The sequence below is a fragment of the Bombus bifarius genome, unplaced genomic scaffold (genome assembly GCF_011952205.1).
Source record: "Bombus bifarius isolate JDL3187 unplaced genomic scaffold, Bbif_JDL3187 scf7180000009949, whole genome shotgun sequence".
NCBI classification, from domain to species: Eukaryota; Metazoa; Arthropoda; class Insecta; order Hymenoptera; family Apidae; genus Bombus; species Bombus bifarius.
In genome coordinates, this window is record NW_022885435.1 from 214,967 (window position 1) to 287,055 (window position 72,089).

The window sequence follows — 72,089 nt, forward strand, 5'->3', positions numbered from 1 at the left end:
AAATTGGTAGAAAGGGTAAAAGGCAAAGAAGTATTAGATGTAAAATGGGTTTACACGAAAAAAATCAGAGGATAGGTATAAGGCTAGATTAGTGGTAAGGGGATTTCAACAAAGAAACGTAGCCGATGACATATATTCTCCAGTGGCGAGTAATCAGACCTTTAAGATATTGCTATCATATTGTTGTCAAAATGGATTAATAATTGAGCAAATGGATGTAGAAACTGCCTTTTTTAAATGGTGAAGTAACCTCGGAGGTATATGTAAATCAACCAAAGGGATATGCGGACGGAACGAATAGAGTTTGTAAATTATCGAAAGCGCTTTATGGGTTAAAAGAAAGTCCGAGGGACTGGTATGAGTGTTTTGATAAGTATGTGACGAGATTAGGTTTTAAAAAGAACAATATAGAGCTGTGCCTATATACTTATGGAGAGGGAGAAAATGTTGTTTATTTGTTAATATACGTAGACGATTTGTTGATTTGTAGTAAAAACAAAGGGAAGATACAAAGTGTAAAAAAATTATTAACTGATAAATTTGAAATGAAAGATTTAGGTGAAGTAAAAGAATATCTTGGAATAAATATAGAGTATGATTATTTAAAAAATGAAATGAGATTAAGCCAAAAGAAATACATAGAATCATTAGCAAACAAATATAAATTACATAACAGCAAATTGTACTGTACACCTATGGAGACCAACTTAAAAATTGGAAAAGCTGAGATAAATAGAGAGGACATTGGATACAAGAATTTAATTGGCGCATTGCTGTATATTAGTGTAAATACCAGACCCGATATAAGTTATAGTGTGAATTATCTGAGTAGATTTCAAGATTGTTGTAACGAGACACATTTTAAATATGCCTTGCGAATATTGAAATATTTGTACCGGACTAGAGATTTAGGGCTACATTATAAAAGAAATGAAAAGTGCGAAACGATAGATTGTTATGTGGACGCTGATTGGGCAGAAGATCATATAGATAGGAAATCGACTTCTGGGTATGTAATTAGATTGTATGGAAATGTAATTGGATGGAAGTCTAAAAAACAAAGGTGTGTGACAAAAGCCTCGACGTATGCAGAGTATGTAGCTCTATCGAAAGCGGTGAGCGAAGTAATGACTATCAGAGAACTGATGAAAATCTTCGATGTAAATGTAGACGATAACCCTGTAAAAATCTATGAGGATAACTCTGGAGTAATGAGTATAGCAAAATACGGAACTTTTACAAAAAATTCTAAACACATCGAAGTTCATTACCACTACGTTCACGAGTACGTAAAGGAAAACAAGATAAACATAATAAAAGTAAGTACAGAAGAAAACACTGCGGATATTTTTACGAAGGCACTGTGTAGAGAGAAATTTGAAAGGTTTAGGTCATGGATGAATGTAAAATAAGAGAAATGTAAAGAAAGTGATAAATGTTAAATATTTTGTTAATTCGACAAGTATGTAAATAAAATTAAGTGTACAGTATAAATGTAAGGAGGCGTGTTAGGGAAGTGATACATTTACACTGTACATGAGAGTGTGTGTGTAAGGGTTAGAGGGCGTCAAGGACTTAGTGGAGACAAAAGACTGTTGCCAGATGTTAGAAGAATCTAGGCTAGTCGGTTGGCAACCAGCGTGCGTGCAAGACGTTCTTAGAGAGGAATATAGATGTATAACTGTTGTATGGGAAATATAGTCAATAATTTGTATTCCCAAATCCTCGAATTTCCTTAACAGATGGTTTACAAAATTGTAGCAAGGAAGAACATAAATATTAGAATATTTAGACAAGTATGAGTTGCAAAATTATTAGGGTTGTCCGAAGATATAAGAATCCCCATTTTCGACGGAGTCAGCATAGTATCGCCGTCCCGAAAATGACTTCCGGAAGAAACATTAAACGCGCACGCACTTATGTTATGCAAATAAAGGACATCGAATGGATCGAACAAAGGCACAAAAGAATTCGAAGAAAACAACAACTTATTATCCAAATTGTTCATCGAGGGTAATCAATGCTGTATACTTCCTAGAATTAGGATGAATAGGGGTTTGGAGAAACCCACCGGCCATGTCCAGAATAATAAAATATCTCGCTTTTGCAATCTCGCGACTCGATCCGCAATGAGGGGTAAAGGATACCGATCCGCGACCGTATATTTATTTAGTTCTCGAAAATCTGTCTATCATCTATCTGAACCATTGTTCGTCTTCACGAGTAACACGGGGCTCGCGAACGGTGAATTACTAGGCTTTATGATTTTTGGCTGTAATTAAGTCGCTTGTTCTATCACGTACTACTCTGCGCTCGCGAAGTCTATTAGGACTCCTTGTACGGCGATGTTAGGATCAATTAATTGTACTTCTAACTGTCCTGTATTTTTTGTACGAGTACGTAGCGAACCCGTAACGGATGAATCTCTGAATTTTCGAAAAGAAAGATTAATCGACTTTTATCACTACCACGTACCTCATTGTCAACTTCATTGACATCGATCTCGTTTTCAGCGGTTTTATTACGGGCATGAATTATTTTTGTTTTACACATAGCAAGGCTAGTTTGTGTAATATTACGTCAAGATCTTGGCTTAAAATTTGACGAGCAATCGCGATATCGTATTTTTAAATAACTATCAGTCAGGACATGAAAAATTTATCTCTAACCACTAACACCTGTAACGGACAAGATTTGGGCGATACGTTTAGTACCAATATCTCTTATTCCTCGCATTACTACTATATCAATCATTCTTTTGCCAGAAATTCTCATGACTACGAATTCTTTAATTAGCGAACACTCGGCTCCGAAATCGGGGTAAAATGGAAACGACTCACCCGGATGGCTTGATCTACCAGTTAGTGCGTCCACTACGTAGAAGTCGATTCGACACTCGGTATTGAAATTATATTCAGGGCACTGCTTTGTAAAGGATTTTCCTCCATAATCAGATTGGTAGCTGCGCACCATGCAGCTGAGTCAAAAAATTGTTAGATTCCACACTCGATTTTTTGCACTAGCGACGGAATTAACTCGCGCACGATGCTCGTAAGCTCTTGCACTGTTATAACCGGCACTGATCCCACTTCTGATGTCGGGTTTACATTAGAATTAGGGTTAGGGGCGTGAAACAAATCTTCGTTTGGGTTACACGTTGTCGTTATGCAATAGAGAAGACATTGACTAGTGCAAATACGATTATTATAGAACCGGACAAGTAACCGTGGTAGTTAGGTACTCGAGAAACTAATGACAATGATCCTAGGTTCAATAACGAATCCGCGGTCGACGGGATGATACATGAACGTACTCACAAAATCTAAGTCGGACGCGTAATATTCACTGGTCGTAAAGAGTTACTCCTTTCATCAATGAGATCGCGAGCGAGAATGCCTTTCCCGTCCCGATGATGCCACAGAGGAAAACTATAATGGGGTGTGTCCAAGGATACGAGATCATCGGATTCGTCGAGAAAAGCCTTCGTTCAGAAAGTAAGGGAAATTGACGTTGCTGCTAATTGATCAATCTCCATATCGGTGGTTAGAAAAAGATGCTAGCCGCCCTCGAGGGAAAGTTGCTAATGGGAGACGCCGCTCGTTGAAAAATATGTCTCCCCTATCGTCCCGTAGTTGGGACAAAGACTGTTTGTCTGTTTGAAGGACTTTAGTTAACTAAACCTTAAGATTTATAACGGGCCCTCGGGCTAGCCGAACATGTACTGCGGAGACGCATCGACATCTGGCAATCATCTTACTCGAAGAATAGGGTCTGCGTGTGGCGAGCCACGGGACAGAAACCGTTGGAATGTTTACTGTCGCGTGTCGCCACGAATATTTCTTTTAAGGAGAGCTATAGAATTACTCCATACCTTTGTTAGGCAAAGCGTTCATCCCGTGACCGCGGCTACGTTCGGCGACTGACTGTCGCCTCGAGCCCAAGCTCATTATCACAACTCTCGAACAATTACAATCGGGTTGAATAACTACAATTGTTCAATTACAGCTATAGTAGACTCTAGGTTACAATGTTGCGGGATTATCCAAAATTCCAAAGGCTCCGGTGTTCTTTCATCTCCGACATATATATATATATACGTATATATACGTATAGTATTAAGTTTGTCCGCGATAATTGTAGCTGCTGGCTGTAGATGTCGCTGATGAGGTACTGCTGATTTTCTTCCGTTTTTGATGCGTAGAAGAAAAATCGGAGTCCGGTCGCCGCAATTTGAATCCGGCTCCCAAACATTCGTAACCTAAGGACGCTAACCACTGCGCTGCCGTCGTCCGACATTAGTTAGTGTCGAGTGGTGGTATTTGCTGTTGAATGCCGCCACACATTATAATGTATTTTGCTATATAGTATTACATTATATAGTATTACGCTATATAGTATTACGTTATATTGTATTTCGATATAGTGTATTACGTTATAATGTATTACGAAGATATTTTTTGTTGGGAGAGCTTGTAACGATTGTAGAAGGTAGAAACGAGGAGAGAATGAGTCTAAGTTATCGGTAAAAGCAAACCATATACAAAAAAAAGATTATCATTATCGTCGACTTCCGTCAAGTCAGTTTCTGCTCGCTGGATATGATACAGATTCCCGAAAACTTTCTTCATATGAAATTTTACTGATATGCATTTATCAAAGATTACATATTTTAAAATAGATTACCATTATAAGATTTAAAAAAAAAGATAGCTAAAAATATTAAGAGAAAGAAGAATCAAGTTTTGAAGTTTGTTGACCCGGAAATGTCATGATAAGGTATACTTCGATATTACTTTCACTCTCGATAGGTGTCGCCGTCGTTGCTGTTGTCACGTAGGAGACACAAGAAATTACGAAATTGACAGATCACCGGTGATCTCCTCGTGTCGCACTTCAAACGTTTCACAAATAAGATAAAGAATTAAACCTTAGGTATAGTAGTAAAATTTATTGTATGAATTCGGCATCCAAATGATGCATATACAAGTGCTGTCTATAGCCAATAATATATTTTTTCGTTATCGGCAGAACATTTTCTGTTGATTTTATTGACATATTGGATTAATCACTTCTTGAAGTTGCTCATTGTTGAAACAACATCAAAACGTTTCACGCAATATATTTCAAACATCCAAACGATCGTATACTGTTTCATGCTAAAAAATCTATTAAATCCATTGACAGTGAAACGATATTTCATATACGGGTTTTACAAGAATTATTTTTATTTAAGCATATATTTACTTAGGAAAGCATATATACAGCAACCACGCACATTGTGCGTATTTCTGGCGTGCGTTTCCGTTCAGTGTCAGTACTTCGGCGGACTGGACTACCGAAACGAAAATGTTAATTATGACTCCGACTGAATCTGTCATAAGTCAAGCAGCCGATCATTCAGATTGAATGTATGTAATAACTTGTTGAAATCTAGTTCGTTCCTAGTTTCAAAGTTTGGGTTAGGTTTATTTTAGACACTAGTCTGTAAAATTATTAATATTTAGTATTTTATTTTAAAAATTAGTGTTTAATATTCAACGTAGTCTGATGTAATTGTAAAAATTGGTGGTTGTATATAATAATAGTAATTAAAAAATTAGTCTTACTGTTACTTTGAAATTAGTATTAATTATAATATTTAATAAAAATGACTTATTTACATTAAACATAAAAAAACAATTTGTTTTCGAGACTAATGCTTAATCTCACAGTCGTATTCGTTTTGTTATATTATATTCGTTGCAGTCTGTTTTATTATATCTTTTCCCACTCTAACACTTTAACAGATCATTAAAAGTAGATCCTGACATGCGAAAATAATTAAACAATTTTATTTTAATTCTTCTTAATTCAGACATGAGAATCTGTTAAGATCCCAATCGATATCTATGTTTTACAATAAACGATGTGGTCAATACTCTCTGTTAATACTCTTTTTCTATGGCGGTAATATCAAAATATAATAAAAAATAAATGTTAACATCGATTTTTTCTGGCTGCAAATATCAGAAACAAAGGAAGTAACTATTCGCACGAGAGTTGGATTTTCCGCACAGATACGGAATTGTGTGATCGCTGCTTTCGAACGAGCTGTAATAGAAACCAATAGAAATGTTTAATAGGTCACCCTCTCTTTCCATATGTAATGTCAATTTTTTTTTCATAATTTTCTACTGTTCAACTTTGTCACATATTCTTAGATACAAACCAAAGAATTATACAGAATTTTTAAATAATTTTCCATTGGCAAGAATTCTAATGGAAATAGCTATTCGGTTGAACACAATATTTTGATCTCGTTAAACTGTAGAAAAGTAATAGACAATATACAATGCGTCTTGCTTGAGGTTTCGAGAATACAATCATATTTTTGTAAATATATGTATCATGTAATGAAATTAGAATCTAATTCATGTGTAAAAAATTTTACTTACTTAGCTCTCACATTAATTTTTTTACATTAATTTTTTTTATTAAAAACGTCCAAATGTTAATGCAGAAAAAAGAATATAGAATAATCTACAAAGAAGAATAATTTATATGGTATTTGCAAGCACAATTTGGTATAAGCATCTATAATTTATAACATAATTATTATGCAGTATGTAGATGATGAAGTAAAGTACGAAAGTTGTTGCTCGGTTAAAAACATTTTTGAATCTTTTTGTTAAATTGTAGGCAAAAGGAATGGATTGGTGAAACTGTAAAAAAGCTGCTGACTAGACTTTGCTTTCGATGATATTTGGATATGTTGTAAAACTCAACGTTTTGAACAATTTTTTACTATACATATACGGACTAAACTCGCTTTAAATGAAACACAGCTGGTCCTACTATAGTGAATTCTGCTGATAATCTGTGGCAGCGTGTGTATCGATATTGGTCGATCGACTTGTTATTTCAAGCTCCTTGCGCGTTTTTCGGCGACCGGATTGAAAATTCTAATTCAAACCCAAACCTAATACATTGGTGAATTTGAATTTTATTTGAATTATAAGTTATAACAGACATTTCCTGTAGCTTACCATGTATACGTTATGCATACACGGGGTTTTAAATCGTCCGACTATCGTTTAGAAACAGATGATAAATGACCGACGGCAGCTAAACGTTACTGACGCGTACGTTGACACAGACCAACGACTACAGCCTTTTATATACTTTAATAGTTTATTGTAGTGGTACCGGCAGTTTTTCGCGAATATTTGAGTAACTAAACGAACTTAGCTCTTATATGTATAGAAAAATGTTGTTCAAAATATCGATTTCTACAACATATTCAAAAGTGATCGAAATCGACACTGTAGCGGCACTCGACAACGAAACCTTCCGACGGTTCCGTCGATACAAAGTATACATTGATATCCCTACGGTCCTTCCGCCGAATATTTGGAAGAAAGCGTACGTGGCAACGGTCGCGATCGCCAAACGAACGCGTGCGTAGTGGGGATATCGAAGGGCGACAAAAGAAACGAATCGGATCAAAGAAACATTCGAGTTTTAACAGCGAAGCGAGAGAGTCGAGTTTTAACTGCGAAATGAGAATAGTCGAGTTGTAACCGGGAAGCGAAAAATGAGTTAGACTTGTACGAAACGAGTTGAAGGCGAGGATTGTTAAATAAATATGTTGTTGAACATCGCCGAGTATCTCTTTGGCACCCTACACCTCACACCACGTCACACCAGTGGATTATATAAAATGAAATGAACTTACCTGATCTGTTGCATTGCTTCCGTAAACAAATGGAAAAATTGTTGTGTCTTATTTGATGTTTGTAGGTTTGTAGGATCCGATAATGTACAGGGTGGTTGGTAACTGGTGGTACAAGCGGAAAGGGGGTGATTCTACGCGAAAAAAGAAATCGAAAATATAGAACAAAAATTTTTCGTTTGAGGTTTTGTTTTCGAAAAAATCGACTTTGAATTTTCGCTCGGTACGCGTGCACTTTATCACGTCTCGTTATAACGGATCTCACCGTAGATCGTTGTCTCGATGGAAAAATTAAAAAAAAATTTTTTTTTAATTTTTATTCTATATTTTCGATTTCTTTTTTCGCGTAGAATCATCCCCTTTCCGCTTATACCACCAGTTACCAATCACTCTGTATTTTCAAGTACATGTATTATGTAATAAAATTATAATTCAATTCTACTGTAAAAAGAATATACTTGCAAATAGTTCTCATATTTCTACAAGGAATACAATTTTTAAACTTGTATGTCATAAATGTTGTACTTTGGTCATCTACGTACAAGGTATATGTATGCATATGTATATTAAATAACATATTCCGATTAAAGACATATGTATATTAATTTTTTTTTTGTTATTGACGTTTAACCGTTAATGAGACCACAGGAATATAAAACAATTCTTAAATGAGGAAAACATCGCTATTATTAGTTAATCTACCAGCTTGACGGGTGGGGAAGAATGTTAACATCATTCATTACAAAGCATACAATCATTACAATCATACGTGAGACAAACCAGATTTCCCGTATCTTTCAAGGATAGATAATAAATTAAGGAATGCTAAACTAAAAGACATTTGTTCGGTTTAAAGGACCTTAACTAGAGAAATCCAAAGATTTATGGCGGGTCCTTAAGGTAGTTGAAGGTATGCAATGAAGATGTTTAGATATCTGACAATCATCTTGTTGGAGGGATAGAGCCTGCTTTGTGTAGCAAGTCACGGGACAAAAACTGTTGAAAGGTTTATTGTCCAGTCCCGCTGCATATGTATATTAATTTTTTGTTTAGTAACAACGTATAAATGTTAATGAGGGGAGAAGAACATTAATAAATCTAAGAGACAGAATAATTTATGCATACATTTGCAAGTACAAATTGATATAAGTAGCTGCAATTTAGAATGTCATTATTACCCAGTACGTAATAAAGTGCGCGGTCCAAAACATTTTAAGTTTAACGATACATTAAACTATACAAAGATGTGGAATATAGAAAATGAAAAATTGACTATGGCATTGGGTAGGCAAGCAAATTTGAAAGTATTCGCGTCTTTTTTGACGTTTGCAGGTTTTAAGGATACAATGATATTTTAAAAAAAAAATATGTTATGTAACAAAAGCAGAACTCGATTGTACTGTACAAAATGTACCTACGATAGTCCTGAAATTTCTACAAGGAATACTATTAAATTACACTAGGTCATAAATAATATATATGTCGGAGATGAAAGGAAACCGGAGCCTTTCCTTTGAAATTTTGGGGAAATCCTCTAATACTTTAGCCTAGATTCTATCATAGCCGTAATTAAGCAATTGTTGTCATTCAATCTGATTGTAATTGTTCGAGGTTTGTGATAGTGAGATTGGGCTCGAGGCGACACAACTGATCGCCGAACGTAGCCACGGCCACGGGATGGACGTTTTACCTGACGGAGGTGTGGAGTGGTTGTATGGTTCTCCTTGGAAATGTGGTTGCATACGACCTCAAGGAGGAGCCTAGCCACATGTGATTTTACCTCGGAGGTGCCAATATAATGGGACACACGTTGTATTAATAATCAAGCTCCAGGCAGAAACTATCTAATAACGGCGATTAGAACTTCCTCGATGCTTCCAACGAGTAAAAACAAACGAACGCAATCGTAAACAGTGGAAAATTTTCATCAATCTGTTATTCGTGCGATCGCCTTGGAAAGTTACACATCGAGCAGTTTATACCGAGCGTCCCAGCAATAGTATTTTGTGCTTAAAAGTATTCTACGCTTAGTAAAGAGTTATCCCGTTGACCATGGATTCGTTATTGAACCCAAGAACATTATCAATTGCATCTTGCGTGTTTAAACACCACGGTTGTTCGTTAAACTTTGTAAAAGTCATTTTCGTACCTGTAAATATAATCTCTGTTGTACAAAACGATGGCTAATTCAAATGAAGAACTGTTACGCGCCCTAAATTCTGACGATAACCCGACATATAATTTATTTACTCATTTACATGATACGTATATACGTATAACATAAACGTATACGTGTATTAATTTTTTTAAATTAATTTTAATTAAATTAATGCAGTGCTATTAAATATCACCCGACAAATGACGTCATGATACATGCTTCGACAGATACTACGAATAGACAAAAGGTCGAATGACATGCGCTAGTGAGAATTCTGAATTTCCATACGTACTTTGAATTATTTTTCCAAGTAAGACAATCTGAACTTGAGAACAGTGGGCAAGAATGATAAACCTTTATCGATAAATTAAAAGGCAGCAACGTACAAGGAACTCTTTCTGATCAAACATAGGACTACATACACGCCAAACATCGAGAAACCATTTTAAGTCTCTATTATTATCTTATTATTATCTATAAAACACTTTCATTTGCTCTTAGTTAGTGATAGCTAAAGGTAAGGTGACTCGATTTGTCAAACAGTTAGAGATAGAAGGGACATTATATCAGATATTTTAATATTACTGTGGCGGATCGGTATCAACAGGACGCCGACAGGTCGAGGCATCAACGCGGTTGTAGCACCTCCCGGGCGATCCGCGGGTACCAACCGCCAACACCAGAGGGCTACTACGACGACAATGAGTCTATCTGTCTCGCTAGCGGTCGAATATATGGTGTCACGATACAAATACCGCACCTAGCGAGACTTCCTCTACGTCTAAGGCAGGGACTACCGGGCATAGCCTTACTGACGAGTCCACCGGTAGTCCCGGGACGAAATGCGCATTCTCTTTTCACCTGGCAGGGCCATAACACCTCCAAATTACTATTTAATCAGAACCCCAAGCATTAGCGAAGAATTTAAGAAGGTATATTGCAAGCAATTCGTAGAGCAAGACAAATAATAGAGTAAGCATCAAATAGCGCAGACAAAAGTAAAAATCCTTCGTGTAATACTTGCTTCATCGGTAATACAACATACATGATTCGAATCAATTTGCCAAGAATCATCCTACTGACCATCCTTTGACGAATCTTACGGCGGTTAGTTAAAATTCCACGATACGTTCGAATCCATCATACACGAGCAACTGTCGTTAAGTGACATTCAAAAATTCCATTATTTATTGATACAGTCTTCTACAACGTTATAAATATAAGAACATAACAGTGTATGTGCATTTACACCGCTATTACACCGCTTGTGCTAAGCTAGTACGTGACGTATCATACCCAGCTACAGTTCTAGTATTTGCAAATACTTCAAAATCTATGATTGTCTTCTTTTCTTCGTTTTGCCCAAATCCTGTCTGAAATTTGTCTACCGTGCCATCTTGATTTCACTTAATTGCTAATATTTATCTGTTACTAAGTACTTTGGCATTTTTTGCTTTCTCTACGATTCTCAAGTTTTGCTTTCCACGCGAAAGTCATATTATTTTTTCATAGAAGCTTGTTGCGACGCACAACTTATTAACGATCAGTCAGGCACAACTGATCGGTTGTTTATCGCGAGTCTTGAACGTTATTAGCGCCCAAGGTGGAGAATTATAATAAATGTAAAGAGCGAGGTTTAGTTCACCTTATTTATTCCACTCAATACTCTGATTACAACTGTCTTTAAGTTTACTGAATTCCACTTACTACTCTCAATACACTGTCAGTAAGTTTACTGATTATCCTGTTAAATATACTGTTCACTGACTGAATACTGTTACGTGTTGACTCTTAGAATACTGGTGCAAGAGTGAGTCTTGGGGATGTTGCTGTTGTAGCGGAAGGTTCGTGGTGGGTGTGTCTCAAGTCTGTTCCTAACTGATCATTGGGTAAAGACGTATGTTTGAGGATAGGCTGGCTGCCTTCGGGAAGGTTCGCGCGCGGGTGATCTTACACTTGGGGAAAACCCGCGTGTCCGGTCTTCCTGAGATGTAGCATAAAAATAAAGCAATTTCGTATTTTATGGGTCCTTTCCGTGAGGTCCTACAGTACCTTGACTATACAATAGGCACACTGTTTATGATGGGTCCGCATTAGGGTACCCTTGACGACCCCCCTAATAGACCTCGAAAAAGCTTTCGACACAGTCTGGATCCCAGGTCTCATATAATAATAAGTATTAACTTATTATAAATAATCAGCCATGTCACTGCGTCACGCAAGAAAAATTACTGAAAATTCTCAACGCGAGAACTGATTGTAATTTTAATAAATAAATAAAAAAAAATGTTCAAGACTTCCGCTTTAAAGTTTCTTCTTTTTTCATTATTATTATTTAATTTGTACTTTACAATTTGTCCAGCTGGACGTTCGGTAAATTAAATTTTTTTAACTTTACTGTTTTAAAGTGATCGCAAAAAATGTCTGCCGCGTCTGGACTAAAGATTCGAATGATTTTTATATTATTAAAAAATTTTAACAGATAATAATATAGAATTTCATACATATACTCTCAAAGAAGGAAAGAAAACTGAGGTGGTATTAAACGTGTTAGTGTATTAAAGAGACGAGTGGTAAAATGTAATGGTCAATGTATTTTAAATCGTCGGTCGCAATCGTTCCTCACTCGATTCTATCGTAGAACTCGTTGTGATAATTCGCTATGCTGATTACTATGAAAACTATCGTGATGATTTGCTAAAAAGATACTCGATGATACTCGATGAGGATATTGATATTAGAGAGCACGTTCGTCTATTTATAACCACAGTTATTATTACAAAAAGTTCGAATGTAATCCCGGTTGGCGATTACAAATAACGGTGATGATGTTTTGATCTGGAGTTCGTTATTTCTTGAATCTATCAGATCGAAACAGCGTTAACAATAAGGTTCTAAGGCACAACAATATGAGTCATTCCCGATTCGAATCGTCCAATGACTCACGTGCCGCTACAACTGTAATTCTTCTAAAAAGTCTTATCGATGGTTTTGAGTATGAAGAAGTTTTACCCGAACTCAAGAAGATTTCTATAAACAAAGTTCAATTTATTTTCGTTCATACACATTGAGCTATATACATTTTTTAATACATTAACACTTTGACTACCACGCCGAATCAGATGTTTCGCTCAGGGTGCCAGGGGAGTATTTTTATTATTCAAAGCAAATAATAAATTGATGACGTAAGACAACATCCTTCCCCAATGGATCGTTTATCTTATTGGTGGTTACGGGTGACCACCGTGGCGCCTTGGTAACAGTTGATAGCGACATATTATAACCAGGCTTCGCATTTGTTATTTCGTCGTAAGCAAAACGTTCAGAATATGTTGTTGAAACCTGTGGAAGATATTAGTAAACAGTATTTACTCATTCTGTATACAGGGTGGTTGGCAACTGGTGGTACAAGCGAAAAGGGGGTGATTCTACGCGAAAAAAGAAGTCGAATATAGAATATAGAATAAAAATTTTTTTTTTAATTTTTTCTTTTAATTTTTCCATCGAGATAACGATCTACAGTGAGATCCGTTATAATGTACCGCACGCGTACCGAGCGAAAATTCAAAGTCGATTTTCTCGAAAACAAAGCCTCAAACGAAAAATTTTTATTCTCTATTTTCGACTTCTTTTTTCGCGTAGAATCACCCCCTTTCCGCTTGTACCACCAGTTATCAACCACCCTGTATATTATAGTATTGTAGTATTACTTTAACAGTAATAGAAAGGAAAAAAAAGGTCTCATATACAAACTGATCAAGAAAAACCTTCCTAAACATCTAATTAAAATAGTCTGGGACATGATCATAAGCAGAACATTCATAATGACCGAAGGTTTAAACACATCAAGCAAAGAATTCTCCATAACAAACGGTCTGCAACAAGGTACAGTAAATTCCCCGCTACTTTTCAGTATTTACAACAGCGACTTATTAAACCTCTCTAATCTCAATACATCCACCCACAAACGCTCCATAGCCTTCGCAGATGACCTAATCACCTACGTAACATGCCGCAACACTAAGACAATAAAAACTGAACTGCAAGAACTTTTCGTAAAAATAAACGACTATTACCACGCATGGAAACTAAAAATCAACACAAGCAAATGCGAAACCATACTGTTGAGACCCAAGTTAAGTGAAATCGGCCCAACAGAAAGAGAACGCTGCAGAAAATGCCAAGTAAGAGAAAAAGCAAACAAAGGGGCACTCATACCACACAAAAACTGCGTAAAATACCTAGGAATGAACATAGACGACAAATTAAACTACAAGCAGCATACCGAAATCCAACTTGCTAAGGCCAATAAAGCATTCTGGAGAATAAAAAGACTATTCTACTTCAAACATCTCGACAGCAAAGTAAAAATACTATGCTACCAAGCACTAATTAGACCAATCATTACCTACGGCTGCCCAATCTGGTACAACATATCAGCCTCCCAGATGGAAAAAATCCGCATATTCGAAAGAAAATGCACCAGGGCTTGCCTGAGAACATACAGATCCGAACACAGCGGATTAAAAAAATATGTAAAAAACAAAACAATATACGACCTAGCCAACATTCACCGCATCGACTGTCACATCCTAAAGCTAATAAGAAACCACTTCGCGCAAGCGGCAAAAATAAAAGAAAACAGCTTAATTTTCAGATGCCTATTTCCTAACAACGCATATTACAAAAACACTCTGACAACAGGCCACATCCCCCCAGAAGCTTTCCTATACCTAGACGAAAATAACTACCTCCAGGACCAAAACAACATCCCAATAATATATCACATAAAAAGAAAAACAGGGATCAAAACCATACTTTACGAAGAAAACATAAATGGACAGACCGCAGACTCCAGATGGAGATACAATATGGCCCTCCCCCGGAAAGATACCAAAGACAAACACAGAAAAAACACAAAAAAATATTGGTGGATACAGAACCCATAACAAAATAAGAGAAAACATAAAACCGACAGAACTCAATTCTGACATCGCATAACACAGGTGTAAAATGTAAATATTGTAAATATTTGTAAATATTGTAAATATTTGTAAATATTGTAAATATTTGTAAATAATCCTATTTGACATCCCCCTCTCCCGCCCCTCCCTCTCATCCCACTCCTCCCCAAAGTTACACAGCACCCAAAAAGCAGACTACCGAAGCGTTCTGTTTTGAGACTAAGTTTTCAGGACAGACAAAAATAAAAAAAAATACATAAAAAAGCTCCGCTCCCCAGCGGCTTAAACCCAAAAACTGTATTATACAACGAAAAATGTAAAGCGCCGACACATAACACAGCATGGCTACGTCGTACCGCCGCGTATCGGTACCTTTGCCTAACATATCATTACAAAAATTCACCGTTTATTGTGAATATGTACCTAAAACTGTATTCTTGGGTTCAATAAACAACTTTAAATCGTAAAGTAGTTAGCGCCTTAGGTTACGAACGTTCGGAACCCGGGTTCAAATCCCGGCGACCGGAGTCCGATTTTTCTTCCACTCATCTAAATTAGAAGAAAAATAGCAGTACCCCATCAGCGACATCTACAAGCCAGCATCTACAAGTATCACGGACAACACTTACGCCTCTCAAATTGGCAGCGAAAAGAGGTGTGACCGTGAAAGCGCTACCCGAGACCTCGATCATCGCGAATATATTATATAAGACTGTGGCAATCTGGATCTACCGCTACGACGCACACGGAACGGCGCTTTCTTCAGCAAAACTCGACGCCCCACCGCCGGCCCACGCAAGCAGGTGACAGGATACGAGACGATGACCCAAGCCAGGAGTGATGTAGTCATTGCAAAGTTCATGGGCATCACCACCAGCACGTCATACTAAAAGAGGAACAGAGACCTACGACCGTACGCGAAACGCTCCGCACCGTACCGACAGGTATCCACCGCCACAATCCTAAACCGGTGTAAATAAAGCGAGCGGTGTTGTTTGTAAATAAAGCGGAGAGACAGAGAGAGAGAGAGACAGAGAGAAAGAGAGAGGAGAAATATGAAACATGGAATGACGAAAAATATAGAAACTCTAATACGGTACAATTACTATCAAATTTAGTAAAAGAATGGAATAAAGTACTACACGGCTATATTATACGGTCAATTCAATCTATGCATCATCGCTATGCTATGTTGTTGATCCAGAAGGCATGACTACAAAATATTAATTACGATATGTTACACAATGTACCACAAAATTGTTACAAAATCATAAACAAGCATTATTTTTTCATTAATTAAATTGACATATGAGGAACATATGAGAAATAAATAGCGTTGACTTTTTTTTCTAATATTCCTTCGCGTAAATATGCCCTTCTATATCACATTAACAAGAATTTTTTAAGACTTTTCTTCTGGAAGAAAAATTGCAAAAACTGTTTGCTTGATAGCTTTTACGCGACACGTAACTTTTTTGTTTCTCTTGCTCTTTGCTCCTTTATTCCCTTCCTTGTATCTCTATCTCCTTCTCCATCTTTCTTTCCACGTTTTCCCTTCTGTTAACACGTGATCGTGACGGAGGGGAGCATAAAAGTAACGTCAATGAAGAGAACAGACAAGAAGAAGCAGTTATTATCCTTATTTTTATTTGATCGCGTCTAACAGTGAGAAGCGAACTGAGCTTCCATTCCATTTCGCGATACGATTCACGAAACTGAAAAGTAGAAAAGAACTCCACGAAGATATAACGACGAATTTCGTGCCTTTCCTGCAGTTACGGACCGCCATCGTGCTTATTTTATGTACCATCGGTGAGGTGAGAACAAACAGCACGCTACTGTGTAACAATTTGGAGAAACGAGGCCGTCAACGGTAATCACGGTGTTGCGAGACATCAGTAAGAAGAAGAGAAAAATAACCGAAGAAAATACAGGAAAGATCAAGTAAGTGGAACTTACTTTGACGTACACAAGGTGATAATAAATTTCATATTTCGTATGTTTGAAGCGTGCTGGCGCAGCATGGCTTTTCAGTTAAATACAGCCGGTTATCGGTACCAAACTTCCTATAAAACGAAACAAGACACGTCGATGCTTGAGATATGTCAATGAACGGTAGAGTGTTTAAGTTGAACAGTTATATCTGATCTGTTAATTCGACAAGATTAGTATGTAAGAAGAACAAAGATAAATGTGCATCTAGTGCTAGGCAACATTTTATTTAACTACTAAATAATAAATAACAAACCAATATAATATTTTAGTTGCGAATAAGAATGAAATTTCTTATTTAAGCACAAGTCTTTAAAATATCATTCGCAAATAAGAAATAATAATTAAATTATTTTTTGGCATCGTTTAAAAGACTTTCCCATTTGGATTTAATTGGAAAACGAATAATAATGTATAAATAGGTAGTTTTTGGTTTTGTCTTATCTGTTTCATTGTGTACAATGAAGAAGTCGTAAAATTAATATCGTTATTTTCCAACAGACAAATCACAATTTGCATTTGCTTTTCGAACAAGTTGTCCGAAAGCTGATGTGATATTGGCGTATTCGTCGTTAACAGGCAGCATTAAAAATTACAAATTGTAATTTACAGTAATCTTGCCGATTGAAATGTTATATTTGTGTAAAGATAAATTTGTTCAACGACCGATAGGTATTAATTAAAAATGGGTAAAAACGAGAATTATATTTATAAATAATAATTGACTCCATTATTTTAAATAATGTATTTAGATTTATTCAAGTAACAAATAATTTACTTGTATTTTTTATTTGAACTCTCAAGTATCCAATGATTTTATTTAAATGATTACTTAAATGATTATTTAAATGAAAATATATATATATCTAATTTATATACAGGGTGGTTGGTAACTGGTGGTACAAGCGAAAAGGGGGTGATTTTACGCGCAAAAAGAAGTCGAAAATATAGAATAAAAATTTTTCGTTTGAGGCTTTGTTTTCGAGAAAATCGACTTTGAATTTTCGCTCGGTACGCGTGTAGTACGTTATAACGGATCTCACTGTAGATCGTTGTCTCAATGGAAAAATTAAAAAAAAAAAATTTTTTTTAAAATTTTTATTCTATATTTTCGACTTCTTTTTTCGCGTAGAATCACCCCCTTTCCGCTTGTACCACCAGTTACCAACCACCCTGTATATATTACATGTGTATATTCTCAATAAACAAGGAATTCCTATTGGGAAGTTGTTTTGGCAAAAAAATTACGCGGCGATATTTCTCAGCGATCGCCTTCTGCTTGTTATGACAGTAAATTTAAAGTCTTTCAAACCGCGATATCCAAACCGCTCTGTTCTTGCCTAATTATATTTCTACAGCAATAGTTGATAGGTGACGAGCGACGTTTGACTGTAGTAATAAGAGTATACGTCACACTATAGCCATTCTCATATGTTTTCGCTTGCGCGAATTCCCACTTATGTAAGTGGGGAACCCTGAGCAATGAAAACTTTTTCGTATATACAGAGCTATATACTGATCTGATTTATACAACTACTTTTGAATATAATGTACTTAGAAATAAGTCATTACATGTCTCACACCGCAGTTCAGATAAAATATAAAGGAGCAAAATTGTGAAAAATGTTAATTCCTGGCAAAACTTCAGAAATGCTGCCTGCATTCCGATTTCGATGATTTTTGCAGAAATCGATATTCTGGACAACCTTCTCCTATACATATAAGGAGTGGACTCGCCTAGTTTTCGAGATATTATTTTTTATTATTCAATTACAGATATCGGGATTGAAAGCGCGAGGGTGCTGTGGTACTAGTACAATGAATACGGAATTTACAGAAAATTTAAATAAGGTGAATTCCATCGAGGGATTTTACGCCGGAACTGGAATTTTTATAACTGGGGCATCTGGTTTTGTGGGGAAAGGCCTTCTGGAGAAACTGATACGCGTGTGTCCACGCATCGTCGTTATTTTTATTCTGGTTCGTCCAAAAAAACACCAAACGATGGAACAACGATATAAAGAGATCATAGATGATCCCGTACGTAAATAACATTTTCGATGCTTTCAATATTTAAGACATTCATAAACCAAACCGATTAATTTCACATTTCATTAATTTCTCAATTTCATATTATATATATATATATATGTCGGAGATGAAAGAACACCGGAGCCTTTGGAATTTTGGATAATCCCGCAACATTGTAACCTAGAGTCTACTATAGCTGTAATTGAACAATTGTAGTTATTCAATCCGATTGTAATTGTTCGAGAGTTGTGATAATGAGCTTGGGCTCGAGGCGACAGTCAGTCGCCGAACGTAGCCGCGGTCACGGGATGAACGCTTTGTCTAACAAAAGCATGGAATTCTATAGCTCTCTTTAAAAAGGAAATAGTTGTAACATGTACTCCGTAGTACATGTTCAGTTAGCCCGAGGGCCCGTTATAAATCTTAAGATTTAGCCAAATAAAGTCCTTCAAACAGACAAACAGTCTTTGTCCCAACTACGGGAAAATAGGGGAGACCTATTTTTCAACGAGCGGCGTCTCCCACTAGCTACTTTCCCTCGAGGGCGGCTAGCATCTTTTTCTAACCACCGATATGGAGATTGACCAATTAGCAGCAACGTCAATTTCCCTTACTTTCTGAACGAAGGCTTTTCTCGACGAATCCGATGATCTCGTGTCCTTAGACACACCCCATTATAGTTTTCCTCTGTGGCATCATCGGGACGGGAAAGTCATTCTCTCTCGCGATCTTATCGACGAAAAGAGTAACCTCTTACGACCAGTGAATTTTGTGAGCACGTTCATCTATCATCCCGTCGACCGCGGATTCGTTATTGAACCTAGGATCATTGTCATTAGTTTCTCGAGTACCTAACTACCACGGTTACTTGTCCGGTTCTATAATAATCGTATTTGCACTAGTCAATGTCTTCTCTATTGCATAACGACAACGTGTAACCCAAACGAAGATTCGTTTCACGCCCCTAACCCTAATTCTAATGTAAACCCGACATATATATATATATATATATATATATATATATATTTTATTATTATTTTATATATATTTTATATATTTTATATTATTTTATATATTTTATATTATTTTATATTATTATTTTATATACATACATATATATATATATATATATATATATATATATATATATATAAAACGTATATATAACAATGTGTTGATAGAAAATTAGTATATTCAATAACAATCTATGTTGGAAACTGAGCTTGTACCTTTTCTTCTTCAGATTTTCGATGATGCTAAAGCAAAGAATCCCTCAGCATTAAAAAAAGTTCACCCCGTAGAGGGTGACATAAGTCTACCAAAATTAGGTCTTTCGCAAGAAGACAGAAATATGTTGATAGAGAATGTGAACATATTGTTTCACGTTGCAGCCACTTTGAATTTCAAGGAGCCGTTGAATGCGGCCGTGAACACAAATGTGAAAGGTACTTTTAGTATCATTGAACTGTGCAATGAACTGAAGCATGTAATTAGCGTTATCCATGTTAGCACAGCTTATAGTAACGCAAATCTACCAGATATTGAGGAAAAAGTGTACAGGTAAGGATAAATGATATTTAATATTTAAATTATATTAATAATTAAATTTTCATGATCATGGTCGTATACACAGCTCTGGGAACTGTTGTTGCTGTAAGGGCAGAGGGGCAGAGGGTAAGATTATTACGTGTCAAAAAATGTTTCTCAGAAATAAGGCGTTTCAATCAAATTGCTAGGATTCGCCGCGCAATACGACTTGTGTCTGCAACTGAAATCTACTACTATTACAAAATATACGTGAAATACTTTATGTTTACCTTAAGTACGTTAACAAAAAATTTATGAAAAGTAGTTTAGTTTATATCATCTATGTTTAGTGACAAGTAATTTACAAAGCACAACGTTTAAAAATTCATAGTTCAAACTCCTCCTCTAGAGTTTCTAGACCTGATACGCGGCCGTGCATGTACTTGCGCACTTTGTTTTTATGTGTTTATGATACTGTAACGTGTAGCACGTTTAATATGTTAGAATCATATATCATACGCCATCTATGAGCTATTGTCAGAAGTATAATGAGATGAGAATACAGAGCAATTTCATTGACGCTGATTAAGGAGAAATAAAACAGCCAATAAGGAGAAAAGGATCGCTGTTCTGTACATATTATAGGATAAAGAGAAGCGAGCCCCGTGTCTTTTTGTCAAATACAATTTCATGTCCCTGTGCACTCACGAAGCTTCGAAACAAGCATGTGCGTCCATTTCTGTGCATTTTCCCGTGCTCAATTTTCTTTTCTTTTCTTCGATAACTGAAATCTTGAATTATGTTTACCTCATATGTAATTAATGTAATTAATTGCATTTTTACAAACTTTGTTATTCTTCATCTACATATTTCGTTCGTTATTTCTTTTTTTTAACTGTTGCGTTAATCATTTTCTTCTATGTTGTAACATAAAATTTAGTAATTATCTGCTGTGAATATATCGAACGTACAAATGATAAACAAGAGAAGCCAAATTGATGCAGCGAAATAACTCATAGAACGTAATTATTGTACAGAAAACGAGTATCGTTTTTTACGTACAGTGGCATCAAAATTAAACTCCGTCAACGGCAATGCCGACGACGAAATCGCTCGATGTTCTCGCCTTGCCATACTTCTGGTAAAAGCTCATAGATGACGCACGATATAGTGGTGTACATGTTGCACTGTTGTTATTCTCAATGTTTTCGGCAGTGCGGATACCAAGTTACGTAGATGATACTATATGATATCCTATTATTGATAATTTTTCAGCACGAGTATACAACCATCTAGCGTGATTGAGATTTGTGACAGTCTTGACAAAGAGTCGATTGAGCTATTAGAAGAAAGAATTTTAAAAATTCATCCAAACACATACACGTTCACCAAGAATTTGGCAGAACAGATTGTATCCAGCAACAGTAAAAGTTTCCCAGTTGCGATAGTGCGACCAAGTATAATTAGTGCCTCGCTGAAGGAACCGTGTCCTGGTTGGTTGGGCAATATCACTATACATATAGGTATTTCTATAAATATTTATAATGTTAATTCTTCATCGCTGCATATTTCATTTACATATATTGCGTGTAAGAGCGATCAACTATACTCGAGTGATTTCGAATAATATAAGTCTTTCGTATCACAAGATCTTAGTTCTCCTTAACTATCATAAGGAAGGAATCAATCAACAATAATATAACAATAATAATCAGAGTATAATAATTAAATGTCAACGTATAATAATTAAGACAACTAGATAATTAACAACGCTAACAATACTATCTGGACAACACAATCCGCACTCTCTGACTTCTCAACTCATACTGCTCTTAATTCGTTTATCGTCCCCTAGCAAGTCTTTGTCTTTTGCCTTAGCCTCACTAAGATTGTTTATAATTCGCATCTCAACAACCGCTTGTTTACAATCTGCACGACACCCCCCAGGTCCCTCGTCCACGATACTATAATATTATATACTATATATGTTCATTTTTCAAAGTGAAATAGAAAATAAATACCGCGATATTAATGAGGAAACAGGTGTTCGACCTTCGCGGAGAGAAACGGTCGCGGTAGAGCGCGTCAACGAGAGTAAATTCTCGTTACGATACGATAATCGACGCTACCAATCAGTCGATCTCCCATTTCGGTTAAGATAATAGGAATGATTAAAATGATGATAACAGGTTAAAATGAGTTAGACAGGTTAAAATATACACTTTATTCCAACAACTTTGAAGAGTTAAGTATTAATATACGTGGTGTAGACGTGTTCTCAACGAAGTGTAAATAGCAAGTTTAAGATGTTGACCGATCAAATATTTAATAGCGAGTTAAGATGTTGTCTGATCAAAGGACGTAAAACCAATGAAGTTCGGAGATGGTACTGTCGCGGAAGAGAACTAGTGATGGGTGTGCCTAAAGCACGGGACAAGCGGATTCGTTGATGGCAATTTTGGTTAGGATAGTGAGGACAACGGTCATTGCTGCTAATTGGATAAAAAAAAAACTGGTAGGTAAGGATGGGTGCTGGCCGCCCCCAATCAAAGATCGCTTGTGGGTGGTATTGTGCATGGGAAAAACTCGCTTTCTCGTGTTTTTCCGGAATGGACAATAAGTCTGAGAAATGCTTCAATTTAAAGGACACTTGTGTGGTCTTAAGGGCCTTAACTATTAAAAATGCTAAAATTTATGATTGATCCTTGAGATTATCGAAGGACCGCCAACAAGGGTGTTTAGGCATCTGGTGGCCATCTTGCTGGAGGGATAGAGTCTGGTTTATGTAGAGAGCCACGGGAGGTAACAACAGGAAAATATTTCTTAGCGCGTGAAATAATCGACTCTAAATGGAATGAAGAACTTAATGTTCATGATTTCAAAATATTAGAAAGTTTACTTTACTACTTTACGAAAAAACCGTTTTTGAAGAGTTAAGTTGCGTCGAGAAAGCCACGATTTGACGTAAAGGACATATGATACATGTGAAACTCATCGAAATAGGCTGCTTTTTGAGAAGTCGAACAGGAATAACATTTTTAGGCAATGAAATTGAAATATTCACAAAGAGTGGAGTTAATTAATTTCTGAGAAGGTAAATGACTCTAACCTTTACTAGATAACCGTTTTTAAAGCTTGCAGTTCTGCCCGAGCAGCTGAGCTAAACAGACGTGAGAAACTGTGCTTCAGTGAAAGTGCGACAAGCAGTCAGGTAGACAAAACGACAACGAACATTGCCAAATGGTTGAAGCTTCAAAATGCAACAACAAATACCGCCAATGAAAATAACAAAGGTGAAGTATACTACATAAATAAAGCTACAAATATGTTAAGCAGAAAACGACCAATTAACAAAGAACAGGAAAGCTCAACTATAAAAGAAACGGAAACGTTGTAAAACCAAGAAGAAAACAGCTACAATGATGAACTGTCATATCAAGATGAACACTGAAAGGTAGCAACAGCAAACAAAAAGTGTAAAATAATACCAGGCACAAGCGCTATAAAAATTTCCGACACCGATACGCATCAGTGGCTACAAGGCATCTCACTCCGAAATTCGTTCAGTTCACTGGTAGAAGAGATAGATATGGACCCAAAAGAAAAAAAAAACAACTTATATCGTTAAACCACCACCGATCTACATTCATGGCCAAATAATAGATCCCCTAATTGAACTATTGAACAACACTGATGGAAAAGTAAACTTCAGCATAAAGGAATTAAAACTGGAACAAGTAAATGTACAAACAAAAACTCCAGAAATCTTTAGAAAAGTGACGCGAGCATTAACCTTTTCGCTTCGGGTGCCGCTTATAGGCGGCGACCACGCGACGATCGGCACCCCATATATCAGGCATACATCAGTGCCATCTGTAGTCAATAATATATTTTTCCGTTACTGGCAGAAGATGTAAATTATACTTATCATATTGGAGCAAAGATTGTTTTATTATTGTTTTATTCAGCACAGTTGTTATTTAAAACTTAGGAAAACATTTATACAGCAATCACGCCACATTTGTGGCGCGCGCCTCCGTACAAGGAGAGCACTTGGGTGAACTGGACTGCCGAAGCGAAAGGGTTAAAGGAGAAAAACGCTGGGTATCATACATACCAGCTCAAAACAGAAAAAGCTACAATATAGTAATTAGAGAACTACACTCAAGAACAAACATAAAAAATATATGTGAGGAATTAGCAAAAATCAGACACCAAGTAAGAACAACAAATAATATAACCAGATACGATACGAAACAGCCATTGCTACTGTTTCTAATAGAACTTGAATCCAAAACTAATAACAAAGAAATCTTTGATATTAAAAAAACCTTGTTATAAGAAGCCTTGTTATAAGAAGGGCATACCGTGTAATGCATACGGTGTCAACAATACGGAAAAACACAAGAAAATTACTGCAGCAGAAACCCAGCGTGTGTCAAATATGCAGAAAACCACTTAACAACAAACTGCCCATACACAGGAAAAACAGACAAAGTAAAATGTTATAACTGTAATGGAAACCATCCAGCTAGCTAAAACAACCGCAACGTAAACTGTTTCTACCGCTGAGAAGCAGAACATACAGCAACTATCACTCACAACAAGAAATTGTAGAATCCGAGCAAACACGAAATGAGTAAAACTCCTGATTTGCTTGATTTTGCAGCAATATAAGGACAAAACGGAAACAAATTAAAAATAACATCCAGTCTTGAGCTTAGCTCCGATCATACACCGATAATAATAGAATACGTAAACAAACCAATATTTTATAGCAATTCAGAGTCGTTTTGCAATAAAACCACTAAATGGCAAACATTTAAACAAGTAATTGAAAACAAAATCAACAACATTGACAGAAATTATACAAGAAGCAGCATGGGAAACTACTACTTACGAACTAAATAATAGACAAACAAAAATAATTCCACTAGACATCCTTGACAAAATCAAAGAGAAAAGAAAAGCGAAAGTAAAATAGCAAAAACATAGAACATGTGAAAACATTTAAAGAAAAAACATTTAAAGAAACTTGCAAAGGAAATAAAAAGTAAAATAAGAGATGATAATAACGAATTCTCAAAATTCATAGAGACATTCTCTGCGCACGAGGCTGCCAACTATTTTCTGTGGAAAGCCACGAACAAAATAAAGAAGTCAAAAAAATTAATCCCAGCAATCAGAAAACCAGATAACAGATGGGCCAGAAGCAACAAAGAACAAGCTGAAGAATTTTCCAACCATCTTTGTAACACGCATTTACTCATTCAGACGAAGATGCTCAAAATACTAGTACCTCAACTAACAAGCATACCTAATATAACAACACAAGAAACTAGAATCATAATCAAGAAAACAAAAAACAATAAAACACCAGGAATCGACCTAATCAATGGTAAAATCTTGAAAGACCTTCCCCCAAAAGCAATACGTTTAATCACAATAATATTCAATGCAATTTTAAGAACCAATGTTTTCCTAATCTATGAAAGATAGCATAGATCATAATGTTACCTAAGCCAATAACGTAATGTTACCAAAGACCCACATCAAACTGCATCTTACAAATCAATATCACTACTTCACGTGTTTTCCAAAATACCAGAGAAAATAATATACGACCGTCTAAAACCAACAATAGACAAAGAAAAATGAATATCAGATCACCAATTTGGATTCAGAAACAAGCGCTCCAAACGATAGAGCAAATGCACAGGCTCGTCAACGAAATTTTACTAGCGATGGAAAAGAAAAAATACTCTACAGTACTCTTCATGGACATCGAGAAAGCATTTGACAAAGTGAACCGTGAAAGCCTCTTACAAACAACCAAAAAACATTTCCTAAGACAAATTTACCACTTACTCAAATCATACCTAATTAATGGAACCCTTGTAGTAAAAACAAAGGACGCATATTGTGAAGTTAAAGACATTGAGGCAGGGGTACTGCAGGGAAGCGTCTTAGCACCCATTTAATATACAATATACAAGGCCAACATACCAACAACTACCAACAGCAATACGGCTGTACTAGTCAAGCACACTAATCCTGAAACAGTAGTCATATTACTTCAAGAGCATATCACAAAAATAGAAAAATGGTTACAAGATAAAGAAATAAGAGCAAAGCCCAGTAGATGCAACCATGTACACTAGGAAAACGAAAACCATCAAATATCCAACTGAATGGCACGCACATAACACAAACAACGCAAGTTAAATACCTAGGACTCCACTTAGCCACACAACTTATATGGAAGCAACATACTAAATCAATTATCGACAAAATACGGATAAAATGAAGACAGATGTACTGGCTAACTAGTCGAAACTCTAAACTCAGCATGGAAAACAAACTAAAAATTTATAAAACGATAATAAAACCAATTTGGACGTACGGAATACCATTATGGGAGACAGCGGCAATAAGTCACATAAATAAATTGATGTCGCTAAAATCGAAGATACTGAGAATAATAGTCAACTCTCCATGGTATGTCAGAAACGAGGATATACACAAAGACCTAAAAATACTAACGGTCAAACAAGAAATCGGTAGATACGCAAAAAGATACAAGGAAAGAATGGCAACACATCCAAATCAGCTGACTGCTGAAGCGAGCAAAACTCTCATAAAAAAAGACTAAAAAGAAAGCAGCTCACTGACATCATTTGTGGCGGCACTCGACAGCAACTATTACCGGACGACGGTAGCGCAGTGGTTAGCGCCTTTGGTTATGAACGTTCGGGACCCGGGTCTCAAATCCCGGCGCCTGTAGTCCGATTTTCCTTCCATGACTTCTAAGCGAAAAGAAAAAGCAGCAGTACCCCAGTAGCGACATCTAAACCAGCAGCGACATCTACACCAGCAGCGACATCTACACCAGCAACGACATCTACAACAGTAGCGATATCTACACCAGCAGCACCACTATCACCCACAACTATCTACACCTCACACTAAAGAAATAAACTGGACAAACTTGAAGATGGTATTCTGCTGGGGGTAACCATCCACATGTTAATTAACAATAAAGCTAGAAAAATTTACCGAATGTCCAGCTGGAGAAATTGTAAAGTACAAATTACATAATAAAAAGAAAAACAATTTTTAAAGCTCTACTTTTGCTGTCAGTCACGAATATCCTTTCTATCTATTTATAGCCACATTTCGAGGCAGTCGAGAAGCATGAATTAGTTTTAACCAAGTTTGTTGTTGCAGCTCTCGGACTATTTATCAGCAGAGGTTTCGCTAAAATAGCGTTGGCTAAGGCAGACACAATAACGGATACAGTACCCGCTGATTATGTGGTCGACACGATATTATGTGCCGCATGGCACGTCACGCGGCATCGTGATATGAACATCAAAGTGTACAACTGTACGAATAACGCGCGCCCTATCAAGTAATATTTATTACGGAATTTTTTCAAGCAATTTAATTGAATTGTTGGAGTATCGTAAAACCAGTAATTTATTTAAGCGACACGATCAATGGGAATGCCAATAAATGAAAAGCATTTCATCGTAAATGAAATAATTCAAATGCTAAAGATTATACAGGGTGGTTGGTAACTGGTGGTACAAGCGGAAAGGGGGCGATTCTACGCGAAAAAAGAAGTCGAAAATATAGAATAACAATTTTTTTTTAATTTTCTTTTTTTTTTTTAATTTTTCCATCGAGGTAACGATCTACAGTGAGATCCGTTATAACGTACCACACGCGTACCGAGCGAAAATTCAAAGTCGATTTTCTCGAAAACAAAGCCTCAAACGAAAAATTTTTATTCTATATTTTCGACTTCTTTTTGCGCGTAGAATCACCCCCTTTTCGCTTGTACCACCAGTTACCAACCACCCTGTATAACTGGAAGTAAAAAGGGACTATACTAAATTTCTTCTGTGTTCACATACAGTTAACTTATTCCCATTTAGCTGCATGAATTATAAAAACGTGCTAGCATTTTTTTCGAATCAAATTCGTATAATCAGATCAGATCCTTAAGCGAATAGGACGTGTTTGTAAACTGAGCATCGTTCCCTTCCAGCTTGAATCAATCATTTAGTGCGCGAATGTTTGCCATATACTTCCTTATAGTATTTGCTTATAAATCAAGTACGTTTCATCGTGTGTGGATCGTTTGTATCGAAGATGACTTGCAGGTATTTTGCAGCCTGTTCTGCTTAACCTTCGTTCACTTAGTGTCGTTTTTCCACGGAGGTGTTCGTTTAATATGCCTTTAAATGTCTTTGATTGTTTTCCACAGAGAGTAGTTTACCACTGATGTGTGGTGCCCAAGTTCTTTCCAAAGCTTTGAATTTTTTATTCTTTTCATCCAGTAGAAGTTGCTTTACTTGCTTTATAAGTATGTTTGCCATTCTTTTGCTGTTCTTCTTTTCTCTTTCATTTTGTTTAATATAAATAGTTAATATAAATAGTTGAAAGCTGTTTCATTGATGTAGGGAGTAGCTTCGTACGTGTCTGAATTGAATTGTTTCCGCGGTGAAAAATTCCGCGGCTGATTCGATGTTTTCTTTCGTTTATGAGGGGATATTGCAGGTTAGAGTTTTGTCTAGGTGCTGCTGAAATGTCGGCTAGCGAGTGGATTTTATTGTAATTGATTTTGGTCTCGCGATCTGGTCTTTGATCTGACGATTGTGGTCTTCTATATGACGAGTGAGGGTGATTAGAACGTGGTCAGATGTCAGTTTTGCCTTTACATTAGGTAAACTGTATGTCGCTTATGTTTGGGAGAAAAATCTGCGATCGCAAAATCAGTTATGTTTTCTTCTATTAAGCAAATGCAAATATAAAGCAAAATGCAAATGTTAATGTTGTTTGCCGCATTTGTTGTTGCAGAATGGTCCCGAGTTTGTCTACTTTTTCGACAAGAAGATTTGAGACGTTAGCTTGGTTGCCTTTTGTTGCTGTGATCTGAGATCAAAGCAACAAAAAAGCTGCTCTGCTTCTTTATCTCTTAATTTCGACAACGTTCTTGCTCGTATTTTCTTTCGAATTTTACATCGCTTATAATTTGCCGGATGCTTTCCCTGACAGTTCACGCAGATGACAGGGTCGGTTCTTCTTCCTTTTTAAGACACAGTGAGGAGAGATATGATTCAGCGTATTTCATACAGAATGGTTTGCCGTCTCAATAATTTTTTGCGTTTCCGTGTTGTTGGCAACGTGTATGCTGTTGGCTGTTTCTTTTAGATTTTGCTAGTTCTGCCAGTGTTGGCCAGTCTTCTTCCGATTCGCATAAATTCTTATCGTTTGGAACCGGCTGTAATTCAACCACGCGTAGTGTGAGTAGTTTCTGTGCTTTTCATGTTTATCATGTGGCATACTTGATATCTAAATTCTTGTAGATCATCTTTGATAAGTTGTTTTGACGTCGAGTGGTGAAGCTCTCTTATTATTACTTTGCATTTTCTAGAGTCATTCGATTGAAAGGTGTAGCAACTAGCATTGTGTGTGTCTAATGCGGCCACAATTTTATCATACCATTCTATTTTTTCACGCAGGAACATGTGTTGACATGTTTTATAATACTTGGACCTGACCGCTTACTCATAAAGAAATCAATCAACACACCTTTGCACTAATATATACCATTTCAACGAATACACTTCCGAAGAAGTTAGTTGATGACAATAAGCACCATAATCCTGTTCCGTAGTCGGACACAAATTACGATCAAGATAAGAGATTGAGAAAATCGGTCTATAAGAAATAGACGCAGGAAATAACAAACCTTAGAATATTAGTATACAAGGTTATTCACTTAACTGGTACTATTACAATATTATATACAGAAAATTATACCGAACATGGCTACATAACTAAGTTTGTTCAGACATAACATTCTGAGATTACATCGAATACCATCTGACGTAACATCTGTCCTTTAGTACTGAGGTTCGTTTGTACTGAAGTAATTAAGTCTGTTGGTGTTTATGCATTTCAAAAGATTTTTGCCTCTTACTGTGATAAGTTTGCTGCCCCATTGTGTATGTTTAGCGTTATAGTCTCCTCCAGCTATGAATCTATTGCCCAGGTTTTCGAGAAATTTATCGAAGTCTTCTTTGGAAATAGAATGTTTAGAAGGACAATATACTGCTGATGTGGTGATTGAATCATGCCAATCTTCTATCGCTACGTTTGTAGCTTGGAGGTAGTCCTTCTTGAACGATGGAAGCTTATAATGCTTAATGCTGGTCTTGATGATAATTCCGGTGCCGCCATGTGCCTTTCCACTGGGATGTTGTGTATGGTAAAAGTTATAACCATTTATTTTCAGGTAATTTTTATCGATGAAGTGAGTTTCAGATATAAACATTACGTCAATTTCTTGTTGTTTTAGGAAGATTTCTAGTACGTATTGATGCTGAGCTAGACCGTTAGCATTCTAAATTGGCTTTATTTTACGTTGAAGCGTGTTAATTTGTTCACGATGATTGTAAGCAATGATAACAAGTTATTGATTTGCTCTGTTTATTTCACGATTAATTTTTCAAGCCTATTGAAGTTATCCGTGTTTTGTGAACTGGGAACACTATTTTGTGAATGATCATTATAGATTTTCGATCTGCTTTGATTTCCTTGAACTACCTGTGCATACGAGGTTGGAAGAGTAGTGAATTTTTGTGGAATATGTACTTGGTTGGTTAGGTTCTTAACTCTGGGTTTAGGGTACTTATTTTTATACAAGATCTTGCAGGCTATGCAACCTTTATAGTTCGCAGGATGCTCTCCTTGACAGAGGATGCACTTCGCAGAAATTTCTGAAAATTTACTGCACTGATCTGTAGAATGAAGACCAGCACATTTAACGCAGCGGTAATTGTGATTACAAATTTCTGTGTGCGGCCGTACCTTTGGCATCTTTTACATTGAACTATCTCTTTTTTCATAAAAGGTGGTTCAATTTTTACTACAGAATTCATTAAACGGTTGATGTCATAGACTTCTTTATTATTTGGCTGTTGCTTTAAATCAATAAAGTCAAAATCAATAAAGGATAGCGGTATTTTTGTGATACTATTATATATATTGCTAATTTTGGTTACTTCATAGCCATGATTTAAGAGTTCAAGCTTCAATTCATCTAAGTTAGTTGAGTGGTGCATGTTGCGAAGTACCACAAGAAAAGGTCTTTCTTATTTCAGTTGATATGTGTGGAAATTTGCGTTCAGGGTTTTTAGTAACTTTATTAGTTTTCTATAGGAATCTGGATTAGCCGATAGAATTTTAACCTGATTATTTTTTATTTTTAGTTTGTAATTCTCTTTGTTAACATCTTTCTCGATAGACTTTACCATTGTTTGAATATCGATGACATCATCGATGAAGATTGCTGGGGGGAGGGGAGGACCTTCTTGCGTATGTTGATTTATAAATGTTTCAACTACGTCCATAGAATTGTCTGTAAATTCTAATATTGCAAATCTATTAGAAGTAGTAATATGGCTTGTTGACGATTCGTTCCGACTAGTGTTTACGTTTTTTTTAACTATATCTAGCTTACGTTTTTTACTGTTGTTTGTGTAGTTTAAGAGATGGGACAGACCATCCCTTTGGATCGAATTACTTGGACCATCCTCGAGCCAGTCAATTCAAATTGAAATAACCAGTCGAGAGGCATATTGGTCTTTTTATAGATAATATATTGAGCTTACTAGTTCTAATATATTTTTCTAGTATTCTACCGCAAGGCACGTTAATTCTTGGGCCCTATAGCGTTTGCTTTGTATTGAAGTGTTCCGCTGCGATGTATTTGTCACCGAAGGATTGAAAATACTCTTCTCATTTTTGTAATGTCATTTTGTGTCTCGGTGGTGTATATACTGCTGACATGTGCAAGTAATTGCTGTTAGTTTGCATTGTAACGGTGATTGCTTGAACATGTTCCTGACTAATTTGACTATGTAAGTGGTGTTTGATATCGTTTCTTATCATCACTGCAGCCCCTCCGTGTTCCCCCTATTGTGACGTCGAATTTAAAGTTCTTAGGCGACCATCAAACCGCTCTGTGTTCTTGCCTAATTATACTTGCACAGCAACAGCTGATAAGTGACGAACGACATTTGACTGTAATAATAAGTGTACATGTTACGATGTTGCCATTTTCATATGTTTTCGCTAGATCGGGTTCCGGGTTAAATGGATAACCCTGTATGCTCGACGAGGGCTCTTAAGAGATTAGTTTTGTTGATAAATGTCGCTGCAGTTATAATTTAAACACATCATTAGCTAGAGTTAATTTCATTATTGACAATGCTTTTCAACAGTCTCATCCGGAAATAACAAGAGTACGAGAGTAAACTAACAATACCTGCCAGACTCCGTCTTCCACTTTGCATTAGCTTCTTCTTATGTGATCCTGATATCGAGGGTCTGGAACATATTTATAATTTTCTTAAACAATGTTCCGTAAGAATTTAATTACATTTAAATAAATAATAATGAATAATTGGAAACCTTGTTACGTTTACTACGAAATTTTCAGTCCGAATTATTAAATTATTAAATGAATTATTCAAACTATACGTAAATATACTGTATTTGCTATATGAATGGTATCTGGTCTAAAGCAAGTAGTAAATAAATAAATAATGTAATTAAGACAGTTGCTCCTTTAAGCATTCTATGCTTACGTTCACTTTTGCTCTCAATAGCTTCATTTAATAAACTGGAGACATGGCTGAAATTATATAATATTTCATGTGATACTCTAATAATGATAAGCTCCATTGAAATATAATTCGATTATCTCTATCAGCGTAAACGTTTCAATTTTCAAGATACGGTGAGCTGAAGGACACATTCGTGAAATATGCCATCGAAATACCGATGGACGGTTTGTTGTGGTACCCGTGGTGTGCGATGGTATCTAACAGATATGTTTACAGTATTCTGACTTTATTTCTGCATACTTTGCCTGCTTTCATCGTGGATATCTTTTTAAGGCTTCGAGGTAGTAAACCAAGGTGAGTATTCTATCGTTTGTCAAGCAACGAGCTACCGCACGTTAGAATACTTAAAAATGGTATTTCAGAATGATGAAAATTAGCAAATATTACGATACGATGTCGACAGTGACAAATTACTTTAGCATACGGCAATGGTCCTTCAAAAGAGATAACGTTATCGATATGATGAAGGAAGTGAAAACGCTAGAAGACAGCGATATCGTTGAATTGGACTTGCAAGATATGGACTGGGACAAGTACATTGCAATTTGCGTCATAGGAATAAAGAAATTTATTTTTAAAGAGGACCCTAAATCTTTAGATGCAGCGCGGCGGCGGTTATCGATGTACGTATAGAAATGTCTTCGCATAGAAAACTAGTAACTAATATAAACATTTTTGTATATCCGACTAATAATATTTTCTTTTATTTCAGATTTTACTGGCTACATCAGATGACTAAAGCATTCGCTATAATTATTTTATTAACGATAATACTGCGTGTTATGTACTGACCTGTTACGTCCGGTGACTGTTTACGTTTGAGGCGACCACCAGCTGTGCACATAGAATTAAACAGATTGCAATAATCCTAAGGAACTGTCCATGGAACGAGGCTTTCTTATTTACCGCTGAGGCCGTCAATTGGCATAAAACGTCTTCGAGTCAAAAGGTTCCTTATGGTTATTGCTCCATCAGGTAAAAATTGGGATCCCACCCGCTAGCGACAAGTGGTGGAGCGATCATCACCGAGCGAGAATTTTCCTTTGCGACAACATCGTCACCGGACTAGACTGGTTCAACGACTACAGATCAGTCAACATCTCTTTACCGGGTTTTCACCCTTCAATCATTCGCCTACTTAACTTATACCGTACGCACCAGCGTAACTATCCTTTCTACAAGGTTGTTGGAAATATATAATATCTTTGAACTGTTAATCAAGCATTATACTCATTAAACTACCTCTATTATCCTAATCGAAATAGGGGATCGATCAGTTTGTGACATCAATCACATCTCAACCTACATCAGAGATAAGACATCAACTCCCAACCTTCGGACACTTTTCCACGTCATAACCTACACCGAGCCCCCTCAACATCCTCAAACCAAAACGTATATAAACCGAGACTTCACCCAGCTCGGGCAGTTCTTGTTCTAGTCGCTGTTCTTGTGCAACCCCTTTCTCCGGTTCAGTGTTATTCTATTATTGTAAGTGCTAAATTTATAATAATGTTCGATAAAAGAAAATTAATAGTGGGGTTACGACTCAGCTTTCTTTTCTCTTACAATCCAAGTATCAATTTTACGTGACAAGCTCGTGGCGTCGATTGTCTAATCGTAACGGAGATTTACTACCCCCGTTGACGCGCTTCATCGCGATCGAGTCTCTCCGCAACTGGTCGAATTACAATCTACGTTAGAATGTTTCGATGTTTTGCGCTCGGCAGCAACACGACAAGTAGCATCGGCGTTTGCGAAGCAGAGGATGAAAATTTCAGAAGTTCACGGAAACGGTGTGTATGTTTGTATGTTGTATGTGTGTACGTGTGTATGTGTACATCATTACGATTGCGAAATATACAGAGTGTATAAACAGTAGGTGTAGTTCGTGCAAAGCCGTAAGTACTAGTTTCAAGGACAAATTTTTTTTTATTGCAGCCTATTCTACTTGTCAGGAGGAAGAAACGCCTCAAAGTTTCAATAATATTTAAACTGACTTTATTCATAATGTGTTTAGATTCTGCAATCAGGAGCAGGAAAAACAGCATCTATTGTTGCACGTCCATGTCTCAGGTCCATCATTATATACCCCACACATCCTATACATTATACATTATGCATGTGTTAAGATATAGAGAGGATTCGGAAATACAAAGAGTTTACTTTATTTCATACACAATAGCTATACATACGTGGAGGATAGATCTGTTCTGATGTAGCGAAATACCGAAGGCAAATTATTGCCGTCGCAATCCGTTAAATATATGTCGGGTTTACATTAGAATTAGGGTTAGGGGCGTGAAACGAATCTTCGTTTGGGTTACACGTTGTCGTTATGCAATAGAGAAGACATTGACTAGTGCAAATACGATTATTATAGAACCGGACAAGTAACCGTGGTAGTTAGGTACTCGAGAAACTAATGACAATGATCCTAGGTTCAATAACGAATCCGCGGTCGACGGGATGATAGATGAACGTGCTCACAAAATTCACTGGTCGTAAGGGGTTACTCTTTTCGTCGATAAGATCGCGAGAGAGAATGACTTTCCCGTCCCGATGATGCCACAGAGGAAAACTATAATGGGGTGTGTCTAAGGATGTCTAAATACTGTCCTGTATTTTTTGTACGAGTACGTAGCGAACCCGTAACGGATGAATCTCTGAATTTTCGAAAAGAAAGATTAATCGACTTTTATCACTACCACGTACCTCATTGTCAACTTCATTGACATCGATCTCGTTTTCAGCGGTTTTATTACGGGCATGAATTATTTTTGTTTTACACATAGCAAGGCTAGTTTGTGTAATATTACGTCAAGATCTTGGCTTAAAATTTGACGAGCAATCGCGATATCGTATTTTTAAATAACTATCAGTCAGGACATGAAAAATTTATCTCTAACCACTAACACCTGTAACGGACAAGATTTGAGCGATACGTTTAGTACCAATATCTCTTATTCCTCGCATTACTACTATATCAATCGTTCTTTTGCCAGAAATTCTCATGACTACGGATTCTTTAATTAGCGAACACTCGGCTCCGAAATCGGGGTAAAATGGAAACGACTCACCCGGATGGCTTGATCTACCAGTTAGCGCGTCCACTACGTAGAAGTCGATTCGACACTCGGTATTGAAATTATATTCAGGGCACTGCTTTGTAAAGGATTTTCCTCCATAATCAGATTGGTAGCTGCGCACCATGCAGCGGAGTCGAAAAATTGTTAGATTCCACACTCGATTTTTTGCACTAGCGACGGAATTAACTCGCGCACGATGGTCGTAAGCTCTTGCACTGTTATAACCGGCACTGATCCCACTTCTGATGTCGGGTTTACATTAGAATTAGGGTTAGGGGCGTGAAACAAATCTTCGTTTGGGTTACACGTTGTCGTTATGCAATAGAGAAGACATTGACTAGTGCAAATACGATTATTATAGAACCGGACAAGTAACCGTGGTAGTTAGGTACTCGAGAAACTAATGACAATGATCCTAGGTTCAATAACGAATCCGCGGTCGACGGGATGATAGATGAACGTACTCACAAAATCTAAGTCGGACGCGTAATATTCACTGGTCGTAAAGAGTTACTCCTTTCATCAATGAGATCGCGAGCGAGAATGCCTTTCCCGTCCCGATGATGCCACAGAGGAAAACTATAATGGGGTGTGTCCAAGGATACGAGATCATCGGATTCGTCGAGAAAAGCCTTCGTTCAGAAAGTAAGGGAAATTGACGTTGCTGCTAATTGGTCAATCTCCATATCGGTGGTTAGAAAAAGATGCTAGCCGCCCTCGAGGGAAAGTTGCTAATGGGAGACGCCGCTCGTTGAAAAATATGTCTCCCCTATCGTCCCGTAGTTGGGACAAAGACTGTTTGTCTGTTTGAAGGACTTTAGTTAACTAAACCTTAAGATTTATAACGGGCCCTCGGGCTAGCCGAACATGTACTGCGGAGACGCATCGACATCTGGCAATCATCTTACTCGAAGAATAGGGTCTGCGTGTGGCGAGCCACGGGACAGAAACCGTTGGAATGTTTACTGTCGCGTGTCGCCACGAATATTTCTTTTAAGGAGAGCTATAGAATTACTCCATACCTTTGTTAGGCAAAGCGTTCATCCCGTGACCGCGGCTACGTTCGGCGACTGACTGTCGCCTCGAGCCCAAGCTCATTATCACAACTCTCGAACAATTACAATCGGGTTGAATAACTACAATTGTTCAATTACAGCTATAGTAGACTCTAGGTTACAATGTTGCGGGATTATCCAAAATTCCAAAGGCTCCGGTGTTCTTTTATCTCCGACATATATATTCCTAGTAATGCTAGAGCAATATAACTAATAATTTATAAGACACTTAGTTCCCATTTCTTAAGACTTCTAATTCTATGTTCATAATTAAGAGAGTTAACTTCGTTGGAAATTTGATTGAGGTGCATTCTATACGATTGTACAGGATTTCTTCTAAACTGTCATTTAAGGGTAAAGCTATAGTTTTGAGTTTTGTTTTGTAAGTTATGTTGGTTTTTAATTTATTGTTTTCATCAAAAAGTTTATCTATATTTTTGTTTATTAATTCTAAATCATCGTCATCCAGAGTTACAAATAGACTTCTAGAAATGGATCCAACAAAATTCAATGACCCTCTTCGATAACGAGTGTGTGTCATAAGTTTAATATGCATTAGTAAATTGCCTAAATTTCTTTCGCGAGCGCGTGTAATCATTTCATTGAAATACGGACATTCACTTTTACAATGCTCTGTTAACATTAGTCTAAATCTCTTAATTTCGCTGATTTTTGCATATATATCCTTAATATCTAAACCTATAATTATGTTTACAGATTCGCTATATAAGTATGCATGAGCTAATTTTTCTTGATATATAGAACTATCGTTAAGAGGTATAACGTTTAGCTTAGCTAACTATGAAGAAGGTGAAGATCATCCTGGAAAGTAAGGTTTAATACAATTACCATATATTTTCCTAATCGAGTCATTTACTATTATTTCATAATAAGGGGTTTTTACTTTTTCAATGGTGTATGGCCCTAGCCATTCAGTATCTAACTTGTGTTCTTTATGATCGTTATACTAATACTAAATGTCCTTCTTTAAAAATAGATTGAGGTTTAATCATTTTTCTCCTTTGATCTCTTTGATATCTTTGTTTACTTTTCATTAGAGTTTCTCTGGCTTTAAGTAGTTTGGCATCCCATTCTCGTTTCCTGAAGCTAACTTCATCAACGTATGTTCTTTGGGGACTTTAGGATATGGTAGAGGGGAGATTGGCCTTATGTCCAAATGTTAGTTCGAAAAGCGTATATCCAGTGACATCCTGAACCACAGTGTTAGACACACAAAATTTAGGTTTTGATCCCATTCTGTTTCATTGTCGTTTTGTATAGCTTTTAACATGTCGGATATTACAGCGTGTGTTCGTTCTATGGTTCCGTTGGATCGTGGATGGAATGAAGTAGTTTTTATGTGTTTGATTCTAAATGCTTCTTCGTATTGTTGCATTAGTTCGCTAATAAAACTTTGTCCTCTATCAGTTAATATACGTTTGGGTGCGGAGAATATATATGTCGGAGAAGGGTCAGGAATAAGGTTGTGGGCGTTTGATGAATCTTCATTGGAATCGGCCATCGTCGTGCTATAACGAAGGTACGGTCTGTTAATACGAGTATGGATGCTACCGACTCGACAATCAACCGCGGCGTTTGGACACTCGCGATACTAGTGATGTTGGTCTTAGGTTCAATAACGAATCCGCGGTCAACGGGATGATAGATGTACGTGCTCACAAAAATCTAAGTCGGACTCTGCGAAAACGTGGAATATGCCCAAGCTCATTATCGCAACTTGCGAACAATTACAATCGGATTGAATAACTACAATTGTTTAATTACAGTTATAGTAGACTCTAGATTACAATGTTGCGGGATTATCCAAAATTCCAAAGGGCAGGCTCCGGTGTCCTTTCATCTCTAACATATATATGTGCTCAGATTTCAGAGCTTAGTTTTAGGAGTAATATATTGTATTTCCCAGATTACTTTCATTAATATTCGTCTTAAGACATTAATAACACTCAATTTTTATTTTATTAAAGCAAAATAAATATTCTTGTTTAATTAAAACTCTACTTCTAAAAAAATAAAACTATTTTATTTATGCAAAATTGTATGCAATAAAAGTTTCAATGAATACACTTCGTTTTGTAACTGTTTTCTTCAATCAGAAAAGATAACGGCCAAACAATTATTGTTATTCCACAACTAATTGGAAATTTTGACAGTTTAATTCGATCGTTGGATCGATTACACGTACGGTGATTTTTCAAATTCGGAATCAGTTACAGACCTGACTGAAGAGTTAAGCCCTGCGATGTGTAGTTGATCCAGGGACAGTGTGGCAAATCTATTCGTTCAACGCTGATTGGTTCCGCCATTTATAAAAGCGCTTCCTGCACCAGTTATGGCAGATTGGTATAGATATAAATGTATAAAGTATACGTTTACAAAGTTGTCTGTAAACAAAGTGTAATAATATTTACCGTGTATTAGAGTGTAAATAACGACGGAAATAAAGAATAATAAGAAAAAGTAAGATATTATTAAAAGTCGCTCTTATTAATAGATATAAATAATAGTTGAATAACCTTTTCATAAGATTGCTAAAGATAACCTCAAAAGAAAATACAACTTTTTTGCAAAGTTTAACAATAAATTATATTACAATTTTAAATTAACATCAAATTTTGAGCTACACACATCTTAGTAATTAAATCTGTATGGTGTTATCCGTTTTTACTTTAAGGTGATTTATACTTCGTGTTTATTACAAATTTTTGGTCATTATAGAGAACATACAGAATTAGCATTTAAGTTTGGAACGTTAGTTCAAATGCCTGATTACTCAGCCAAGGGATGCAGAAACAAGTCAGAGAGTGGTAAGAAAATGTATTATCTTCCAAACGATCCTAAACGAAGAGAGTAATTGTGAATTAATTGCGTAACTCTTGGTGGAAAGTAGAATGTAATTGAATATAAATCCAATTTTTAATATATTATGTTTAACAAAGTATTTGTATTACATTATTCCAGTCATACAGTATTTTAAAAAAATATATAATAAGCATAAAAAATATATTTAAGTTTTCATTAATGAAAGCAGACACTACTGACTTTAAGCTTTTAATTTCACTAATATGCCACACTGTCACTAATATGCCACACTGTCCCTAGGCCATAGTTGTACACACAGGTCTGTTAACTGCTGTAAAGGAGATAAGGTTCTTAATGTCGCAAGATGTACTTTACCAATTGACCACTATTGAACACTGCGATCGAGTAGCTAGGATTTTGTGTTTGGCGCCATTCTTCGGTGAAAGCACTAAAGGTAAAGAATATAAACTAAAGCAGTAAGCTTATTCAATAACTAATACTATATTATGTATTTATTATAATTTCTCACCATTTATTCCAAGCAGATCTACAATACTCCATTTATTACAGAAAGCATTGTTTAAATGAATATTAATTATGAACCATTATTAAACATGCATTATTATTACCAACAAACAAGTTTAACAAGACTACAATTTTCAAATTAAATATGTACACATATCTTTAATGCTTTTATATTTGACGCATATATTGGAAAGTAAGTTTGTTTTTAGTTTTTTCTTAATTTATTAAAAAATTGTGTAACTATTAACATTACCTATAACATACGTAAATAGTGTCACATTTAAAATATTACCCATGATTAAAAATTTTCAATGTTATTAAATTCTTTATTGAGGAAGCTAAATTATAATATAATTATAGAGTTTACAAAGGATTCTAATAATGAAAAAATATTTATTTTATATAACATTTATTAGAAATTAGTTAGGTATAAAATAAGAATAATATAATCATAATAATCATATATCTAAGATAAAAGTTGATCTCTATGATCATTAACCTGGTGTTGCTTTTTCCTCACACCCTCCTGCTACACGCTTCGAAGCAGAACATACAGCGAGTAGATATTACGGAATCAGATCCAACAGCAAACAATACAATATGTATAGAACTCTAATCATGGAAACACCAACACCTTTGGTAGCCGAAGTTATGCACAAGTAACTAACCAATCGCCACCCTTAACACCAACATAGCCAAATCCATCAGTAATACGCTCAAGCAACCACCGTTACAATACTAACTAACGGCAATTACTTCCAGATGTAGCAGTATATGCACCACTGCGAACAGGCAGTACATTGACAGAGATTATAGAAGTAGCATTGGCAACTACTACTTATGAACCAAATAATTGGCAAACAAAAATAATTCCGCAAGACTTTCTTGACAAAATCAGAGGAAAAAAGGTAAGCGAAAGCAAAATGACAAAAACATAGAGCACTTGAAAGCAAAAAAACATCTAAACAAACTTGCAAAGGAAATAGAAAGTAAAATAAAAGATCATAATAATAACGAATTCTCAAAATTCATAGATTCACTTTCTGCGTACGAGAATTCCAACTATTTCCTATGGAAAGCCACGAACAAAATAAAGGAGCCAATTAAACTAATCCCAGCAATCAGATTAACGGACAACACATGAGCCAGAAGCAACGAAGAGCAAGCTGAAGAATTTTCCAACCACCTTTGTTGAAGTTATCTCTTCGAGGAACGCGTGATGAATGTGTAACAGAAATATATTTAAGTATAAGTGTAACTGTAAGTATAAGTATAAATATAAGCATAAGTATAAGTACAGTGTATACTAATCCAGAACCACACTGTGGCAGCGTTACATTACAACAGAGCTTCGAAGCCATGAGTCTATGGGTATTTATATGTCGGAGATGAAAGAACACCGGAGCCTTTGGAATTTTGGATAATCCCGCAACATTGTAATCTAGAGTCTACTATAGCTGTAATTAGACAATTGTAGTTATTCAATCCGATTGTAATTGTTCGCGAGTTGTGATAATGAGTTTGGGCTCGAGGCGACAGCCAGTCGCCGAACGTAGCCGCGGTCACGGGATGAACGCTTTGTTTAACAAAGGTATGGAGTAATTCTATAGCTCTCTTTAAAAGAAATATTTGTAGCGGCACGCGACAGTAAACATTTCAACGGTTTCTGTCCTGTGGCTCGCCACACGCAGATCCTATTCTTCGGGTATGATGGTTACCAAATGCCGACGCGTCTCCACAGTACGTGATCAGCTAGTCCGAGGGCCGTTATAAACACTAAGATCTAGTTACCTAAAGTCCTTCAAACGGACAAACAGTCTTTGTCCCAACTACGGGAAGTTAGGGGAGATCTATTTTTTCAACGAACGATGTCTCCCACTAGCAACTTTCCCTCGAGGGCGGCTAGCATCTTTTTCTAACTACCGATATGGAGATTGACCAATTAGCAGCAATGTCAATTTCCCTTACTTTCCGAACGAAGACTATCCCCGACGAATCCGATGATCTCGTGTCCTTAGACATACCCCACCATAGTTTTCTTCTGTGGCATCGTCGGGACGAAAAGTCATTCTTTCTTGCGGTCCCATCGACTAATAGAGTAACCCTTTACGACCAGTGAATATTACGCGTCCGACTTAGATTTTGTGAGCACGTTCATCTATTATCCCGTCGACCGCGGATTCGTTATTGAACCTAGGATCATTGTCATTAGTTTCTCGAGTATCTAATTACCACGGTTACTTGTCTAGTTCTATGATAATCGTATTTGCATTAGTCGAAGTCTTCTCTATTGCATAACGACGACGTGTAATCCAAACGAAGATTCGTTTCACGCCCCTAACCCTAATTCTAATGTAAACCCGACATATATATTCTAAAACTTCCGATTAATAGGGTAGATGTTGCCACCAGAAATAGTCTAGGGACTATTTCAAACAATTTTTTTTTCTTTTACAATGGACTATTTTTCTCTACTTCCAATTTTCCTTTTACTATTTTGTATTTATTGTAGATTTTATATTTTGTCTTTACGTCAAGAATGTTATTGTGTTGTAAGTATTGTCACGTCTGTCGTATTCTCGGTAACAACTCGTATGAATTCTCAATCTCGTATCGCGTCTCTCAAGCGCACTACCGTTGGAGAATTCTCAATTCGTTGTACCTTGTGTCTGCCGGGGTCTTAGTCTAAACGTCGTGTTGTCTCTCACTCTCTCTCTCTTTTCTATTCAATAGTTGTTATGTTAATAGGTAGCGTTACTTACATTTAATGCAACTGGCAAATAAATTCCACGTTTCGGCAGGAATACTAGTACGGGAGAGGATTAAAATTCTTCGGAATAAATAATTAGAATGGACGCACAGATTTATTTCGTGCGTTGGGTTGGTGTTGTTATATTATAATTTATTCAAATTTTACTTGATCGAATTAACGGTTAATCGAACTGTGACACTTAAAGAATAACAATATAAACGCCTTTATTAACAAATTGGTAACTAACACTGATACTTTTCTGTTGTATTAAATTTTATTGGAGACGCAATTGAGCGAAGGGTTGTATGGACGCCGCGGTTAACAAATGGTAACAATTATGGATACTTATCACAATTTTACTAACTTGATATTGGTTTCGATGATCGGGCCGGCCGTGACAATGTGAACACTTTTATATTTCTTTCAAATAACGACTTAGAATATACAATTTCTCTTTTCTTGAGAAGATGACAAACAGGGTGGACAATGAAACTCTATTGGACTCTACTGAACTGACTGATTAAACTGAATTTTCTTGCACTCTTCGAACTCGACTGAACTCTTTATGATCTCTCTGAACCGACTGAAACCTTTTAACCGACTAAAAAGCTTTTTTCGTATGCTGCTACTCTTATTTATAACTAATTCATGGGTAATGGGACTTCTATTGTTCTATGGAGTCGTTGTACGCATGGCATGTGTTGTTTCGTGTTTCTTTCAATAGAGTATAGTAAGTTTTGTTTGTTTTATTTTTTTTCTTTTTTTATTTATTTCATGGAAAACGTCGTGAAGTGGTTGTCTTCAATGTGTAGTTTTATGTGTTTTGGTTACTCATTATTTATTTGTATAGATTATTTGGATTTTGATAATTACTTTCGGTATTTTTATTGGTGATTTACATGAATATATTTTGATATGTAGTTGCAGGTTGTCCTATCTCCGTAGCGGCATATTATGAATTTTGATTTTGTTATTTGTTTAGATTGATTATTAGTAGATTTCTATTTGCAATGCATGGCTTGAGGCTTCATTTCAACGTTTACGTTCTAAGGTCATCTCGTCCTTGTTTCTTTACTAATAATGGTAGTGTTGGGAGTTTTGCTTATTTATTATTTGTTCACAATATTTAGAATCCGATCAGTATTTTCGTTTATGTTTTTCTTTTGGATACAGGTTATATGGAGACGGAGGTACTTGCACCTGAGCAACCTGTATTGTTGTGTGCACTGAGCAAGTATGTATTGTTTATTCATTTTATCATGTGTTGTTTATTTCATTAATTTGTGCGTTTTGTTTTAAGTGCAAGAAGTGGAAAAAGAAGAATAAGGGGAAACGCAAGTCACGCAAACGGTATGTGAATGTTTCGAGAAAGTGTAACGTCAATTCACATCAGAGACCAGGCCACACACCACGGACATGATGACACCCAGATGTCTGCATATCCTTGGTGCGCACCCTCAATAGGCTGAAGTGCCCACCAGGGGCCTTGGCATTTTCATAGTTAAGGTCCGTCGGACCAAGCGAGTATTTCCTGTCTTAAATTTCCCTTTACGTTTATTGTCTACCACGTGTTAGCTTAGAAAGTTAGTTTTCTCCACATCTGGTATGTTCCGTTGGCAACTTTCTCGCGAGGGCGGCTAAACTCCTTCCTGGTCCACCAACCGTCCTATAATCCAATCGGAGACGGTGTCTACTGCCCTCACTTCTTTAACCAAAATTGTCATCAGCAAATCCGATAGTCCCGTGTCCTTAGACACACCCACCCCTAGCTTTCCTCAGACACAGTATCGTCAGTAAAACTTCACTTATTCTGTATCCTTACAATAGTCAACATATCTATATCGGTCTCTACACTTATAAGTCGCGTACTTAATGTATTGTTGTAACTAAGTTTTACATAACGTGGTTGGAGTAAATTGTGATTTATGCTAATTCAGTGCGTGTTACGTTGTGATTGGTGAATTCACAATAAAGGTTGATTAAAACAAAGTTAATTGTTGTGTTACGACTCAACTATATCTTATTTCCACCAACCAACCCTAAAAATTATGTGACAAAAGCGTGGTTGTCGTGGCGGTGTAAGAAACCGTGCGCAGAAGTTGAGGACGTTGGAGAGGGTGCGTTCTGAACAGATAGACACTGTGGCTTCGACATTAGCCTGATGGTTCTCTGGCCGTTGAGCTGGCCCTATCGGATGAAGACACCGTTGAGCTACCGATTCTCCATCGATCGAAGTCCTTGATACGGATAATTGTTCAAAGGTTCGATTCCTGGATGAAATTCCTGCGGAGGTTTTGGACGCTTACTTGCGTCATTTCTATTCCGGTGAAAGGGGGATTTCTCCTGTCGTGCGTTCGTGGTGTATAAAAAAGTTTTGCGAACTGAATCCAGGTGCTCCGTATTTTGACTTTGATTTTATTTGATAGCAGTGTCTTGTTTATTTGCCGTATTTTAGATATATAAGTGTTGATTTGTTTGGTGTTATAGGTCGAATAAAGAATTTTTTTATTTTATTTATTTTTATTTGCGCGGTATTTTAGTTCGTCGTAATTTTATGTCTTTCTTGTGACTACAGGTTATGTTGTGTAGGTATGTATCCTTTATTTATTTTAACCTCGTCCTGTTTCCTATGGTGCTTCGTCTATTTCCCTCCTTAATCTTATATGTGTCGTTTCAGCGTGAGGGGAGGAGATATTCCAAAAGTGTGTATAAATGGCTCATGAAGGCGATACGGATGATTCGTAGAAAGTCTCGTTTCCCAAAGGAGGCTCCTGTCGAAGTCCTGGATGTTCTTTTATGTCACCGCTCTTCTAGTCAAAGGAATTTTCTATTGTGTGTCCTTGGTGTATAGTGTATGTTGACGTTTCGTGTGTGATTTTATTAATATAGTGCCTTGTTTGTTTATGTGTGTCGATATGCCTAGGTGTTATCTAATCGTATAATTTTGTATTTTATATAGGATATATTTTGTGTGATTGTTGCTTCCGGTGTTTGGTTTGGTTTATTGTTAAAGCGAATATAGGTTTTGATAATTTGGTGGATGCGGAGATGTCTTCATCAGAGGCTCTCAAATCATAAATTCGTAAATTATCATGGTTAATTAATTAGTTGAAATCGCTGGTTAATCTTTGTTGATAGAATTTCAAATCGTAATTTGAATTGTCAATCATAGGTTATTCCTGATTGTATATTGTTATATTATGTTATGTAGTATTATTACATTTATTAATTTATTTTTATTGGTTTCTTGATTAACTTCCAAGTCGTTTTAATTAATTGGTTTTTCGGATCGTAATTTACGTTGCACGATCAACGTTGCAGGTACAGAATCCCAGCTGCTCGGCATGGGCCAATAAACAAGCTAGTGCTCCAGTGCCTCCGCCAACAAGTGAACCAATAGCTCCAAACAAAAGCTGATACAAAACAGAAGTTCCCATACTTTGCAATGTCGCAAAAAGAGAACCAGCAACAACATTACCGATACTTGATTGCCAAGCTGCAGCTATGGACCCAGAAACAACACCAGTAGAGGCAAACCCAACTATCGGCAACGCAAAGAATCCCAAACAAAACGTAGTCACGATACTGGATCCGAGAATAATATGTCGCAAAATTCTCAAATTCTCCTCATTCACAATCGGCTTGTTGCAACGGGTGCAAAATTGGAAATTGAACATCTTCCAGAACTGGTTCAGCATTGTCCAAACGATAACTACTCACAAGGTCCAAGTACTTTAAACGAAAAGGCATTCATTATTGACAAAAAAAAAAAGGAATCACGATAATAGGAAACAACTTTACCATCAATCACCGGTCCAACCGCCGCCCAGCTGTCATCGTGTCCCAAGAGCGAATAAACCAGCACTATCGACCGATGATTACGTAAAATCCCCCCAGTGGACTTTGACCGCCAACCTTAGATTCCAGCTGGGAGTGGGGAAATGGCGTCAGAAAGGCAGATAAGCAGTCTCGAGCACCAGACGTAGTAACGGGAAAACCGGTTACAGGCGTAAGAGAGGAGACGGCGACGACAGGATCTAATGCGCAACCTTGCGATATCCGACTACTGATCGACGCAAACGGTCTTGATCCTTGTCTGATCTCGAATTACACGCGCGTGGCAACAAACATCCGTTTGACGGTAAAACGCGAGAGAGTGGTGACCACTATCTACTCGAGTTTTGTAAGACTAACCTGGAACTAACCGGGTTGTCAACACTAGGGCGTTCCGTCTACCAACTCGACCATTACGAGATAAACTTTGACAACCTGTAACTCGTAAACGGTACCGAAAACCCATGTCGAAGGGTCAGGTTTTATGGAAACTGATGACACGAACTATCTATCGGTCGTGGATCAGTCCTGCTCCGAAGCACCGGAACAAAGTTACAACCGGACCAAGGCACCTTTGTGTCGAGTATGCAGCGTTTAATTAAACAATAAAGATAGCGGTACGTGTACTTTAACAGCCCCGTAACTCGTAAACGATATCGAAAACCCGTGTCGCAGGGTCAGGCTTTATGGAACCTGGACTCGTGTACTATCCAACGTTACTGGTCCTATCGCGATGGAACCAACCTGGAAAAAGTTACGACGCGAAAAATGTACCTCTGTGTCTGGTACGCTGTGACCGACCGTGCCATAGTTACAGCGTTACGCGTAACTTGGCAACCGCGTAACTCGTAAACGGTACAGTTTGCTAAGAGATCAAATTAGTCGAATGGGACAAACTGATTAACCGGATTTCGTACACCTTTGGATGCATGGCATGGAACCACGAAAGAGATGTACTGCACACAAACTGAACTTTGAAACTTTGTTAATTGTAATTTTAGAAACGAATACATTCAGTTCTCAATATGTTTAATAGATACGATAGATATGGTACAATGGATTTTCAAAACTTTCAAACGATACATAATCTCTAACTGTTTGATATGATACGATAGAACAAAGTTACATTTATTTAAACAGATGTACATTTCATCAGATGTACATCAACATATGTAGATTTCAACATGCTCAATATGGTACAATTCACGAGTAATAGAGACAATTGAGACAAATGATCAGACTGATTGCAGCGAGACACAATATCATCTTCTTCGATTCTAATGGGATCGATATCAATATTCGTAGAAGATAATCCAATCGGTTTAACGTGAACGTTCGCCATTGTTACCATCTGGACGTCGTTTTCATCTTCCTTGTCGGTCCGGTTGGAATCGAGAATTCGATCGATAACTGGATTATCCATCGACTTATCTCCTCGCAAAAACTTCGGAATGACAGAAAAATACAACCAGCAACCAAAAGTGTCACCTTTCTCTCGTGATCTCGCATTACGACATACGACAAAACTTCGTACAAAATGCCCTTATCAATCAGCATGTCCTTGAACTTCCAGCTTTTAGGAGGTTTCAGGTTCTCAACTTTTTCGCTAATACCTTGCCAAATGATCCTCCTCTCGAACGGGTCCAGCATGGCGATACTTACGCCCAAGAATTTGGTCACGTCTGGCCAATGGAACAGAAACATCACTTTCCCATTGCGGCGTACCAGCAAAATGTACAGAATGAAACGCTTGTCCACAGGATAATAGAGGACTTCTCTTTTCAACGTAACGTTCAAAATTGAATCCATGACTGCGAAACATCGAGCGTGGAGACGATCAATCAAGTTGGAAAATACGAGCACAATTGTGACCAAAGTTGCTCCGGGGTGGTATTTGTACGATCGCGAAACGGGAAAGGAAAACAGGCGAGTCGATCTTCGTCGCGGACGATCAAGGAAACGTGGGCAATGAATAGTCGGAACAAACGAGTGTCCACCCACGTATCAACGGAAACCTATCGGAAACGGCCGTCCGACGATCGGATCCATGTATCTATCTGCCCAACGCGACAACGGAAACAATCGTTCGTTGCGACAATTGTATACCTGTCCAAAATCGACTGCCGTCTGTCCCTCAATCAACGTGACGTGTATTACGACCAACGGAATACTCGTTATCACGATTATGCGAGAGACAGTACTTGGATCGGCTTAGATCAGGATCAATGGAAACTCGGAAGCCTCGGAACATAGGAACATATCAACACCATTTAAACGTTCAAAACTTTATTTTTTTACAATCAGAATCATTAACCAATAATAGAATCGGTTGAACCAATTGAACCGTATTTCGTTTGCCGATTTTTCAGAAAATGGGAAACGATTGTACCAAGGGATTCGTTGCGTGATGTTTTCTCTCGTCAGGACAGTGATCCAAACCCTTGTCCAAATTGTCCTCCTACTTCTTTTCCTACAAGATTAACGTTCACGTCGTTATCGATAAGCTGGCCATACGTGTGCACTTGGTTGTGTGCACTTCGAACATTTATTTCTAATATTCAGTTTTCAGTATATTGTACGTTATTACATACTGCGACTCATGGCTGCTGCGATTTGAAAAATAATTTATTTTAAACGATAAGAAGATTTTATAGAAGGAAGAACTGTTAATAACTTTTCGTTCTATTTTGTGTTACAGGTGGGTGAGATAATTTCAATCCAGAATACTACGAGTCCAAAATCGACAAGTTTGGCCTTAGAACGCGATTGGTAAGGTAACGGACTGGATAAATAGTACTTCCAAAAACCTAACCCCAAATTTTAATAATATCTTCACTGCTATTTTAAACGCTGTAACAGCGTTTGACATTTCTTAAAGACAAAATTAATCCTTCAGTGTGCCTGTAAAATACATTTAAAAATTTCGGCCTATGAGAATCAACATTTCTTAGAAATGTACTATGCGTTACAATAAAAAAATGGATAGATCGTTATAAAAAAATAATTATAATGCAGCAATAGACACTCATTTGATAAATTGAAGTTACGGAATTGAAGCGGATAGATTTGATGGTCCAGAACCCCGAGATCTGCTAGAGGACCTCAAGATCCTGTTCTTCCGTAGGATGGAGGAATCGTGGCGGCAATTAATGCCAGGGGGGACGTCCCCCACAGCTAAGGATGCTGCCGCCGTCGCAAGAACCATGCAGGCATGGTCGCGGCCGACGAGAGACACCTCGCGGTCGACCGTGGAGTCGTCGGCCGACGAGGTAGGATTCACCACCGTCATAGGAGGAGAAAGAGGGAGAGCGAGGCGAAAGAACAAGAAGCCAGCGGCGCAACCTCTTCCAACGGTCCATGCGCCGACCGAGGCCGTGAGAACCGAGGGACGGGTATCATCGTCTTTGCCGTGGTCGACGTTGCGAACAGGGGTTCCAGCGTCCGGGGCGGCGGCCGGCGGTGGCGGATCAAAGGTAAGAACTTTCGCGGAGGTGGCCGTTCGGCCTCCGGTGCGCCCCCGCACGGGGAGAGAATTTATGCGGGGAGCGGGCAGCAGCAACTGAGCGGAAGCTATCGCGACAGAGAAGGGACGTAACGCTGGTGGGCGGGACGCGTGCGGTAAGGAAGCGCCTGGACTTCCCCGACCCCCACGGTTTGCCGCGGTATCCCTCACCGTGAGTGACGGTTCGGGCTTCACGTATAGGGATGCCTTGTCGGTGGTGAAGAGGGAAATCAAGCTCTCCGAACTCGACATCGCAGAGTTAAGACCGAGAAAGACGATCACGGGGGCGTTGCTGTTCGAGATCTCAGGCCAGGTTGCCGGGAGAAAAGCATCGCGACTAGCCGAGGGGATGGCGGTCACGCTGAAGGACTTGCCCGCCAAGGTGGCCGTGCCGCGAAGGACGGCCGACCTAAGAGTGACCGGACTGGAGGCTGTGGTGACCGCTGTTGCCGAAGCCGGGGGCTGCCGCGCCGACGAGGTCAGCGTGGGAGTCATACGCTCCGCTCCTCGGCGCCTCGGGTCGGCGTGGCTATGCTGCCCTCTGACAGCGGCCAGGAAACTCAGCGGAGGTAAGATTAACATAAGTTGATCAGGTAACATAGGTTGGTTTCCCCTCTCCCGGCGCGCCGACTCCATTGCTACAGGTGCATGGAGTCGGGTCACGTGCGCCGGGACTGCACGTCAACGGTTGAGCGCTGCTACCGGTGCGGGACGGAAGGACATCGCGCCAGGGACTGCTCGGGTACCTAAGTGTCCAGTGTGCACGGAACTGGGACTGCCCGCGTCGCACCGTATGGGGTCACCGGCATGCAATCCACCGCCCCGTAAGAAGAGGGCCGCACAGGAGATAAGGACCGTTCCAGGCAACGACGGGGACGCGGCGACGAGGAAGAAAACGACGCCGCCATTAACAGGCCACACGAAGGCCAGAAGAGAGGACGGAGAAGTCGGACGCATCGACCGCGAGGGGAACGGCCCGGAGGAGGCTATGGAGACGGAGCCGTCCCCGACGTGAGCAGAAGAAGCAGAGGAGGACAACTGCTCTTGCAGTGCAATTTTAACCGCTCCCGCCAGGTTCAGGACTTAATGTTCCAGAGCCTGGCGGAGCGGCGGATCGGGCTGGTAGCAGTGGCCGAGACATGCAGCATTCCCAACGCGTCACGGGGCGCTGGGGATCCGATCGGCACGGTCGCCATATTCTGGACCAGGACCGCGGGAGGCCGCCTGCTCGGTGACCGAGCGAGGACGTGGTGGCCGTTACGTGCCCAACATCAGCCGGACGGAATACGCCTCCTTCCTGGACGGACTCGCGGCGTGCGTGAGGCGTTTGGGTGTCTGTCCGTCTCTGGTCCTTGGGGACTTCAACGCTCATTCAACGGCGTGGGGCTCCCGTAGGACTAACGGAAGGAGGCGAGACGTGCAAGACTGGGCGGCCGTACTCGACCTCCGGCTTATGAACCGGGGGTCGTACAGCACGTGCGTGGCGTGGCGGGGCGAGTTCATAGTGGACGTCACGTGGGCAAACCCTGCCGCATCCCGCCGTGTTTCCGGTTGGGGCGTGTCTCCGGAGGAGACCCTCTTGGACCACCTCTACATTTTGATGGAGGTGGCGGTTGATGGTGCGATGGGCGACCGTTCGTTCGGTGCGCGCGGGCCCATCGGCCCACTGGGAAGGAGAAGAAGATTCCCGCGGTGGGCGGCGACCCACTGTGACGAGGACTTTGTCACAGGGTAAATTTGACTCTGATAAGATAGTTAATCCTGACCGCCTTATCATGAGTCACCGCCAGGGTAACATCCAGTCACTCCAAACATGATGCATCCGTACAACCAAAGTCCAGAGTAACATCCAGCCATCCGTACGACCAAAGTCTTTCTCGCACTCCAACAAATAAAAGAACATAAATACTCCTCCCGAAACCACCCGTAACGAAGATATTACTGTCGAGCGTTACAACTATTTCCTTTTTAAGGAGAAGTATAGAATTACTCCATGTCTTTGTTAGACAAAGCGTTCATCCCGTGACCGCGGCTACGTTCGGCGACTGGCTGTCGCCTCGAGCCCAAGCTCATTATCACGACTCTCGAACAATTACAATCGGGTTGAATAACTACAATTATTCAATTACAGCTATAGTAGACTCTAGGTTACAATGTTGCGGGATTATTCAAAATTCCAAAGGCTCCGGTGTTCTTTCATCTCCGACATATATATATATTCAAAGACAAGGTACATTTGTAATATTTATTCCTATTGACGATATATACTTATATATTTATAACAATAAAACAAATTCATTTATACTACTTACCAATACGTACGCATATATGTATATAATTATAACCCAAGTAGTAGTCATAATATTTATTTTCACTGATAACATGAACGTAAAACCTAAAATAAAACAAGGTTTTAACAATAAAAAAAAGAAGAGAAAAAAAAGGGGGAAAGGAAAAATAATATAATATATATGAATATAAAAATTTTCTTTTTCTATAAAAGGTTATTCTTATTTCTGATAAACTCGAGAAATGAAAATATTATACCATGATACACTGACATAAAGATACACCACACAGAAGAAACTAATAGAGAACGCTTTAAGCTTGGCAAACTTACCGCCGGACGAATTTGCATACGCCATAACCAAAACCCAGGACACATGGATTTGATCGCAGGAGAAGCGGTCCATATAGTCAAATATATTCCGGTACAAGTAAAAGTACGACATACAACAAAATGCTACTCGGAGCTACCCGTTTGGCAAGGGAATCGCACCACACAAACTCCGCCCGGACGTGCGCCAAACGTGACGATATTCAGCACCATCGTCGTTGACCATGAGCGGAATATATACCCAAGAGGACCTGGACGCACTACGGGACCACGTCATGTTCCCGGCAGAAAAATTGCAGTCTTAAACACATTGGCCAGAGTAAACATCCTGGGAATGATGGACGATAACACCGGTAGTCACTCAACAACCAACGACATCTACATCCGCCTTGAGCAAACTCAGTGACACCATCAGTCAAATTTCCTTTGGAAATTTGAACTCCAAGGGCGGGGGTGTCACGTCCCGCGCTCCGCACGCGCCGTGACAAGAACAAGAAAACTATTCTATACAAAACGCGCGAATAAGGATTTGAATGCACGAACGAACACACGGCGCTACGAAACTAAAGGAAGGATTAACAAAACGAGGGCGACTAATAAATCCAACCAGTATAAAATAAAATAAATAAAACCAGTTAATGGATTGAACGAGTTACGAACCAAACAAATAAACCGGGAAATAAGAATAACTACAAAAGGGGAAATAATTGAAACGCCAGAAATACATGTATATATAAATATATTTTAATCAATCAACTTGGAGAGTTACATATAAGTATAAACATATATGCTAGACATGTAATAAACTAGTAAATATTAGAGTGCTTCCAATACTATATTAACAATTTATGAAATATAAGTATATACGAAGTCAAAAACTAATAGTCTAACGAATACATAAAACATACAATATTGTATTAAACATATATATATGTCGGAGATGAAAGGAAAGCCGAAGCCCTTCCTTGGAAATTTTGGGAACATCCTCTAGTACCTTAGCCTAGATTTTATTATAGTTGTAATTGTTTAAGATTTGTAATAAGCGAGATTGGGTTCGAGGTGACAATCGGTCGCTGAACGTAGCCACGGTCACGGGATGGATGTTTTATCTAACGGAGGTCTGGAGTGGTTGTATGTGTTTTCCGAGAAGTGTGGTTGTGGCGGCATGCGGCCTCGAGAGCGGGCCGAGCCACGTGTGATGTTGCCTCGGAGGTGCCGATGCAATGGGACATACATTGTATTTAGTAATCAAAACTCCAGGCGGAAACTGCCTAGCAACGGCGTTTGGAACTTTCTCGATGCTTCCAACGAGTGTGCCTAGCAACGGCGTTTGGAACCTTCTCGATGCTTCCAAACGGGGATAGAAAACAAAATGCAATCGTACAGGGAGAAAAATCTCCACGAGGCTGGCATTCTTGCGATTGCCTTGGAGAGTGATACATCGAGCGTTTTCGAGGATCGCATTTGCGTCTAAGTTAGTTTCGCTTAGTAAGGAGTTATCCCGGTGACCGTGGATTCGTTTGAACTCAAACATTGCTAATAGTATTATTTAATTTAATTATTCGTAGATCGTATTATTTATTAGGCTTAGTGTTTGTTAGACTTATTATTAGTTGTACTTATTATTTGTTAAGCTTAGTGATAGACCTGTATATACGTGTAAATAAAATCTCGGCTTTGTGAAACGATGGCTAGTCCACATGAAGAGTCGTCGCGCGCCCACAATTCGAATCCTGATCCGACATCAGAAGTGGGATTAGTACCGTTTAAAGTGCTACAAGAGCAAATGGACCTTGTGCGCGAGTTAATTCAGACGCTAGCGCACAAAGCGGGGGAGCAACGACCGAGTACGGAATCTAAGGATGCAACGTTACCACGTTTTGACCCCGAAGGCGCGGGCGCCGATCCATCCGCGTGGTGCTCTCATGCTGATCTGATTTTGAAAGACCACCCGATGCAAGAGAGTGCGTTACTTTCCGCTCTAAATCGCGCCCTAAGGGGTTCTGCTGCGCATTGGCTTTCACAAATGGTGCGCGGTGGAAAGCTTACCTGGCCAACGTTCAAGGAACAATTTCTTTCGCGTTTTGGTGGCAGAGAGACAGCCGCTTCGGCGTTAATAAGGATATCCAGAGAACGACCGTCGGAGACTGAATCTCCGGGAGCGTACGGTAGTCGCCTCCGCTCCATGCTGCAGATGAAGTTGCAAGATCTAACGATGCCCGAAGTGATCAATGCCCTCGCCCTTTATATGCTGAGTTCACAAGATCGACGCTTTCGGCGACTAACGCTCGCGAATAATATCAGGACGGAGGACCAATTTCATGATGAAATGAGGATTCTCCCTTACAACGATCAGTCGACATTTTCGCCAAGAAATTCACTAACGGAACCTGAAGCTAAACGCAGCAGGCTATCAGTTCCTCGGATTAAGTGCTACCGCTGTGGTGCTCACGGGCATAGGAGAACGGAGTGTCGCCTGCAAACACAAACGGGGAAGGAGCAGGATATACGAAACCCGAAGGAAAAACGACCAGCCGCATCGTCGAAGGTGACCTGCTTCAAATGCTACGAGGAGGGACATATCGCGCCTAATTGCCCATCATCGCGGAAAAGAAACTACGATTCCATTGACGAACGCCGGATCGACTCCTGTGTAGTAGAAGCTCCGGCTGGTAGATTAAGCCATCTGGGTGAGTCGTATCCATTTTATTTTGATTCTGGGGCCGAGTGTTCGTTAATCAAAGAGTCCCTAGCCTCGAAATTTTCGGGCAAGAGAATAACCGATGTGGTAGTGATGCGGAGGATCGGGAATACTTGTGTTAAGAGTACACTTCAGATTTTGTCCACTGTTCGTATTAACGATCTTACATTGGAGATAGTTTTTCATGTCCTTGCTGACGATTACCTAAAATACGACATCATGATTGGTCGCGAGATTTTGAGCCAGGGATTCGACGTAAATATCGCGCAAGATAGCCTCGTTATTTGTAAAACAAAGGTCGTTAACGCTTGTGGTAAAGTCGCGGAAGATGCGGTCAACATTAACGAGGTTGACACTGATGTGATCGGTAACTATAAAGATCGATTAATCTCTGTTCTCGAAAGATTTAAAGAATCATTCATTACGGGTTTCCCGCGTACTCGCGTCAGTACAGGCCAGTTGGAAATACGGCTAATCGATCCCAACGTCACCGTGCAGAGAAGCCCTTACAGGCTTAGCGTGGAAGAGCGAAGAATAGTACGCGAGAGGATAGACGAGTTAATTAAAGCACAAATTGTAAAACCTAGTAATTCGCCGTTCGCGAGCCCTATAATACTCGTGAAGAAGAAGGACGGCTCAGACAGATTGTGCGTAGATTTTCGAGCGCTGAATAAAAATACGGTCGCGGATCGGTATCCCTTACCCCTTATTGCTGACCAAATCGCGAGATTGCAGAGTGCGAGGTACTTCATTAGCCTGGACATGGCTAGCGGATTTCACCAGATCCCCATTCACCCTAACTCGACGGAATATACTGCGTTCGTTACCCCCGACGGTCAATACGAATACGTGACGATGCCGTTTGGGTTGAAAAATGCACCAGCCGTTTTCCAGAGAGCCATTTTCAAGGCCTTAGGCGACCTCGCTTATTCGTATGTCGTTGTTTATTTGGACGACGTTCTAATAATCGCCGACTCAATAGATCAAGCTCTAGAAAGGTTGCACACTGTACTAAACACTCTCGTAAACGCCGGATTTTCTTTCAATTTCGCTAAATGTTCTTTTCTGAAGACGTCGGTACTTTATTTGGGATATGTAATTCGTAACGGAGAAGTTCGTCCAAACCCGGGAAAAATACAAGCTTTGAATTCTTTACCTGCACCGTCGACCGTCACACAGCTTAGGCAGTTTATAGGTTTGGCCTCTTACTTCCGAAAATTTATTCCTAAATTTTCGCAAGTGATGAAACCTTTGTACGCACTCACTTCTAGTAACAAGCACATAACTTGGACGGACAGGCACGAAAAGATAAGACAACAGATAATTTCCGTTCTGACCGACGCGCCGGTGTTAATGATATTTGATCCCAATCGGCCCATAGAGCTACATACCGACGCTAGTTCGGAGGGGTATGGAGCTATTTTAATGCATAGAGTCGAAAAGGAAAACAGAGTCATCGAATATTATAGTAAAAGGACCAGTCCCGCGGAATCTAGGTATCATTCGTACGAACTGGAGACACTAGCAGTAGTAAGCGCCGTTAAGCATTTCCGACACTACTTACATGGACGGAAATTCTTAGTAGTTACGGACTGTAATTCTTTGAAAGCCTCCAGCAACAAAGTAAACTTAAACGACCGGGTTTATAGGTGGTGGGCTTATTTGCAAACATTCGATTTTGACATCATGTATCGAGAGGGTAAACGAATGGCCCACGTAGATTTCTTTTCGCGAAACCCCGTAGACTTGAATCGCCGTATGATAGACAAGGTCGCAGAGAAAGAGATTAATCTGGCCGAGATCTCCGAAGACTGGCTATTAGCGGAACAACGTCGCGATCCGCAAATCTCCGAAATCGTTAATAAATTACAGAACGAAGAGCTCGCGGAAGATATCGCGAATACCTACGAACTGCGATCCGGTACACTTTACCGTAAAGTACAACGAAAGGGCAGAACCCTTTGCTTACCCATTGTTCCGAGAGGTTTTAGATGGTCCGTCATCAACCATGTGCATCAGTCAATTATGCACTTAGGGTGGGATAAAACGCTCGAGAAGCTCTATGAGTATTATTGGTTCGAGGGAATGGCGAAGTATGTTCGCAAATTTGTCGAGAACTGCCATGCTTGTAGAGTTTCGAAGGCTAGTTCAGGTAAAATACAGGCTGAACTGCATCCTATACCTAAGACCGGCATACCGTGGCATACGGTGCATATGGACATAACGGGCAAGCTGAGTGGCAAGAATGACTCGAAAGAGTATGTCGTCGTCTTGATCGATGCCTTTACGAAATTCGTGCACTTATATCACACACGCAAATTGGATTCGCTCAGCGTTATCCAGGCACTTAAGTCCGCCGTGTTTTTGTTCGGTAGTCCCTGTCGGATAATAGCAGATCAGGGTAGATGTTTCACGGGCCGGGAATTTCAAGAATTCTGTGCAAGCAAACAAATCAAAGTTCATTTGATCGCGACCGGTGCAAGTAGGGCCAATGGGCAAGTAGAACGTGTTATGAGCACGTTAAAAAATATGTTCACAACGGTAGAAACGACCGGGCGTTCATGGCAAGACGCGATCGGGGAGATGCAATTGGCTTTGAATTGCACCATCAACCGCGTAACCAAATCGAGTCCTTTAGAGTTATTGATTGGCAGAGCAGCAAGACCGTATGACTTATTACTACCTGATAACATTGAGGAAAAAGAAATAGATATCTCCAGTGTAAGACAACAGGCAATAAAAGAGATGGAAACTAGTGCTAGGTATGACAAAGAGAGATTCGATAAAACCAAAGCTAAAGTAGTTAGGTTTAATCCTGGTGATTTGGTACTACGCCAAAATGAAGAAAGGAACCAGACAAAATTGGATCCAAAATTCAGGGGTCCGTTTGTGATATCGGAGGTCCTGGAAGGAGACCGATATACCTTGAAAACACTGGATGGGAAAAGGTCATACAAGTACAGTCATGACAGGTTAAGGAAAATGCCGGATAGTCGCATTCCTGCGGAGTTGGATGTCTGTTGTGATGACGAGAACAGTGACCATGGCGATGTGAGTACCCCGATCCCAGAGGATCGTAGAATTATATGAGCCCAGGTGCGGCCATGGGACGGAGTTCAGTGCGGTCAGGCACTGGGAGTGACGATGTCACGAAGCTGGGAGCCGGTTTAGTACCGACAGCGACGATGTCACGAAGCTGGGAGCCGGTTTAGTACCGACAGCGACGATGTCACGAAGCTGGGAGCCGGTTTAGTACCGACAGCGACGATGTCACGAAGCTGGGAGCCGGTTTAGTACCGACAGCGACGATGTCACGAAGCTGGGAGCCGGTTTAGTACCGACAGCGACGATGTCACGAAGCTGGGAGCCGGTTTAGTACCGACAGCGACAATGCCACGAGGTTGGAGCTGGTTTAGTACCGATAGCGACAATGTCACGAGGTTGGAGCTGGTCTAGTACCGACAGCGACAATGTCACGGATTTGGAGCTGGTCTAGTACCGACAGCGACGATGTCACGAAGCTGGAGCTGGTCTAGTACCGACAGTGACAATGTCACGAGGCTGGAGGCGGTCTAGTGTTGACAGCGATCGTGTTACGAAGCTGGTTATGTAACGAACTTTGAGAGTATGTGCGATTCGAAGGATGAGACCCATTTGGGTGTGAAATCGAGAATGGTCCGTCATGTCATTACGACCCGACTGAAAGCACGCAGAATGCAACTGGCACTTTGAATGCTAATCACAATGACACTAATCTTGTTTCCTTTTGTTTTGTTGACGAAGGTACACCCGAGGACGTGTGATAGTCAGGATGGCCGTGTCGGAGATGAAAGGAAAGCCGAAGTCCTTCCTTGGAAATTTTGGGAACATCCTCTAGTACCTTAGCCTAGATTTTATTATAGTTGTAATTGTTTAAGATTTGTAATAAGCGAGATTGGGTTCGAGGTGACAATCGGTCGCTGAACGTAGCCACGGTCACGGGATGGATGTTTTATCTAACGGAGGTCTGGAGTGGTTGTATGTGTTTTCCGAGAAGTGTGGTTGTGGCGGCATGCGGCCTCGAGAGCGGGCCGAGCCACGTGTGATGTTGCCTCGGAGGTGCCGATGCAATGGGACATACATTGTATTTAGTAATCAAAACTCCAGGCGGAAACTGCCTAGCAACGGCGTTTGGAACTTTCTCGATGCTTCCAACGAGTGTGCCTAGCAACGGCGTTTGGAACCTTCTCGATGCTTCCAAACGGGGATAGAAAACAAAATGCAATCGTACAGGGAGAAAAATCTCCACGAGGCTGGCATTCTTGCGATTGCCTTGGAGAGTGATACATCGAGCGTTTTCGAGGATCGCATTTGCGTCTAAGTTAGTTTCGCTTAGTAAGGAGTTATCCCGGTGACCGTGGATTCGTTTGAACTCAAACATTGCTAATAGTATTATTTAATTTAATTATTCGTAGATCGTATTATTTATTAGGCTTAGTGTTTGTTAGACTTATTATTAGTTGTACTTATTATTTGTTAAGCTTAGTGATAGACCTGTATATACGTGTAAATAAAATCTCGGCTTTGTGAAACGATGGCTAGTCCACATGAAGAGTCGTCGCGCGCCCACAATTCGAATCCTGATCCGACATATATGTGTGCGCATTCTATCAAACAGATACATACTTAAAACTAGCCTACATTCCGGTAAAGAATTATAAAATAAGTCATGTCTCTACATAAACATATAAATAATCTATTTTCTAAACTAAAACTACTATAGAACACACAACGCAACACGTGGGACTAAGCGACAACCTGTCGATAGCCCAAACGCTCAAAACGATTAACAGCGCAACGACTTGAGGAATTGGGTACAGAAATTCTACCATCAAACACAAATATGTAAACACACATTAAACGCACAATAATCTAGAAACAAAACCTTCAATACTATGTTGTCACAATACAAGATATATATGTATATATGAAATCAAACGATTGACACATAACCTCAAATACACAACACTATATCACTAAAGAATCTAAATGAAAATCACCTTGCCAGAAATATATACATATATACGTGTGCGTGTGCGTGTTCTATCTTATTAAAAGAAATTAATATAAAATAAATAATTAACATTTCATTTCGTATGCACACTACACGGGCGAGAGAAATATACATATAAATACGTATATATATATATATATATGTCGGAGATGAAAGGAAAGCCGAAGCCCTTCCTTGGAAATTTTGGGAACATCCTCTAGTACCTTAGCCTAGATTTTATTATAGTTGTAATTGTTTAAGATTTGTAATAAGCGAGATTGGGTTCGAGGTGACAATCGGTCGCTGAACGTAGCCACGGTCACGGGATGGATGTTTTATCTAACGGAGGTCTGGAGTGGTTGTATGTGTTTTCCGAGAAATGTGGTTGTGGCGGCATGCGGCCTCGAGAGCGGGCCGAGCCACGTGTGATGTTGCCTCGGAGGTGCCGATGCAATGGGACATACATTGTATTTAGTAACCAAAACTCCAGGCAGAAACTGCCTAGCAACGGCGTTTGGAACTTTCTCGATGCTTCCAACGAGTGTGCCTAGCAACGGCGTTTGGAACCTTCTCGATGCTTCCAAACGGGTATAGAAAACAAAATGCAATCGTACAGGGAGAAAAATCTCCACGAGGCTGGCATTCTTGCGATTGCCTTGGAGAGTGATACATCGAGCATTTTCGACGATCGCATTTGCGTCTAAGTTAGTTTCGCTTAGTAAGGAGTTATCCCGGTGACCGTGGATTCGTTTGAACTCAAACATTGCTAATAGTATTATTTAATTTAATTATTCGTAGATCGTATTATTCATTAGGCTTAGTGTTTGTTAGACTTATTATTAGTTGTACTTATTATTTGTTAAGCTTAGTGATAGACCTGTATATACGTGTAAATAAAATCTCGGCTTTGTGAGACGATGGCTAGTCCACATGAAGAGTCGTCGCGCGCCCAAAATTCGAATCCTGATCCGACATATATATGTATGTGTGAGTACATATGTTTTATATTATCGAATACTCTATAAAATAAACTACTCAAAACAATAAATAGCGCAATCGAAGAATTACGAAACATTAACCATATTGAAGTGACACACAACATAAACATATATGTATATACGTATATTCACACGAGCTATACTATTGTCTCTTTAAAACAATATTAATAAATAAATGTTCTAATTGCGGTAGAATAAGGAAAAACGAGCGACAGACGAAAAATTACTTCGATATCAAACAAAACTAAAGACCCGTTACTAAAACTTTACTGATGACATTTATGAGCAGCCATGTTGGATTTACACGCATCATGGCGACAGGAATATTAGGGGATTAATGGGAAACAGGCGCGAGAAACAAATCATGAAAGCATATTGTTAACAATTTTCTTTAATAGGCTCTATGAGCGACTACACTGTCAAATGCAAATGTAAAAATATATATATATATATATAGTTAATTAAAAAGGGGGAAATATAAAATTAAATATATTTAACAAACGTTAAAATAGACAACACAAAAAATATATATATATATATATTTCGTACATAAAAACAAAATACATCTAAAAATAATATAATAAGGAACCTCTGATGGAAATGCCTCCGCAAACATTGTCCGAACGTCGATCACCAAAGCCTAGGGGAACAACAAAAAAAGGAAAAAACATTAAAATAGCAAAAACAACCATAATATGCGAATATCCAAACTTACGCAAAAATAACTCAAAAGAAGGAGGTCCTTGTTATGGGAGAGCAGCGGAGTTGCGCGTGTTGCCCGAGCAAACTTTGAAATGATAATGATGCTGCAGCCACCAGCCCTTCCACGCGCCGAAGAAACACCGGTAATTCCCACGGTACAGCACGTGGAAGTTTCTCGCGGAAAGGACTAGATCAGCATGGAATGCTTCGAGCCTCCTAGACGCTAGCTCAGCAGAAGCACAGGACTGATAGGAACTAAGTCGACGTATGGAACCCGCATTCTCTCACGTACGATTTCAAGAAATCCAAACTGCAACATCCTGATTCCCACGGAAGCATACCCCCAGTGGACCACCATCCCGTGGGGATGGCATTATAAATAAGCGTAGCAACATAGAGCGTGGGCTTTAATCTTGGTTCATCATTATAGTGATCATTGCTATTGCCGTTCGCTCATTATTGCATTCAAAGATTTGTATAAGTATTTTGCGTTTCGGGGTCTTTTAGTTTTTTCGGTAAAGAAAAGAGAGTCGCGATTAAATAAAAGAAAAATTTTAAGTCCCCATTGCGGTATTAATTCAGTTAGCGAGTTATTCAATCTGTATCGAAATAGCTAAATAAAGTAAAGGTTGATAGAAAACTATATTCGAGATTAAATAATAAACCCAACAAACTTCGACGATCACCTGAGCAGCTGGAGTAATGGCACCCGACAGCACCTTTTCCTCAAGGTAAGAAAATAAATTTTTTAAAATTTCGTCTTCTCTGATAATTTCGAGAATCAAACCAGAACTTCCTATCATCAATCTCGTCTTATTTCCGTGAAGGGTTTTGAGAATAGAATCATTGTTTAACTTTAAACAAACGTAAAGATAAATTTATATAAAACAACAAAAATCTCACATCCCTATCTAATCCAGCAACACTAAAATATATATATCCAGCTAATAAAATATATATATATAATAACCTAAGCAATTTTACATTCAAATAGAAAATCTGTTCAACGAGGAAAAATATTTATTGTACCCAGCTTTAATCCTCTCCCGTGCTAGTATCCCTGCGCATAGCAGGTTAGCCGAAAAGTGGAATTCGTTTACCAGTTGCATTAAGCGTCAGTTAACGCTACCCATTAAACGTAAAAGAAAATAATAAAAATAAAATATTTTGAAATAGTCCTTAGACTATTTCTGGTGGCAGCAACTACCGTATTAATTAGAAATCTAAATCAGTATTAAATACACAATAATATCATTTCAATTTATTTCCCTTCCGATTAAATTCAAAACAAACTATAAAAAAAAAAAAAAAATTTTTTCAGTAAAATTTAACTTTAGATTTGATCGATTTAAACAAACAAATTAATACGTAACATTAGAGATATAATTTTTTTGGTGGCAGCGGTGGGATGCGCTCCACGGAGGATTAAAGTTGGTTTAAACGGTTCGATTCGCTCCACAAAGAATTAAAGTTGTTACGATTATCGATAAAATAGATACCGAAGAAATAATGTCGACTAAATTAGAATCGTTGGACAAAGACATGATCTTGATGTTATCGGAAAAACTTAAAGCATGGGATGCAAATTTTCGCGACATGAGTACAACAATGAATAAATTACAAGACGATGTGCGTTCACTGAAAATAAAAAAGGAAATCAAGACACCGGTATCATCGCCGATAATTTCCCAACCGACAATACCGATAGAAGTTAATCCCCAATCAATTAAGTTAAAAGATGACAATTGAGACAGTACCAGTGTTCGACGGGCATCGACCCTCGGTATTTCGATTTTTAAGAGCATGCGAGCGTGCACGAAACATGGTTCCTAGGCATCAAGAATCTCAGTTAGTAAAATTATTAACGAATAAGCTTCGCGGACACGCGTTTCTCGCCGTAGAAGACACAGAAGTAATAAGTTTAAACGATTTCGGGAATAAATTAAAAGATATGTTCGGTCCGGGAAAAACGGTTAACGAATATAAAGGGGAATTAGCTACAATATTTCAACGACCGGGAGAAGATATTTTGGACTACATAGAACGCGTCAAAGATCTCAGGCTGGCGATAATGAACGGGGAAAGGTACGAGTACGGCACCGTATTTCAAGATAGGATAGATCGAGACACGAGGGAAGTTTTCGTTAAGGGGCACCCAAACGAGGTGTATTTACGAGTAAAGATAGCAGGATACCAATCCTTGGACGATGCGTACCGCCAAGCCGTGAAAGCAACACGAGAATTAAAACAACTGAACAATAGAATTCGATACCAACGTCCGACACCTTCGGATAATTATAACCAAAACAACGTTCATCCACCATACAATAGTATCTATACTAGAAATAACCGCCAGGACTGGAGATTTGTACCGCCGTCGCGGAAACATCTAAACAACCCGGGAATAGAAGAAAATGTCAGGAAAGAAACAAGAGCAATAACTTGGGAAGAAAAACGCATAAATAAATACCTCGATAGAGATCTAAATCAAAAGAGAGATGCTGATCATTTCAATCAATCAACTTTTCAATGCAAACACCATTCCGTTGCTGTGATAAGGAATAATGTCACGTTAAATAATAAGAGGACGCACGGTGCCATAGACAGGATCATGAGTGAGAAATTTTCTGAGTTACCAAACAAGATAAATAATATTAGTGCCAAAGAACTTTCAGACGAAGCAGAAACTAGGAAATTGAACGACGAGACGACAGGCAATGCTTATCCACTGCCTAACATCACAGAGATATTGGACCCGCTGGGAAGTGCAAATTGCCTCTCCACGTTCGACTTGGCAAAGATACAAAAGCAAGACTCCACGAATTTCGTGAATGTTTCAACCATAATAGGAAAAGAGACAGCGAGTGCATCTCACTCAAAAACTTCTATAAAACCATCAGAAGGAAACTTTATCGAACTCAAAGCCAAATCATTAAATTGCAAGAAAGATCACACTATAGAGAATAAAAATATAGCTATCCATAAATCCAAAACAGAATCTATAAGCAAAAAGGTTTGTAATAAAAATTCAAAGAATAATTCCAAATCTACCAAAAATATTCCTAAACGTTCCTTACAAATAAATAATAATTTAATTACAATAAGCACTTCCAGTGAAACTATTCATCCTGAAAAGGTAGAGGAAAATAAAGGTGTTGTGAATAAAGTAAATAAAGAAGAAAAAGGGGTAACTAAGGAAAAGGATTCTAAACATTTTCAAGCTGAAGAAACACAAGTTCAACGAGCTCGAAGAAATCAAAAGGGAGAAAATAGGGAATCACCAGTCGAAGATATATCTAAAAACTTGAATAAATACGCTAGCCATTGGATTATAATTGGATTAAAAATACTTTATTGGTTACTACATCTAATATTTGACGTAGGTAACATAGTAGGTAGTGCTGATCTTATGATTTCCCCAGGAAAATATAGATGGTATCACACTATACTATATACAAAATATTTTTGGGTTAATATGGCTGCGGCACTTTCAAAAATTTGTATCTTGAATGCTATTAGCAAGCAATTGGGTAATTGGATCAATGTCAGTAAACCTGCGTCTTGGCGCAAAATAAAAACTAAAATGAAGGAAAGGAACGAAATTCTCCCCGCACGAATTAGTTTCGGACATCTAGCCAAAGAACCTATTGGTGAAGTAACAATCGAAGAGAACACGGAACCAACATGCCCAGATTATCTCAAAGATCTGTTCAATAAAATTAACACTGTACGACGAATGGCAAGAGAAAATTTGATAAAGTCCAAACTAAGACCAACAATCGACGAATCAACCTTCAAGATTTTAAAACAGGAGACTCGATATATCTATTAAAAGAACCTAGTAAGGAAAATTCTCCCATCAATATATTAGACGACACAAAGTGCTAGAAATCTTGCAGAACAAAACGTCAAGATTGAAGTAAAAGGGATTCCGCGAACGGTGCACTTAAACAAGCTAAAACTAGCGCATAATCGAAATAAACAATGAATAAAGTGATTTCATTGGGCAACGTAGTGCGGTAGTGTATGTTGTAGTGCTGTTCTTCGAATAATACAGATATCGAACACCTAAAAGGAAAAAGGGAAAATTATTATATGTGTTACAATTATTGCTTAAATATAAAACGTGTTATCTCAATGAACAATTAACTAGTGAAAGTGAAAGTTACCTTGTGAACAAGTGATCAACATACAAGAAAGTGTACGTGCAAGTATAGGTTATGGATCGTTGTTCGTGGAACATAATGTATGACAGCTACCTAAAATAAGTGAATAAATTAGTCTCAATTGTCTCAGTGCAAAATACGAGGTTACTAAGTGTTATAACTATATTGTGGATAAATCAAAAGGAAGTGTGACACTGTTCGTCGAATAATACAGATAGCGAAAACCTAAAAAAGAAAAAAAAAAGGAAAATTATCATGTGTACTCCAATTATTGTTTGAATATACAACGTGTTGATTCAATAAAATTAAAAGAGTGAAAGTGAAAGTTACCTTGTGAACAAGTAATCATCATACGAGAAGGTTTACGTGCAAAATAGGTTATGGATCTCTGTTTGCGAAACACCATGTACAACAGCCAGCTGAAAAATAAATGAACCAATTAACTTCAATTGCCTTAATGCAAAATACAACAGTACTAAATGTTATAACAATACTGTGGAAGCATTGCACTGTTCATCGAACAACACAGATGGCGGAAACCTGAAAAGAAAAGAAGTTTATTACAAGTGCTCCAATTACTGTTTGAATGTGAAACGAGCTAGTTCAACGAATAACTAAAACGGTGAAAGTGCAACTTACCTCATGAACAATTAATCACCATACAAGGAAGCGTACATGCATGAATTTCGCAGACTAACAAGAAGAAATAAAATAGTTGATAAAGTACAGAAAGCGGTTAGAAAATAATCAAGATAGATTAATTGAGAGTTAGTAATAAATGTAACCGGAGTAAAGGGATATTCGGTTATGTATTAATCTACGTAGTATTGTGATGTTAATTTGTAATGCACAATAGTGGTCGCACATACAATGCATTATATATATATATATGTCGGAGATGAAAGGAAAGCCGAAGCCCTTCCTTGGAAATTTTGGGAACATCCTCTAGTACCTTAGCCTAGATTTTATTATAGTTGTAATTGTTTAAGATTTGTAATAAGCGAGATTGGGTTCGAGGTGACAATCGGTCGCTGAACGTAGCCACGGTCACGGGATGGATGTTTTATCTAACGGAGGTCTGGAGTGGTTGTATGTGTTTTCCGAGAAGTGTGGTTGTGGCGGCATGCGGCCTCGAGAGCGGGCCGAGCCACGTGTGATGTTGCCTCGGAGGTGCCGATGCAATGGGACATACATTGTATTTAGTAACCAAAACTCCAGGCAGAAACTGCCTAGCAACGGCGTTTGGAACTCTCTCGATGCTTCCAACGAGTGTGCCTAGCAACGGCGTTTGGAACCTTCTCGATGCTTCCAAACGGGGATAGAAAACAAAATGCAATCGTACAGGGAGAAAAATCTCCACGAGGCTGGCATTCTTGCGATTGCCTTGGAGAGTGATACATCGAGCGTTTTCGAGGATCGCATTTGCGTCTAAGTTAGTTTCGCTTAGTAAGGAGTTATCCCGGTGACCGTGGATTCGTTTGAACTCAAACATTGCTAATAGTATTATTTAATTTAATTATTCGTAGATCGTATTATTTATTAGGCTTAGTGTTTGTTAGACTTATTATTAGTTGTACTTATTATTTGTTAAGCTTAGTGATAGACCTGTATATACGTGTAAATAAAATCTCGGCTTTGTGAAACGATGGCTAGTCCACATGAAGAGTCGTCGCGCGCCCACAATTCGAATCCTGATCCGACATCAGAAGTGGGATCAGTACCGTTTAAAGTGCTACAAGAGCAAATGGACCTTGTGCGCGAGTTAATTCAGACGCTAGCGCACAAAGCGGGGGAGCAACGACCGAGTACGGAATCTAAGGATGCAACGTTACCACGTTTTGACCCCGAAGGCGCGGGCGCCGATCCATCCGCGTGGTGCTCTCATGCTGATCTGATTTTGAAAGACCACCCGATGCAAGAGAGTGCGTTACTTTCCGCTCTAAATCGCGCCCTAAGGGGTTCTGCTGCGCATTGGCTTTCACAAATGGTGCGCGGTGGAAAGCTTACCTGGCCAACGTTCAAGGAACAATTTCTTTCGCGTTTTGGTGGCAGAGAGACAGCCGCTTCGGCGTTAATAAGGATATCCAGAGAACGACCGTCGGAGACTGAATCTCCGGGAGCGTACGGTAGTCGCCTCCGCTCCATGCTGCAGATGAAGTTGCAAGATCTAACGATGCCCGAAGTGATCAATGCCCTCGCCCTTTATATGCTGAGTTCACAAGATCGACGCTTTCGGCGACTAACGCTCGCGAATAATATCAGGACGGAGGACCAATTTCATGATGAAATGAGGATTCTCCCTTACAACGATCAGCCGACATTTTCGCCAAGAAATTCACTAACGGAACCTGAAGCTAAACGCAGCAGGCTATCAGTTCCTCGGATTAAGTGCTACCGCTGTGGTGCTCACGGGCATAGGAGAACGGAGTGTCGCCTGCAAACACAAACGGGGAAGGAGCAGGATATACGAAACCCGAAGGAAAAACGACCAGCCGCATCGTCGAAGGTGACCTGCTTCAAATGCCACGAGGAGGGACATATCGCGCCTAATTGCCCATCATCGCGGAAAAGAAACTACGATTCCATTGACGAACGCCGGATCGACTCCTGTGTAGTAGAAGCTCCGGCTGGTAGATTAAGCCATCTGGGTACACCCGAGGACGTGTGATAGTCAGGATGGCCGTGTCGGAGATGAAAGGAAAGCCGAAGCCCTTCCTTGGAAATTTTGGGAACATCCTCTAGTACCTTAGCCTAGATTTTATTATAGTTGTAATTGTTTAAGATTTGTAATAAGCGAGATTGGGTTCGAGGTGACAATCGGTCGCTGAACGTAGCCACGGTCACGGGATGGATGTTTTATCTAACGGAGGTCTGGAGTGGTTGTATGTGTTTTCCGAGAAGTGTGGTTGTGGCGGCATGCGGCCTCGAGAGCGGGCCGAGCCACGTGTGATGTTGCCTCGGAGGTGCCGATGCAATGGGACATACATTGTATTTAGTAACCAAAACTCCAGGCAGAAACTGCCTAGCAACGGCGTTTGGAACTCTCTCGATGCTTCCAACGAGTGTGCCTAGCAACGGCGTTTGGAACCTTCTCGATGCTTCCAAACGGGGATAGAAAACAAAATGCAATCGTACAGGGAGAAAAATCTCCACGAGGCTGGCATTCTTGCGATTGCCTTGGAGAGTGATACATCGAGCGTTTTCGAGGATCGCATTTGCGTCTAAGTTAGTTTCGCTTAGTAAGGAGTTATCCCGGTGACCGTGGATTCGTTTGAACTCAAACATTGCTAATAGTATTATTTAATTTAATTATTCGTAGATCGTATTATTTATTAGGCTTAGTGTTTGTTAGACTTATTATTAGTTGTACTTATTATTTGTTAAGCTTAGTGATAGACCTGTATATACGTGTAAATAAAATCTCGGCTTTGTGAAACGATGGCTAGTCCACATGAAGAGTCGTCGCGCGCCCACAATTCGAATCCTGATCCGACATCAGAAGTGGGATCAGAACCGTTTAAAGTGCTACAAGAGCAAATGGACCTTATGCGCGAGTTAATTCAGACGCTAGCGCACAAACCGGGGGAGCAACGACCGAGTACGGAATCTAAGGATGCAACGTTACCACGTTTTGACCCCGAAGGCGCGGGCGCCGATCCATCCGCGTGGTGCTCTCATGCTGATCTGATTTTGAAAGACCACCCGATGCAAGAGAGTGCGTTACTTTCGAGGACCAATTTCATGATGAAATGAGGATTCTCCCTTACAACGATCAGCCGACATTTTCGCCAAGAAATTCACTAACGGAACCTGAAGCTAAACGCAGCAGGCTATCAGTTCCTCGGATTAAGTGCTACCGCTGTGGTGCTCACGGACATAGGAGAACGGAGTGTCGCCTGCAAACACAAACGGGGAAGGAGCAGGATATACGAAACCCGAAGGAAAAACGACCAGCCGCATCGTCGAAGGTGACCTGCTTCAAATGCCACGAGGAGGGACATATCGCGCCTAATTGCCCATCATCGCGGAAAAGAAACTACGATTCCATTGACGAACGCCGGATCGACTCCTGTGTAGTAGAAGCTCCGGCTGGTAGATTAAGCCATCTGGGTGAGTCGTATCCATTTTACTTTGATTCTGGGGCCGAGTGTTCGTTAATCAAAGAGTCCCTAGCCTCGAAATTTTCGGGTAAAAGAATAACCGATGTGGTAGTGATGCGGGGGATCGGGAATACTTGTATTAAGAGTACACTTCAGATTTTGTCCACTGTTCGTATTAACGATCTTACATTGGAGATAGTTTTTCATGTCCTTGCTGACGATTACCTAAAATACGACATCATGATTGGTCGCGAGATTTTGAGCCAGGGATTCGACGTAAATATCGCGCAAGATAGCCTCGTTATTTGTAAAACAAAGGTCGTTAACGCTTGTGGTAAAGTCGCGGAAGATGCGGTCAACATTAACGAGGTTGACACTGATGTGATCGGTAACTATAAAGATCGATTAATCTCTGTTCTCGAAAAATTTAAAGAATCATTCATTACGGGTTTCCCGCGTACTCGCGTCAGTACGGGCCAGTTGGAAATACGGCTAATCGATCCCAACGTCACCGTGCAGAGAAGCCCTTACAGGCTTAGCGTGGAAGAGCGAAGAATAGTACGCGAGAGGATAGACGAATTAATTAAAGCACAAATTGTAAAACCTAGTAATTCGCCGTTCGCGAGCCCTATAATACTCGTGAAGAAGAAGGACGGCTCAGACAGATTGTGCGTAGACTTTTGAGCGCTGAATAAAAATACGGTCGCGGATCGGTATCCCTTACTCCTTATTGCTGACCAAATCGCGAGATTGCAGAGTGCGAGATACTTCATTAGCCTGGACATGGCTAGCGGATTTCACCAGATTCCCATTCACCCTAACTCGACGGAATATACTGCGTTCGTTACCCCCGACGGTCAATACGAATACGTGACGATGCCGTTTGGGTTGAAAAATGCACCAGCCGTTTTCCAGAGAGCCATTTTCAAGGCCTTAGGCGACCTCGCTTATTCGTATGTCGTTGTTTATTTGGACGACGTTCTAATAATCGCCGACTCAATAGATCAAGCTCTAGAAAGGTTGCACACTGTACTAAACACTCTCGTAAACGCCGGATTTTCTTTCAATTTCGCTAAATGTTCTTTTCTGAAGACGTCGGTACTTTATTT

At 39.0% G+C, this 72,089-nt stretch overlaps 3 protein-coding genes across 6 annotated transcripts; 2 read left to right on the forward strand and 1 right to left on the reverse strand.

Annotated features, from left to right (window-relative positions):
* The first annotated feature begins 16,433 nt into the window (after positions 1–16,433).
* On the forward strand, positions 16,434–34,301 carry LOC117215964 (putative fatty acyl-CoA reductase CG5065). The gene is made up of 8 exons (XM_033462520.1): positions 16,434–16,777; positions 18,602–18,865; positions 20,100–20,416; positions 21,659–21,906; positions 27,611–27,794; positions 33,193–33,378; positions 33,447–33,707; positions 33,797–34,301. The coding sequence occupies exons 2-8, from the start codon at positions 18,644–18,646 to the stop codon at positions 33,873–33,875; spliced, it is 1,497 nt and encodes a 498-aa protein (XP_033318411.1). The 5' UTR covers positions 16,434–16,777; positions 18,602–18,643; the 3' UTR covers positions 33,876–34,301.
* A 5,203-nt stretch (positions 34,302–39,504) lies between these two features.
* On the forward strand, positions 39,505–41,975 carry LOC117215966. 4 transcript variants are annotated; one of them, XR_004489259.1, is made up of 7 exons: positions 39,505–39,709; positions 39,924–40,056; positions 40,352–40,505; positions 40,622–40,769; positions 41,339–41,484; positions 41,611–41,836; positions 41,908–41,975. XR_004489259.1 is itself a non-coding variant. In XM_033462522.1 (5 exons), exons 2-4 carry the CDS (start codon positions 40,406–40,408, stop codon positions 41,668–41,670), a joined length of 306 nt encoding a protein of 101 aa, XP_033318413.1. In that variant the 5' UTR covers positions 39,505–39,709; positions 40,352–40,405; the 3' UTR covers positions 41,671–41,836; positions 41,908–41,975. The 4 variants fall into 4 exon arrangements, 1 of the variants encoding a protein (XP_033318413.1); XR_004489257.1 differs by lacking the exon at positions 40,622–40,769; XR_004489258.1 differs by lacking the exon at positions 40,622–40,769 and having other exon boundaries at positions 39,968–40,056.
* A 3,350-nt stretch (positions 41,976–45,325) lies between these two features.
* LOC117215965 lies at positions 45,326–47,230 on the reverse strand. Its single transcript, XM_033462521.1, has 2 exons — positions 47,130–47,230; positions 45,326–47,060 (listed from the first exon to the last, which is right to left on the reverse strand). The coding sequence occupies exon 2, from the start codon at positions 47,024–47,026 to the stop codon at positions 46,625–46,627; it is 402 nt and encodes a 133-aa protein (XP_033318412.1). The 5' UTR covers positions 47,027–47,060; positions 47,130–47,230; the 3' UTR covers positions 45,326–46,624.
* Positions 47,231–72,089: the final 24,859 nt, after the last annotated feature.

Coding starts and splice junctions, on each gene's coding strand:
- LOC117215964 (XM_033462520.1), top strand. CDS start 18,644: ATGAATACGGAATTTACAGAAAATTTAAATAAGGTGAATTCCATCGAG. Junction 18,866..20,099: donor AAGAGATCATAGATGATCCC/GTACGTAAATAA, acceptor TTTCTTCTTCAG/ATTTTCGATGATGCTAAAGC. Junction 33,708..33,796: donor GCGCGGCGGCGGTTATCGAT/GTACGTATAGAA, acceptor CTTTTATTTCAG/ATTTTACTGGCTACATCAGA.
- LOC117215965 (XM_033462521.1), bottom strand. CDS start 47,026: ATGCTGAACCAGTTCTGGAAGATGTTCAATTTCCAATTTTGCACCCGT.
- LOC117215966 (XM_033462522.1), top strand. CDS start 40,406: ATGTCGCAAGATGTACTTTACCAATTGACCACTATTGAACACTGCGAT. Junction 40,506..41,338: donor CTTCGGTGAAAGCACTAAAG/GTAAAGAATATA, acceptor AATTACTTCCAG/ATGTAGCAGTATATGCACCA. Junction 41,485..41,610: donor ACAAAATCAGAGGAAAAAAG/GTAAGCGAAAGC, acceptor CAAAATTCATAG/ATTCACTTTCTGCGTACGAG.